We start from the raw sequence: 62,554 nt of genomic DNA on the forward strand, positions 1-62,554 counted from the left end.
AAGCACATGTTTTGTTGTTTGAATTTTATCACTGAGATTTTTTTTTTGTGATTTTAGTAACTGATTTAAAAAAAAAAAATCATAAGTATTACAATTTTGAATGTTTTTATTCTGAAAATGTAAAATACTTTTACCAAATAAAACAGTAAAAACTCACCTGCTGAATAACAACATATTCAAATCCCTTCAGTCTGGATTCCGCCCCCTCCACAGTACTGAAACTGCCCTCTTCAAAGTTGTTAATGACCTCCTCACTCATGCAGATGCCCTCAACATCCAAATTCTCCTCGACCTGAGACAATAGGTCTCCCAAATTAGTTTTATTTACATAGTAGGCATTCATTAACTACACGTTAGTTACTCATAAGAACAGTGCAATGTTTACTGGCCTTGCTGAACACTTTTAATACTCAGCTAGCTTCTTTGGAATGGTGGACTGTGTTACTGGCTGGTTAATTCAACAGGAACTGAACAGTGGACAGCTCGGAGGGAGAAGTTTGGGACATTTGATATGTTATGTTTTCTTGTGTAGCGGTTCATTCAGCAGGAGGTTGTTTATCCTTACACATTCTGCATATCTTGGACCTGTTTGTTTCCCTTAGAAGGGTATAAGTGCAAATAGTTAAAAGCTAAGTGCTGTCAAGATGTAGGGTCACAGTCAAGGGCTGCATATGAGACTGTGCTCTTTTTATTTGCTCAGGCAATGTGGTGGACTCTTATCAGGTGGCACAGAGGCAGTGTGGTGGTTTGTCTGGCGTTGACTGTGACAGACAGGGGTGCCAGCTGGGTTGTGCTTAGAAATGCTTGGCTCTGTCTGTGTCCTGGGTTGTGACACATTTGATCCCGTTCCTCCTCACCTGGCTCCCCACTGCTGTTGACTACAGCTGTAAAAGAGCAACAATACAACTGTTCACAGGTTTGGATCACAGCATCTGCTAAACAGGTACACGAATAAGTAAATAAATAACTACATGTAAAAGTACATGTTACATGTCACATGACCTCTGTCGCACCCAGGGGGTGTGGAAATGAACCTTCAACTTGCGGGCTTAACGCGGGTGTGTTGCGGTGTCTTTGTACATATGAAATGATATTTAGTATGTTTAATACACACAAACATTGCTGTAAGTTTTAGTAGAGATACAATCTTGGCACACGTTTATTTTTGGGAATGAGCTTAAGGTACTAAGTTCATTTTAGTTTTCTGCCATCTCATTAGAATAACATGCAAGTTTTAGTAATGTATGTGTACAACATTAATACTCCAATTATATTAGAGTTTGATTGGTTTTGTTTGTTGTGTTTATTAGAAAGCTTGTCTGAATCAATGGAGTCATAGTTATGACTTGAGTTATTTATTTTTAAGTGATTCAATTCAATTGCAGTTTTAATGTATTCAGTTGTATGTCTTGTTTAATTATTTCTCCTTGCGCACCTGAACGCCTGTGTTTTAATAAAAACTGTCCTATTAATGTGGACGGCGTCCGAGTCTGCTCCTACATATGTAAACTGTATTATGTAGATTGGAATATGTAATGTTTTATGCCTTGATCTGCACTGTATTCTTGTACAGTTTGTACTTTATATTGCGCTCATATGATGTAAGTCGCCCTGGATAAGTGCATCTGCTAAGAGAAATAAATACATAAATAAATAATATATTAGTGCTTTTCTAAGCTAAGCGAAAATTGCAGAGCATGTTTAGGTATTGAGTCTATTATAGGCTATCCTACCAGAGAGCTTACGGAAAACTATGGTATTATTTATTTTCCTTCTCATTGTGTTTTGTTTTCCTCTGTTGGTCGTTACCTGGTTGTTCATTTTGTACTGTAACTAATTCAGGCCTATGTTTCATTTTGCATCATGCCACTTATTAAACCTGGACTTCTAGACTCCATTGCTTCAAATTACCTTTTTTCTAACACTGGGCCATAGTGAAGATGTATTGTGAATAAAACTTGTGTAATAAGAGGTATTTCCGTTTAGTCAGTCTATTTTGTGTGTGTTGTGTTTCTCCAGGGAATCACGAGAGAGGAGTAAAAACCAGCAGAGTAAGAATACTCTGTCCCACACTGAACACACACACACACACAGGTGTTGATTTCAATACATATTATACCTCGTAAGTTTAAGGTCACAGGGATTTTAAAATTGTCTTTAAAATTAAGTTTAAGCATTAGACCTTATCTATACTGAACAAGTATTGGCCTAATCTTACTGAATAGCAACAAAATGACTAAAATAAGATCTAAACTAAAAGACTAAAACATCTTGGATATTTGTATTGGTCAGACTCGGTTCTCATTTGTTAATTAACAAGTTATTATTAATTTGTAAATTGGCAGATTTTAAGCATACACTATTGTTTTTTTTGGGATCAAAGATTTATGTGGGGGAGATAACAGATCACAGGTTCACAACAGTGTATCAGATCAATGTAACACAGTCATGAATGCTTTGACAATCCATTGACCATGCCTGCACTGTCCCTCCCAAACAGTTACTCTCCTGATCACTCTGGTAATGTGGTTTAGCTCTTCGATGGGTGGCTGGAATTGTGAACAGCTGATCAGTGTTGCTGGATTCCTGTGCAGAGTAAATATGTGTAGAAATTCAACTTGGCAAAGGTGTCATGCTAAATATAAATGTTAAAGTATTTTCTTCTGCTACGTAATCCCATCTTGTTCCCCAGAGACTATGGATCCATAGGGTTCCTCTACCTGAAATGTGACTTGTGATATTCTGTGAACTCATTCTCCCTCTCTGTCCTGAAGCCATGGCAGAGCCCAAGCTTTTCATCGAGTTCCAAGATGATCGGCTGGTGATCAACGAGGAGGTTACGGCGTATCTCGAGCAGCTGACAAACAAGGCAGAGGTGATCGCCATCGTGGGCAAGCACAGGACAGGGAAATCCTACCTGTTGTCCCGGTTCTTTGGGAGTGGTCAGGGGTTTCCTGTTGGTCACTCCAGAAAGCCCTGTACCAAAGGGATCTGGCTCTGGGCCCGACCTCACCCAACCCATTACAACATCACCCTGATCCTCCTGGACACTCAGGGAATGGATGACCATGAAGGGAAGCCAATTAATGACCAGAAGATCATTTTACTGACTGCATTGCTCTCCAGGTTTCTCCTCTACAACACTATGAGGTGCATCGATGCCAGTGCAATGCAAGACCTCAAGTATCCTTTCTAATGGCAGCTGATCTAGACCAAGACAAGAACATCCTAATATGACAGGGCTGATTGATAAACATGCCTGTTACACTTATTGTAGTTTTCCTGCTTTGCTATGGTTTTCCTTGGTTTGCATTGTAGTCTAATAAAGTATACTTTGGCAGCACCGCAGGGGGGGCGTAGGGGGGCCATTTGCTCCTGCACAAGCTCTCTTTGCACACCCCACTTGCACCCACCAGGGAAAAACAATTGCAAACCTGCTCCTGGTGCACAAGAGTTATCACAGATGTTTTTAACATAGAGTATACTACAGTGTATTACAGTTTATTAAGATAGGCTTTGGCCTGCCTGGCTTTCCTGCTGTTTTCAACTTCTCCTCCTGGGTCCTAGCACACGACTATTTAAAGTGTTAAAAATATAGGATAAATACCAGATAAATTATATAATTGGGACTGTCCTGGAGAAGACCAAGGAGATAGCTGACACATACATAGACATCTCGCCTGGTTGATTAATGTCTGTCAACCATTTTTCTGACATATACACACAGAGGCGATTCAAGGGTATGTGGGGGCCCCCGGGCAAAACAATATTTCAAGTTAATAAGGAGCATTTGGGGAGGTGGATGCTGAAGTCTCCCAGGAGGATGGTAGGTGAGGACAGTGAGGGGAGGGAGGAGAGAAGGAAGTCCAGTTCATCCAGGAAGGAGACGACAGTAGGAAGCATCTTATTGCAATATTATGCTTTTGTGCGACATCATGATTCTATAAGTGGCAGCTTTAAATAATGACATTTAGCATTCAGACTTGCTTTGATTGAGGAACAACAGTGTTTTGTCTCAGCAACTGTAGCTCTTACCTAGTTTGGAGAATCCAAATCAACAAATAATTTTGTTAAGCATCAATGTGGAATTTGGCTCCACAATGTGTAAGCTGTAAAATTTAGACATGAACCAAATTAAAAGCTTTGACTTTCCAGCAAATTACAGACTGACCTTACAGCAACTTAAATAGTTTTTAAAGCCACAATCTAGTATTTATAACTAAAAAGGCAATACGTTTATATGTCATGATTTGTGGATCGGTCAAAGTATTGATGAAGCATAGGCCTTCGTATGATTCATCAAAGTGCAGGCAGAAATTCAGAGATTCAGAAGTTCAACATGATTTAACTGCGGTTAACTACACAGGGCCATAGACATACCATGATATGCCATCATGCATATTCCTAAGGCATGTTAACTATGGTTGAATATACAGCTTATTCATGGTTGAGTGTAGTGAAGCACAGCGCTGGCATGTTAACATCGCTCACAAATATTGTCAAACCATGTTTACCCTTTGTTAAAGAACAACGCTTCAGTTGAAGCAACCCTTCGGATCCCAGTGAATCTGGCACCCCAGTCAGAGCTTCCAGTAACAGATGAGACTTTTCAACAGGAGACGAGCGCTCGGGAAGGAAAAATTCACAGACACCGAAGTCTGTTCGTTTATCTTCATTTATTGAAAGTTTCACATAGCCTTTTATACATCTACAAGCAGTATTTCAAGGGAGTTTCGGGGCAGTCCCGAAACTGGAAGATATCATCTTGGCATATGTCCGGGGCACTTCCGAGTCACGGGAAGCGATAATTTATTCCTATAATTAGTTTAAGCATGGAGACGTTAATATCAAAGACACAGTAACAAAATTTCATAAGGTTTTCTTTGTAATTAGTTCAGACATGGACGCACTGGTACCAAGGACACACTGTACTAATAAGAACGTATTAATAGATCATTTCAGTTCATTACCCAAAGAATTTTCCATGGCAGCAGAAATCTGCCACACAGATAAGTCTGAGCAGAGAAATCAAAATAAGAGCAAAGTTTTAACTACTAACTTACTGGAAAGTTTCTTATATTTTCTAACAGTTGCCCTCTTTAATGGGATGTTTTACACATAATGTATATGTCAATATGTCAGTTTTGGGTCTGTTGTTGCAATAATTGAGCACGATATGCACCCAATCGTTTCGGGTTAAGGGCATACAGGGAAGAGTATATCAGACGAGCCATACACTTCTGAAAGCACATGCAAATACAGGTTCCAAACCCCATTATTAAAAGCTAAATAATAATAAACGGGATGGCTAGAGTAACATAGGGGGCCATCCAACCAAAAAGAAACCACCACCAACCCCAGGTCTTTTCCCCCACTTCTTCCTCCTGCAGTTTCTGCGAGACCACTTTCATATCATTAAGGACAGCAGTTATATCACCAACCTCGGTGTCATAAGGGGGAATATATGTACAGCAATAGTCTCCTATCAAATGACAGACACCCCTTTCTTATCTAATAACATATCGAGAACTATTTTGTATGGTCATAAGACGAGTAGCCATTAATTCAGCCTTAATAGCCTCTATAGCAAGAATAGTGTCATTAGTAAACTGTGCCAGTCTATAATGTAAACGCTCAATAATATGCCACTGTTGTACAGTTCCTAATGGAGAGAGCATTGAGGTCCAAAATCGTCGTGCCCTAGTGGTGAGACGGTGTTCCTCAGGTATTTCATATGCAGATCTATCAACAGAGGCAGCCCTCTTGTGTCACCTCAAATGCTTAGCTATATTCTGTGGCCAATTTCCTGTAGAGTCATTCTTATGAACTATGTATAAGCCATCTGTTAAGCGCGTAAAAGTACATTATTCTAATCAGTAAGTGGGCAGGTGAGAATAAGCTTTGTTTTCACAGACCCAATACCAATCTTTAATGATAAAGGTTCCCCAAAGTGGGAAGGTGGTGTTACAGGTATCGGGCTGTCCGGAACATGTGAGCCCGGAACTGTCACTGTTTAAGACAGGAGGGGTGTGGGTGTGGTTACATAAGGTTAGGGGAAGGTTTCCAACAGTGGTGTAAGTGCCATTGGTGTCATGCTGTTTCGACCAACATAGGGATACCGGAGCAGGGAGTCCGGATAGCCGTCGCGGAAGGTGTACATGCTATACAAACATAAAAGGGTCTGGTGAACTACTAGTACTTACAGGAATAACATATGGACAAGATGAATTGTGTCTTAACACTTGATCAACTTTCCCAGTTCCGGCCAGAACCCAACAGTCTACTTCATTATTGTCCAAAGGTGCAAAGTCCTCAAAAGAAAAGGAGATTCCGTTCCATGAGGCATCAAGGAGCACAGAAAGCAGGGTGTCTTGATGTCGTTTTCTCTGGCGATGTCATGGGCATATTTCCATATTTTCTCTTGTGGTAGGAGAAGGCATCTGGTTTCTTTGGTGCAGCAGCGACGTGTGCAGCAGCCAGGGTCAGGAGAAAGAAAACTCCACGGCACTCCGATTAATCTCTCTATGCTAAATACAATACTGCTGTTGTATCTGTCTCTCTACTGTGCGCCTATCTCTGCGTGTTAAACCATGTAAATCATGTACTAAAAAAGGAAGCACGGAAGTTGGGAGGGCCAGCTGGCCCTCTTTATCGTACAGCAGACCCCAGCATACTTTTGCATGTGTTTAAAATCTATGTCTCACGGCAGTATAGTAGAGAAGAAACAGGAGGAGAGAAAACCCTTGTTGTCAAGAAATGGCGGCATCTGCTGCGCTTGCGCAGCTGCCTTAGCAGCCTCATCAGCCCTCGTTTCACCTAGCCTCCTCTGTGTCTAACACACTATGCCCCTTTGTTTTGACTATAGCTAGTTTCTTTGGCTTCTCGCAAGCTAAAATCAAATTCTCCACTAGGAATGCATTCGAGATCCCTTTTCCGTTTGCGGCAGTAAATCCCCTAGTCTGCCATATGCAACCAAAATCATGTGCTACCCCAAAAGCATAGCGCCTGTCTGTATAAATTGTGACAGTTTTTCCTTCAGACCAAAAGCAAGCTCTAGTTAATGCAAAAAGCTCTGCTGCTTGTGCAGAGCTGAAAGACAGAGCATAAGCTTCTACCACATCCTGTAGAGTACAGACCGCATAAGCACACAGCGTTACAATGTACTAGGCTTGTAGCAGGAGCCATCAACATTTAACGCCTCCCCTCCGCTCAGGGGGGTCTCCTGCAAATCGTCTCTAATGCCTGTGGTGTGAGCAATCTCCCATGTACAGTCATGTCCTTCGAAAGCCATGTAATAATTGATGCAGGTGTTATGCTGCAGCATTTAAGGAATTGGAAGGTTTCATTTGCAAATTCTCGGTAGAACACAAAATAGTCTCATACCCCGAGCGCCACTGTGCCGTCATGTGTTGCGTCTGTATATTTGTCAATATATTTTTGACTTGATGAGATGTGTGTTGTATAAGTGGATGTGATAAGACCAACCTTTCAGCTTCCCGCACCATTATTGCGCTAGCAGCCACTGCACGCAAACACTGGGGCAGTCCGCAGGCGACAGCATCCAGGGATTTGGAGAGGAAAGCACAGGGACGCATCAGCCCCCCTCGGTCACATAGAGGTGAAAAGGGAGTTGATAGTTTGGGAGCCCCAGAGCTGGGGCCAAGATGACGGCATGCTTTAAGTGCTGGAAAGCCTGCTCTCCCTCCTCCGATGGGACCACAGTAGTTCCGTCAATGGAGGCGTGCAGAGCCTTGTCGTATGTGGAACAGTCTGGAATCCAGTGTCTGCAATAGTTTATAAGTCCCAGAAAATTACAACAATTGAGTCACAGTTTTGGGAAAAGCCAGGGTCTCGACAGCTTGAACCCACGAGGGGGCCAGTGTGCGCTGTCCTTTGGATAACACAAATCCCAAGTAGTTCACAGTCTCTTGTGCAAATTGTATTTTTGCTTTAGCAACCTTGAATCCCTTTTTTCCCAAATGTTTGAGGAGTGCTATAGAAGCCTGTTGACAAAGGGATTCACTTTCAGCAAAGACAAGCAAATCATCTGCATATTGCAAAACTGTGCATCCGTCTGGGAGGATGAGATCAGAAAGCGCTCGACACACTGTGACAGCAAACACAGCAGGAGAGTCCACAAATCCCTGCGGCAAACGTGTCCATGTGTATTGTTTTCCCCTGTGCGTGAATGCGAACAGCGGCTGTGTTTCAGGATGAACGGGAACTGAAAAGAAGGTTGAACATAAGTCAATAACGGAAAAATGTGTGTGATTATGTGGAATGGAAGTAATTAAAGATGGCACATCAGGGACTACAGGGGGGACGGGGAGAACGATATTGTTTATTCGTCTCAAATCTTGTGTAAAACACCACCCCCCTGTGACCTTTTTTACAGGATTAACTGGAGTATTATACAGAGAAACAGAAATAATAACACCCTGCTGAAATAGAGAGGACAGAAGTGCATCGATCGCTTCAAATTTTTCTTGTGACATGGGGTACTGCTTCACATACACAGGTTCCTGGGTTTTCAGAACAGCTTTATATGGTTCTACATCGACTAATCCTACTTCATCTCTATGCTGAGCCCTAACAGACAGTCTCAGGCACCTGCTCCATCCACGATCGAGAGGACGCTAGCTGTGGCAGGCGGAGAGCAAAGCCAAGGGTCGCTGGTGTCTGGTTTGTAAGACAATATGCGGCCCGTCAGAACTAATCACTAGACCCATTTTAATTAACAAATCTCTCACCAGCAGATTATAGGGACATTGGGGCAGTACAATAAATGTATGCTGAAAATGTATGTGTGGATCTAATTCACATGTGACTGAAATTAGCTGTGTCTCATAACAATACATATAAACCCCTGTTATTCCCACAGAGCGCTGTTGGCATTCGTTTAACTGCCCTCTATAATCCTGTGAAAGCGAGGAGAGGGTAGCCTCAGTGTCAACTAAAAATGCAGTGGTCACACCATTCAGCTCTAAATGTAATAAGGGCATATCATGTTCAGAGGAAGCCTGTACCGACAACTGGAGAAAGCTAGAAGGGGCGATATCACCCTGCGGGCATCCCTATTGTGGAGGAATGGTGCTTTGAGCAAAAGGAGGGGTGTAGCCTGACTGCAGGCACCCTTCCTCTCTGCGTTGTTGTTGGACAGGCAGATACTGTCCGTTCCGTCGATCTCTCTGTTTCTTATGACATTCTCGCACCCAGTGTCCTCGTATTCCACATTAATGGCAGTTTCCCAGTTTTCTGCCTTCCCCTTGTCCCTGTGTATCTGCTGGTACATTTGTACAGCCGCTTTCTTTCCCGTACCACTGGGGAAGGCATTATCCTCCCCCAACTCTGCTAATCTCTGTTTCCATTCTCTTACTTCCTTTTTATATCTGTCCTGAACATGCAATCTGATGACAGAGGCCACCTGAGGACAGCAATTAGTAAGAAACGTGTTTACAAACGTAGCCTGCATTTGCGAGGAGTTGAGGGGCAACAGACACTCCTCAGTCCATGTCTTATGAAATCGAGTGAAAAACAGAGAGGTACACCCATCAGGCCCCTGTTTACATGCCACAGAACCCGTTATATCCTGTTTCTTACCGGCCACTTTCAACAAATAATTTCTTAAATCCTTGTCCATCTCTTTGTCCACACCTGGCTCATTCCATATAAATTTCAGTTTCGGTTTAACCCTTCTTTTTCGGACATCTGTTTTCTTTCCCTTTTCTGTACAAACTCCCGGTTCTTTTTCTTTTTTTCCTCTTCACGCTCTTTTTTTGGTATAACAACCTTTCCCTTTCCTGGCTCCTCAGTTACTTCAAATTCCTCTTCATCTCCTATCATACGAGGATTGTCATTATTCTGATGCAACAATGGCACGTTCTGTATGAGCTCATCCTCATCATAATGATCCCCTAAGGTCTGGGCCAGAATAAATCGATAATCTGCCACAGTCAGGTTGCTGTGTTTACTTATTCTCATTAAAGTGCCGACATATTTTCTGGGGTTAACAAACGGGGAAGGCAGAGTTGTAATAATCAATGACAGGTGTTGTAAAGTCAAGGGAATAACCTTGATCTCACAAGAAGTCACCTGGATAACGCCTTGAAACACATCTGACTCATTTTCACCCTCACTTGCACTATCCTTCCTTTGACTTTCACTACAGCTGGATTACAATTTAGTTCCCATGGGGGTGCACAGCGGTGCTGAGGCATAAGGCGGAGGAGTGGGTAGAGGGGCTGGTACAGCACTTTTCTTCCTCGGTCCTTTTGGAAGTTTAGGTTCCTGCTTAACATTAATCTTAGCCAACTCTTTCGGGTCTACTTTAGTTTTCAGACTCCAGTGTTTTAGCCAATATGGTCTCAAATGCTCCCATTCTAAACAACATTTTTTCATGTAATCGTAATCCCACTCTGGATCTCCCCAACCTTCAAACACCATTGCATGCATTTCCTGAACATAATCATCCTCAAAACTACCCTCCCGAGGATATGGCATCACCTGTGGGGACATGCCCTCAGACCATCCAGCTAATTGATCCACAAAAGGATTTACATAATAACCAGCAGAAACTGTGGAAACCCAAGACACGGGGGTCTCTCCCAGCTTTGGGGAGTCAGGTTGTTTACTTCCAGAACCTCCCATTACTATACACCAGGATTACCAACACACCACAGAAAACACAACACCTATGTACAATTTGTTTTCTCCTGCGTCAAGTCTCAACTGTTACGCGCAAGATACAGCACAAAGGCAATTAAGACACCACTCACCTGATTGTAATCCCGGGATGAGCCCCTAATGCTTCAACACTTCAGTTGAAGCAACCCTTCGGATCCTAGTGAATCAGGCACCCCAGTCAGAGCTTCCAGTAACAGATGAGACTTTTCAACAGGAGACGAGCGCTCGGAAAGGAAAAATTCACAGACACCGAAGTCTGTTCGTTTATCTTAACTTATTGAAAGTTTCACATAGCCTTTTATACATCTACAAGCAGTATTTCAAAGGAGTTTCGGGGCAGTCCCGAAACTGGATGATATCTTCTTGGCATATGTCCGGGGCACTTCCGAGACACGGGAAGCGATAATTAATAAGGTATTCCTATAATTAGTTTAAGCATGGAGGCGTTAATATCAAAGACACAGTAACGAAATTTCATACGTTTTTCTTTGTAATTAGTTCAGACATGGATGCACTGGTACCAAGGACACACTGTACTAATAAGAACTAATAAGAACTAATAAGATAGATCATTTTGGTTCGTTACCCAAAGAATTTGCCACGGCAGCAGAAATTGTTTTCATCTGCCACACAGATAAGTCTAAGCTGAGAAATCAAAATAATAACAAAGAAATCCTAATAAGAACACGTTTTAACTACTAACTTACTGGAAAGTTTCTTATATTTTCTAACACCCTTTGATAAATTCACCTGGGTAATGTTGCACATGGGTCGTGCACAATGTCTTCGAAAGCTTAAGTCTTTAAGTGTATTTTGATGTTGGCAGTAAGTGAGGATCCTGACTCTTTTTGCTTCTCAATTTCACAGGTTGCTGCCAGAGCTGCAGCTCACAGACTTAGATGAAGACTTCCAGAAATCTCTCTCCAGGTTGATCAGCTATGTAGATGACCTCTGCAATCCTAAAATGATTGGCAAGGAGAAGACATACTGCACGCCTGGAGGTAAAAGTGCAGATTCTGTCCATCTGGATGCTTTAATGCAATGAAGTAACAGTACATGAATAGACAATACATGAATTGAGGTTTAGCACTTGAATTCTGATAATTTTTTGCATATGAGAATCACTTGCTAAACTTTAATCATTCTCCTGCTTTGTTATGTTTTGCACTGTGTTGAATGTGTCTATAATGTCAGCATCATGTAATGCTGCTATTTCTATATATTAAGCCATTGTAGCCCTGGCTCGTTCTTATGTCTCCATGCTCAACAACAATGAGAGTGTGTGTTTGGAGGCTGCTGCCCAAGACCTGACCCAATCCCAGCTGGAACGAGCTTTTCTCAAGGCCAAGGAACCTTTGAGTCAGAAGCCAAGCTTGAGAATGAGAACTCACCAATGGAACTCCATGAGCTGGAAGAACGTCTATCAGATGCCCATGATGCCTCGTTGAACATCTTTAAGAAAGACAGCTTTTATCTCAATGACACAATTAAAATCAACAGCAAAAGAGTGGAGCTTGAGGTGAGCAGAAGAACATCATTCTTAAATCACCCCTAAAGATCCCAGTGCTGTCATATTACATCACAAATATTTTACTGGTAAAGCAAAAATAGATGATCCCAATTTGCCTCTGAATGGGTTGTGTCTGTCATGTTGGGGTCCTAAGGGTTTTCCAGCAGCATTAACAGGTTGTGTATTGGGAATTGGCAAGGTGGTGTAGGTTACATTTATTTTTAGGGGGAGAAATTTTACCATCTTTCTCTATTCTCATTACTATTTAATTACCAATATTCTGTGTCAGTAAAGAATATACTTTCTCTCATTACTGAGGGATATTTGGTATTCAGCTGCACCTGATGTGAGGAACGTGTGGATTGTAGTTGAAAAAATGGGAACCCAGTAAACATATTTGCTTCTGGCAGTGTTGAGATATATATAGTGGCTCTCAAAAGTATTCACCCCCATTGGACTTTTCCACATTTCAGTATGAAATCAGAGTGTATTTAATCAGGAGTTTTTGCTCCTGATCAACACAGAAAATGTCCATAATGTAGAAGTGAAAAATATAATCTGCAAATAGTTCTAAACTAATTACGAATTCAAAACAGAAAATAATTAAATGCATAACTCATCCGTGCCTTTGCTATGACACACCTGGTTGAGCTATGGCAAAACCAGTTGTCTTTAGAAGTCACGTAATTAGTTGAATGTAATCCATCTCTGTGCAATTAAGTGTGTGTTTCAGGGAGGTCCCACAGTTGGTTATTACAATTCCTTAGTAGTCCTCCTAAAACTACATCATGAAGACGAGGGGACATTCAGTGGACATCTGGAATAAGGTTCTTCAAAAGCACCAATCAGGGGTAGGATATAAGAACATTTCAAAGGCATTGAATATCCCCCAGAGCACAGTAAAGTCCATTATTAAGAAATTGAGATAATATGGCACAACTGTAAATCTACCTACATCAGGTTGTCCTCAAAAACTGAGTATTTGGGCTAGATGGGCACTGGTCAGGGAGGCCTATGGCAACTCTAAAGGAGTTACAGTCTTCCACAGCTCAGCTGGGAGACACTGTGCATACTGCAGCAATAGCCCAGGTGCTTCAGAAAAGTGGCCTTTATGGGAGAGTGGCAAAATGTCACACATCATCCGGAGAACACCATCCCTACCGTGAAGCATGGTGGTGGCTCCATCATGCTATGGGGATACTTCTCTGCATCAGGGCCTGGAAACCTTGTAATAATAGAGGGCAAAATGGATGCAGCAAAGTACAGAGAAATCCTTGAAGAAACCCTGCAAGAGAAATTGGAATTGGGAGAAGATTCATCTTCCAGCAGGACAATGACCTCAAACACACAGCCACGGCCAAACTGGAATCGCTTAAAAACAAAAAGGTTGATATCCTGGAGTGGCCTAGTCAAAGCCTGGACCTCAATCCAATTGAGAATATGTGGAAAGAGTTGAAAATTGCTGTTTACCAAAGGTAAAAATCTATGTCTCATGGCAGTATAGTAGAGAAGAAACAGGAGGAGAGAAAACCCTTGTTGTCAAGAAATGGCGGCATCTGCTGCGCTTGCGCAGCTGCCTTAGCAGCCTCATCAGCCCTCGTTTCACCTAGCCTCCTCTGTGTCTAACACACTATGCCCCTTTGTTTTGACTATAGCTAGTTTCTTTGGCTTCTCGCAAGCTAAAATCAAATTCTCCACTAGGAATGCATTCGAGATCCCTTTTCCGTTTGCGGCAGTAAATCCCCTAGTCTGCCATATGCAACCAAAATCATGTGCTACCCCAAAAGCATAGCGCCTGTCTGTATAAATTGTGACAGTTTTTCCTTCAGACCAAAAGCAAGCTCTAGTTAATGCAAAAAGCTCTGCTGCTTGTGCAGAGCTGAAAGACAGAGCATAAGCTTCTACCACATCCTGTAGAGTACAGACCGCATAAGCACACAGCGTTACAATGTACTAGGCTTGTAGCAGGAGCCATCAACATTTAACGCCTCCCCTCCGCTCAGGGGGGTCTCCTGCAAATCGTCTCTAATGCCTGTGGTGTGAGCAATCTCCCATGTACAGTCATGTCCTTTGAAAGCCATGTAATAATTGATGCAGGTGTTATGCTGCAGCATTTAAGGAATTGGAAGGTTTCATTTGCAAATTCTCGGTAGAACACAAAATAGTCTCATACCCCGAGCGCCACTGTGCCGTCATGTGTTGCGTCTGTATATTTGTCAATATATTTTTGACTTGATGAGATGTGTGTTGTATAAGTGGATGTGATAAGACCAACCTTTCAGCTTCCCGCACCATTATTGCGCTAGCAGCCACTGCACGCAAACACTGGGGCAGTCCGCAGGCGACAGCATCCAGGGATTTGGAGAGGAAAGCACAGGGACGCATCAGCCCCCCTCGGTCACATAGAGGTGAAAAGGGAGTTGATAGTTTGGGAGCCCCAGAGCTGGGGCCAAGATGACGGCATGCTTTAAGTGCTGGAAAGCCTGCTCTCCCTCCTCCGATGGGACCACAGTAGTTCCGTCAATGGAGGCGTGCAGAGCCTTGTCGTATGTGGAACAGTCTGGAATCCAGTGTCTGCAATAGTTTATTAGTCCCAGAAAATTACAACAATTGAGTCACAGTTTTGGGAAAAGCCAGGGTCTCGACAGCTTGAACCCACGAGGGGGCCAGTGTGCGCTGTCCTTTGGATAACACAAATCCCAAGTAGTTCACAGTCTCTTGTGCAAATTGTATTTTTGCTTTAGCAACCTTGAATCCCTTTTTTCCCAAATGTTTGAGGAGTGCTATAGAAGCCTGTTGACAAAGGGATTCACTTTCAGCAAAGACAAGCAAATCATCTGCATATTGCAAAACTGTGCATCCGTCTGGGAGGATGAGATCAGAAAGCGCTCGACACACTGTGACAGCAAACACAGCAGGAGAGTCCACAAATCCCTGCGGCAAACGTGTCCATGTGTATTGTTTTCCCCTGTGCGTGAATGCGAACAGCGGCTGTGTTTCAGGATGAACGGGAACTGAAAAGAAGGTTGAACATAAGTCAATAACGGAAAAATGTGTGTGATTATGTGGAATGGAAGTAATTAAAGATGGCACATCAGGGACTACAGGGGGGACGGGGAGAACGATATTGTTTATTCGTCTCAAATCTTGTGTAAAACACCACCCCCCTGTGACCTTTTTTACAGGATTAACTGGAGTATTATACAGAGAAACAGAAATAATAACACCCTGCTGAAATAGAGAGGACAGAAGTGCATCGATCGCTTCAAATTTTTCTTGTGACATGGGGTACTGCTTCACATACACAGGTTCCTGGGTTTTCAGAACAGCTTTATATGGTTCTACATCGACTAATCCTACTTCATCTCTATGCTGAGCCCTAACAGACAGTCTCAGGCACCTGCTCCATCCACGATCGAGAGGACGCTAGCTGTGGCAGGCGGAGAGCAAAGCCAAGGGTCGCTGGTGTCTGGTTTGTAAGACAATATGCGGCCCGTCAGAACTAATCACTAGACCCATTTTAATTAACAAATCTCTCACCAGCAGATTATAGGGACATTGGGGCAGTACAATAAATGTATGCTGAAAATGTATGTGTGGATCTAATTCACATGTGACTGAAATTAGCTGTGTCTCATAACAATACATATAAACCCCTGTTATTCCCACAGAGCGCTGTTGGCATTCGTTTAACTGCCCTCTATAATCCTGTGAAAGCGAGGAGAGGGTAGCCTCAGTGTCAACTAAAAATGCAGTGGTCACACCATTCAGCTCTAAATGTAATAAGGGCATATCATGTTCAGAGGAAGCCTGTACCGACAACTGGAGAAAGCTAGAAGGGGCGATATCACCCTGCGGGCATCCCTATTGTGGAGGAATGGTGCTTTGAGCAAAAGGAGGGGTGTAGCCTGACTGCAGGCACCCTTCCTCTCTGCGTTGTTGTTGGACAGGCAGATACTGTCCGTTCCGTCGATCTCTCTGTTTCTTATGACATTCTCGCACCCAGTGTCCTCGTATTCCACATTAATGGCAGTTTCCCAGTTTTCTGCCTTCCCCTTGTCCCTGTGTATCTGCTGGTACATTTGTACAGCCGCTTTCTTTCCCGTACCACTGGGGAAGGCATTATCCTCCCCCAACTCTGCTAATCTCTGTTTCCATTCTCTTACTTCCTTTTTATATCTGTCCTGAACATGCAATCTGATGACAGAGGCCACCTGAGGACAGCAATTAGTAAGAAACGTGTTTACAAACGTAGCCTGCATTTGCGAGGAGTTGAGGGGCAACAGACACTCCTCAGTCCATGTCTTATGAAATCGAGTGAAAAACAGAGAGGTACACCCATCAGGCCCCTGTTTACATGCCACAGAACCCGTTATATCCTGTTTCTTACCGGCCACTTTCAACAAATAATTTCTTAAATCCTTGTCCATCTCTTTGTCCACACCTGGCTCATTCCATATAAATTTCAGTTTCGGTTTAACCCTTCTTTTTCGGACATCTGTTTTCTTTCCCTTTTCTGTACTAGCTCCCAGTTCTTTTTCTTTTTTTCCTCTTCACGCTCTTTTTTTGGTATAACAACCTTTCCCTTTCCTGGCTCCTCAGTTACTTCAAATTCCTCTTCATCTCCTATCATACGAGGATTGTCATTATTCTGATGCAACAATGGCACGTTCTGTATGAGCTCATCCTCATCATAATGATCCCCTAAGGTCTGGGCCAGAATAAATCGATAATCTGCCACAGTCAGGTTGCTGTGTTTACTTATTCTCATTAAAGTGCCGACATATTTTCCGGGGTTAACAAACGGGGAAGGCAGAGTTGTAATAATCAATGACAGGTGTTGTAAAGTCAGGGGAATAACCTTGATCTCACAAGAAGTCACCTGGATAACGCCTTGAAACACATCTGACTCATTTTCACCCTCACTTGCACTATCCTTCCTTTGACTTTCACTACAGCTGGATTACAATTTAGTTCCCATGGGGGTGCACAGCGGTGCTGAGGCATAAGGCGGAGGAGTGGGTAGAGGGGCTGGTACAGCACTTTTCTTCCTTGGTCCTTTTGGAAGTTTAGGTTCCTGCTTAACATTAATCTTAGCCAACTCTTTCGGGTCTACTTTAGTTTTCAGACTCCAGTGTTTTAGCCAATATGGTCTCAAATGCTCCTATTCTAAACAACATTTTTTCATGTAATCGTAATCCCACTCTGGATCTCCCCAACCTTCAAACTCCATTGCATGCATTTCCTGAACATAATCATTCTCAAAACTACCCTCCCGAGGATATGGCATCACCTGTGGGGACATGCCCTCAAACCATCCAGCTAATTGATCCACAAAAGGATTTACATAATAACCAGCAGAAACTGTGGAAACCCAAGACACGGGGGTCTCTCCCAGCTTTGGGGAGTCAGGTTGTTTACTTCCAGAACCTCCCATTACTATACACCAGGATTACCAACACACCACAGAAAACACAACACCTATGTACAATTTGTTTTCTCCTGCGTCAAGTCTCAACTGTTACGCGCAAGATACAGCACAAAGGCAATTAAGACACCACTCACCTGATTGTAATCCCGGGATGAGCCCCTAATGCTTCAACACTTCAGTTGAAGCAACCCTTCGGATCCTAGTGAATCAGGCACCCCAGTCAGAGCTTCCAGTAACAGATGAGACTTTTCAACAGGAGACGAGCGCTCGGAAAGGAATAATTCACAGACACCGAAGTCTGTTCGTTTATCTTAACTTATTGAAAGTTTCACATAGCCTTTTATACATCTACAAGCAGTATTTCAAAGGAGTTTCGGGGCAGTCCCGAAACTGGATGATATCTTCTTGGCATATGTCCGGGGCACTTCCGAGACACGGGAAGCGATAATTAATAAGGTATTCCTATAATTAGTTTAAGCATGGAGGCGTTAATATCAAAGACACAGTAACGAAATTTCATACGTTTTTCTTTGTAATTAGTTCAGACATGGACGCACTGGTACCAAGGACACACTGTACTAATAAGAACTAATAAGATAGATCATTTTGGTTCGTTACCCAAAGAATTTGCCACGGCAGCAGAAATTGTTTTCATCTGCCACACAGATAAGTCTGAGCTGAGAAATCAAAATAATAACAAAGAAATCCTAATAAGAACAAGTTTTAACTACTAACTTACTGGAAAGTTTCTTATATTTTCTAACACCCTTTGATAAATTCACCTGGGTAATGTTGCACATGGGTCGTGCACAATGTCTTCGAAAGCTTAAGTCTTTAAGTGTATTTTGATGTTGGCAGTAAGTGTGGATCCTGACTCTTTTTGCTTCTCAATTTCACAGGTTGCTGCCAGAGCTGCAGCTCACAGACTTAGATGAAGACTTCCAGAAATCTCTCTCCAGGTTGATCAGCTATGTAGATGACCTCTGCAATCCTAAAATGATTGGCAAGGAGAAGACATACTGCACGCCTGGAGGTAAAAGTGCAGATTCTGTCCATCTGGATGCTTTATTGCTTGTATAACAGTACATGAATAGACAATACATGAATTGAGGTTTAGCACTTGAATTCTGATAATTTTTTGCATATGAGAATCACTTGCTAAACTTTAATCATTCTCCTGCTTTGTTATGTTTTGCACTGTGTTGAATGTGTCTATAATGTCAGCATCATGTAATGCTGCTATTTCTATATATTAAGCCATTGTAGCCCTGGCTCGTTCTTATGTCTCCATGCTCAACAACAATGAGAGTGTGTGTTTGGAGGCTGCTGCCCAAGACCTGACCCAATCCCAGCTGGAACGAGCTTTTCTCAAGGCCAAGGAACCTTTGAGTCAGAAGCCAAGCTTGAGAATGAGAACTCACCAATGGAACTCCATGAGCTGGAAGAACGTCTATCAGATGCCCATGATGCCTCGTTGAACATCTTTAAGAAATACAGCTTTTATCTCAATGACACAATTAAAATCAACAGCAAAAGAGTGGAGCTTGAGGTGAGCAGAAGAACATCATTCTTAAATCACCCCTAAAGATCCCAGTGCTGTCATATTACATCACAAATATTTTACTGGTAAAGCAAGAATAGATGATCCCAATTTGCCTCTGAATGGGTTGTGTCTGTCATGTTGGGGTCCTAAGGGTTTTCCAGCAGCATTAACAGGTTGTGTATTGGGAATTGGCAAGGTGGTGTAGGTTACATTTATTTTTAGGGGGAGAAATTTTACCATCTTTCTCTATTCTCATTACTATTTAATTACCAATATTCTGTGTCAGTAAAGAATATACTTTCTCTCATTACTGAGGGATATTTGGTATTCAGCTGCACCTGATGTGAGGAACGTGTGGATTGTAGTTGAAAAAATGGGAACCCAATAAACATATTTGCTTCTGGCAGTGTTGAGATATATATAGTGGCTCTCAAAAGTATTCACCCCCATTGGACTTTTCCACATTTCAATATGAAATCAGAGTGGATTTAATCAGGAGTTTTTGCTCCTGATCAACACAGAAAATGTCCATAATGTAGAAGTGAAAAATATAATCTGCAAATAGTTCTAAACTAATTACAAATTCAAAACGGAAAATAATTAAATGCATAAGTCATCCGTGCCTTTGCTATGACACACCTGGTTGAGCTGTGGCAAAACCAGTTGTCTTTAGAAGTCACGTAATTAGATGAATGTAATCCATCTCTGTGCAATTAAGTGTGTGTTTCAGGGAGGTCCCACAGTTGGTTATTACAATTCCTTAGTAGTCCTCCTAAAACTACATCATGAAGACGAGGGGACATTCAGTGGACATCTGGAATAAGGTTCTTCAAAAGCACCAATCAGGGGTAGGATATAAGAACATTTCAAAGGCATTGAATATCCCCCAGAGCACAGTAAAGTCCATTATTAAGAAATTGAGATAATATGGCACAACTGTAAATCTACCTACATCAGGTTGTCCTCAAAAACGGAGTATTTGGGCTAGATGGGCACTGGTCAGGGAGGCCTATGGCAACTCTAAAGGAGTTACAGTCTTCCACAGCTCAGCTGGGAGACACTGTGCATACTGCAGCAATAGCCCAGGTGCTTCAGAAAAGTGGCCTTTATGGGAGAGTGGCAAAATGTCACACATCATCCGGAGAACACCATCCCTACCGTGAAGCATGGTGGTGGCTGCATCATGCTATGGGGATACTTCTCTGCATCAGGGCCTGGAAACCTTGTAATAATAGAGGGCAAAATGGATGCAGCAAAGTACAGAGAAATCCTTGAAGAAACCCTGCAAGAGAAATTGGAATTGGGAGAAGATTCATCTTCCAGCAGGACAATGACCTCAAACACACAGCCACGGCCAAACTGGAATCGCTTAAAAACAAAAAGGTTGATATCCTGGAGTGGCCTAGTCAAAGCCTGGACCTCAATCCAATTGAGAATATGTGGAAAGAGTTGAAAATTGCTGTTTACCAAAGGTAAAAATCTATGTCTCATGGCAGTATAGTAGAGAAGAAACAGGAGGAGAGAAAACCCTTGTTGTCAAGAAATGGCGGCATCTGCTGTGCTTGCGCAGCTGCCTTAGCAGCCTCATCAGCCCTCGTTTCACCTAGCCTCCTCTGTGTCTAACACACTATGCCCCTTTGTTTTGACTATAGCTAGTTTCTTTGGCTTCTCGCAAGCTAAAATCAAATTCTCCACTAGGAATGCATTCGAGATCCCTTTTCCGTTTGCGGCAGTAAATCCCCTAGTCTGCCATATGCAACCAAAATCATGTGCTACCCCAAAAGCATAGCGCCTGTCTGTATAAATTGTGACAGTTATTCCTTCAGACCAAAAGCAAGCTCTAGTTAATGCAAAAAGCTCTGCTGCTTGTGCAGAGCTGAAAGACAGAGCATAAGCTTCTACCACATCCTGTAGAGTACAGACCGCATAAGCACACAGCGTTACAATGTACTAGGCTTGTAGCAGGAGCCATCAACATTTAACGCCTCCCCTCCTCTCAGGGGGGCCTCCTGCAAATCGTCTCTAATGCCTGTGGTGTGAGCAATCTCCCATGTACAGTCATGTCCTTCGACAGCCATGTAATAATTGATGCAGGTGCTATGCTGCAGCATTTAAGGAATTGGAAGGTTTCATTTGCAAATTCTCGGTAGAACACAAAATAGTCTCATACCCCGAGCGCCACTGTGCCGTCATGTGTTGCGTCTGTATATTTGTCAATATATTTTTGACTTGATGAGATGTGTGTAGTATAAGTGGATGTGATAAGACCAACCTTTCAGCTCCCCGCACCATTATTGCGCTAGCAGCCACTGCACGCAAACACTGGGGCAGTCCGCAGGCGACAGCATCCAGGGATTTGGAGAGGAAAGCACAGGGACGCATCAGCCCCCCATGTTCTTGTGCCAGGACCGCAGCCGCCATACCTTTACCCTCGGTCACATAGAGGTGAAAAGGGAGTTGATAGTTTGGGAGCCCCAGAGCTGGGGCCAAGATGACGGCATGCTTTAAGTGCTGGAAAGCCTGCTCTCCCTCCTCCGATGGGACCACAGTAGTTCCGTCAATGCAGGCGTGCAGAGCCTTGTCGTACGTGGAACAGTCTGGAATCCAGTGTCTGCAATAGTTTATTAGTCCCAGAAAAGACAACAATTGAGTCACAGTTTTGGGAAAAGCCAGGGTCTCGACAGCTTGAACCCACGAGGGGGCCAGTGTGCGCTGTCCCTTGGATAACACAAATCCCAAGTAGTTCACAGTCTCTTGTGCAAATTGTATTTTTGCTTTAGCAACCTTGAATCCCTTTTTTCCCAAATGTTTGAGGAGTGCTATAGAAGCCTGTTGACAAAGGGATTCACTTTCAGCAAAGACAAGCAAATCATCTGCATATTGCAAAACTGTGCATCCGTCTGGGAGGATGAGATCAGAAAGCGCTCGACACACTGTGACAGCAAACACAGCAGGAGAGTCCACAAATCCCTGCGGCAAACGTGTCCATGTGTATTGTTTTCCCCTGTGCGTGAATGCGAACAGCGGCTGTGTTTCAGGATGAACGGGAACTGAAAAGAAGGTTGAACATAAGTCAATAACGGAAAAATGTGTGTGATTATGTGGAATGGAAGTAATTAAAGATGGCACATCAGGGACTACAGGGGGGACGGGGAGAACGATATTGTTTATTCGTCTCAAATCTTGTGTAAAACACCACCCCCCTGTGACCTTTTTTACAGGATTAACTGGAGTATTATACAGAGAAACAGAAATAATAACACCCTGCTGAAATAGAGAGGACAGAAGTGCATCGATCGCTTCAAATTTTTCTTGTGACATGGGGTACTGCTTCACATACACAGGTTCCTGGGTTTTCAGAACAGCTTTATATGGTTCTACATCGACTAATCCTACTTCATCTCTATGCTGAGCCCTAACAGACAGTCTCAGGCACCTGCTCCATCCACGATCGAGAGGACGCTAACTGTGGGCAGGCAGAGAGCAAAGCCACGGGTCGCTGGTGTCTGGTTTGTAAGACAATATGCGGCCCGTCAGAACTAATCACTAGACCCATTTTAATTAACAAATCTCTCCCCAGCAGATTATAGGGACATTGGGGCAGTACAATAAATGTATGCTGAAAATGTATGTGTGGATCTAATTCACATGTGACTGAAATTAGCTGTGTCTCATAACAATACATATAAACCCCAGTTATTCCCACAGAGCGCTGTTGGCATTCGTTTAACTGCCCTCTATAATCCTGTGAAAGCGAGGAGAGGGTAGCCTCAGTGTCAACTAAAAATGCAGTGGTCACACCATTCAGCTCTAAATGTAATAAGGGCATATCATGTTCAGAGGAAGCCTGTACAGACAACTGGAGAAAGCTAGAAGGGGCGATATCACCCTGCGGGCATCCCTATTGTGGAGGAATGGTGCTTTGAGCAAAAGGAGGGGTGTAGCCTGACTGCAGGCACCCTTCCTCTCTGCGTTGTTGTTGGACAGGCAGATACTGTCCGTTCCGTCGATCTCTCTGTTTCTTATGACATTCTCGCACCCAGTGTCCTCGTATTCCACATTAATGGCAGTTTCCCAGTTTTCTGCCTTCCCCTTGTCCCTGTGTATCTGCTGGTACATTTGTACAGCCGCTTTCTTTCCCGTACCACTGGGGAAGGCATTATCCTCCCCCAACTCTGCTAATATCTGTTTCCATTCTCTTACTTCCTTTTTATATCTGTCCTGAACATGCAATCTGATGACAGAGGCCACCTGAGGACAGCAATTAGTAAGAAACGTGTTTACAAACGTAGCCTGCATTTGCGAGGAGTTGAGGGGCAACAGACACTCCTCAGTCCATGTCTTATGAAATCGAGTGAAAAACAGAGAGGTACACCCATCAGGCCACAGAACCCGTTATATCCTGTTTCTTACCGGCCACTTTCAACAAATAATTTCTTAAATCCTTGTCCATCTCTTTGTCCTCACCTGGCTCATTCCATATAAATTTCAGTTTCGGTTTAACCCTTCTTTTTCGGACATCTGTTTTCTTTCCCTTTTCTGTACTAGCTCCCGGTTCTTTTTCTTTTTTTCCTCTTCACGCTCTTTTTTTGGTATAACAACCTTTCCCTTTCCTGGCTCCTCAGTTACTTCAAATTCCTCTTCATCTCCTATCATACGAGGATTGTCATTATTCTGATGCAACAATGGCACGTTCTGTATGAGCTCATCCTCATCATAATGATCCCCTAAGGTCTGGGCCAGAATAAATCGATAATCTGCCACAGTCAGGTTGCTGTGTTTACTTATTCTCATTAAAGTGCCGACATATTTTCCGGGGTTAACAAACGGGGAAGGCAGAGTTGTAATAATCAATGACAGGTGTTGTAAAGTCAGGGGAATAACCTTGATCTCACAAGAAGTCACCTGGATAACGCCTTGAAACACATCTGACTCATTTTCACCCTCACTTGCACTATCCTTCCTTTGACTTTCACTACAGCTGGATTACAATTTAGTTTCCATGGGGGTGCACAGCGGTGCTGAGGCATAAGGCGGAGGAGTGGGTAGAGGGGCTGGTACAGCACTTTTCTTCCTCGGTCCTTTTGGAAGTTTAGGTTCCTGCTTAACATTAATCTTAGCCAACTCTTTCGGGTCTACTTTAGTTTTCAGACTCCAGTGTTTTAGCCAATATGGTCTCAAATGCTCCTATTCTAAACAACATTTTTTCATGTAATCGTAATCCCACTCTGGATCTCCCCAACCTTCAAACACCATTGCATGCATTTCCTGAACATAATCATCCTCAAAACTACCCTCCCGAGGATATGGCATCACCTGTGGGGACATGCCCTCAGACCATCCAGCTAATTGATCCACAAAAGGATTTACATAATAACCAGCAGAAACTGTGGAAACCCAAGACACGGGGGTCTCTCCCAGCTTTGGGGAGTCAGGTTGTTTACTTCCAGAACCTCCCATTACTATACACCAGGATTACCAACACACCACAGAAAACACAACACCTATGTACAATTTGTTTTCTCCTGCGTCAAGTCTCAACTGTTACGCGCAAGATACAGCACAAAGGCAATTAAGACACCACTCACCTGATTGTAATCCCGGGATGAGCCCCTAATGCTTCAACACTTCAGTTGAAGCAACCCTTCGGATCCTAGTGAATCAGGCACCCCAGTCAGAGCTTCCAGTAACAGATGAGACTTTTCAACAGGAGACGAGCGCTCGGAAAGGAAAAATTCACAGACACCGAAGTCTGTTCGTTTATCTTAACTTATTGAAAGTTTCACATAGCCTTTTATACATCTACAAGCAGTATTTCAAAGGAGTTTCGGGGCAGTCCCGAAACTGGATGATATCTTCTTGGCATATGTCCGGGGCACTTCCGAGATAAGGGAAGCGATAATTAATAAGGTATTCCTATAATTAGTTTAATATCAAAGACACAGTAACGAAATTTCATACGTTTTTCTTTGTAATTAGTTCAGACATGGACGCACTGTTACCAAGGACACACTGTACTAATAAGAACTTATAAGATAGATCATTTTGGTTCGTTACCCAAAGAATTTGCCACGGCAGCAGAAATTGTTTTCATCTGCCACAAAGATAAGTCTGAGCAGAGAAATCAAAATGATAGCTAAGAAATCCTAATAAGAACAAGTTTTAACTACTAACTTACTGGAAAATGTCTTATATTTTCTAACACCCTTTGATAAATTCACCTGGGTAATGTTGCACATGGGTCGTGCACAATGTCTTCGAAAGCTTAAGTCTTTAAGTGTATTTTGATGTTGGCAGTAAGTGAGGATCCTGACTCTTTTTGCTTCTCAATTTCACAGGTTGCTGCCAGAGCTGCAGCTCACAGACTTAGATGAAGACTTCCAGAAATCTCTCTCCAGGTTGATCAGCTATGTAGATGACCTCTGCAATCCTAAAATGATTGGCAAGGAGAAGACATACTGCACGCCTGGAGGTAAAAGTGCAGATTCTGTCCATCTGGATGCTTTAATGCTTGTATAACAGTACATGAATAGACAATACATGAATTGAGGTTTAGCACTTGAATTCTGATAATTTTTTGCATATGAGAATCACTTGCTAAACTTTAATCGTTCTCCTGCTTTGTTATGTTTTGCACTGTGTTGAATGTGTCTATAATGTCAGCATCATGTAATGCTGCTATTTCTATACATTAAGCCATTGTAGCCCTGGCTCGTTCTTATGTCTCCATGCTCAACAACAATGAGAGTGTGTGTTTGGAGGCTGCTGCCCAAGACCTGACCCAATCCCAGCTGGAACGAGCTTTTCTCAAGGCCAAGGAACCTTTGAGTCAGAAGCCAAGCTTGAGAATGAGAACTTGCTAATGGAACTCCAAGAGCTGGAAGAACTTCTGTCAGATGCCCATGATGCCTCGTTGAACATCTTTAAGAAATACAGCTTTTATCTCAATGACACAATTAAAATCAACAGCAAAAGAGTGGAGCTTGAGGTGAGCAGAAGAACATCATTCTTAAATCACCCCTAAAGATCCCAGTGCTGTCATATTACATCACAAATATTTTACTGGTAAAGCAAGAATAGATGATCCCAATTTGCCTCTGAATGGGTTGTGTCTGTCATGTTGGGGTCCTAAGGGTTTTCCAGCAGCATTAACAGGTTGTGTATTGGGAATTGGCAAGGTGGTGTAGGTTACATTTATTTTTAGGGGGAGAAATTTTACCATCTTTCTCTATTCTCATTACTATTTAATTACCAATATTCTGTGTCAGTAAAGAATATACTTTCTCTCATTACTGAGGGATATTTGGTATTCAGCTGCACCTGATGTGAGGAACGTGTGGATTGTAGTTGAAAAAATGGGAACCCAGTAAACATATTTGCTTCTGGCAGTGTTGAGATATATATAGTGGCTCTCAAAAGTATTCACCCCCATTGGACTTTTCCACATTTCAATATGAAATCAGAGTGGATTTAATCAGGAGTTTTTGCTCCTGATCAACACAGAAAATGTCCATAATGTAGAAGTGAAAAATATAATCTGCAAATAGTTCTAAACTAATTACAAATTCAAAACGGAAAATAATTAAATGCATAAGTCATCCGTGCCTTTGCTATGACACACCTGATTGAGCTGTGGCAAAACCAGTTGTCTTTAGAAGTCACGTAATTAGTTGAATGTAATCCATCTCTGTGCAATTAAGTGTGTGTTTCAGGGAGGTCCCACAGTTGGTTATTACAATTCCTTAGTAGTCCTCCTAAAACTACATCATGAAGACGAGGGGACATTCAGTGGACATCTGGAATAAGGTTCTTCAAAAGCACCAATCAGGGGTAGGATATAAGAACATTTCAAAGGCATTGAATATCCCCCAGAGCACAGTAAAGTCCATTATTAAGAAATTGAGATAATATGGCACAACTGTAAATCTACCTACATCAGGTTGTCCTCAAAAACGGAGTATTTGGGCTAGATGGGCACTGGTCAGGGAGGCCTATGGCAACTCTAAAGGAGTTACAGTCTTCCACAGCTCAGCTGGGAGACACTGTGCATACTGCAGCAATAGCCCAGGTGCTTCAGAAAAGTGGCCTTTATGGGAGAGTGGCAAAATGTCACACATCATCCGGAGAACACCATCCCTACCGTGAAGCATGGTGGTGGCTGCATCATGCTATGGGGATACTTCTCTGCATCAGGGCCTGGAAACCTTGTAAAAATAGAGGGCAAAATGGATGCAGCAAAGTACAGAGAAATCCTTGAAGAAACCCTGCAAGAGAAATTGGAATTGGGAGAAGATTTATCTTCCAGCAGGACAATGACCTCAAACACACAGCCACGGCCAAACTGGAATCGCTTAAAAACAAAAAGGTTGATATCCTGGAGTGGCCTAGTCAAAGCCTGGACCTCAATCCAATTGAGAATCTGTGGAAAGAGTTGAAAATTGCTGTTTACCAAAGGTCCCCATCCAATTAGATGGAGCTTTTTTTTGCAAAGAAGAATGGGCAAAAAATGCTGTGTCCAGATGTGCAAAGCTGGTAGAGACTTATACACATAGACTCATGGCTGTAATTGCTGCCAAAGGTGCCTCTACCAAATACTCATGATTACTCATGCATTTAATTATTTTATGTTTTGTATTTGTATTTAATTTAGAACAATTGGCAGATTGTATTTTTCACTTTGAAAAGATGGACATTTCCTGTGTTGATAAGTGTCAAAAACTCCTGATTAAATCCATTCTGATTTCGTGTTGTAACACAATGAAATATGTACAATTCCAAGGGGTAGAATTCTTTTGAGAGCCTCTGTTTGTGTATATATATATATATATATATATATATATATATATATATATATATATATATATATATATATATATATACAGTGAGGGGAAAAAGTATTTGATCCCCTGCTGATTTTGTATGTTTGCCCACTGACAAAGAAATTATCAGTCTATAATTTTAATGGTAGGTGTATTTTAACAGTGAGAGACAGAATAACAACACAAGAATCCAGAAAAACCCATTTCCAAAAAGTTATAAATTGATTTGCATGTTAATGAGGGAAATAAGTATTTGATCCCCTATCAATCAGCAAGATTTCTGGCTCCCAGGTGTCTTTTATACAGGTAACGAGCTGAGATTAGGAGCACTCTCTTAAAGGGAGTGCTCCTAATCTCAGCTCATTACCTGTATAAAAGACACCTGTCCACAGAAGCAAATCAATCAATCAGATTCCAAACTCTCCACCATGGCCAAGACCAAAGAGCTGTCCAAGGATGTCAGGGACAAGATTGTAGACCTACACAAGGCTGCAATGGGCTACAAGACCATCGCCAAGCAGCTTGGTGAGAAGGTTACAACAGTTGGTGTGATTATTCACAAATTGAAAAACACAAAATAACTGTCTCCCTCGGTCTGGGGCTCCATGCAAGATCTCACGTCGTGGAGTTTCAATGATCATGAGAACGGTGAGGAATCAGCCCAGAACTACAAGGGAGGATCTTGTTAATGATCTCAAGGCAGCTGGGACCATAGTCACCAAGAAAACAATTGGTAACACACTACGCCGTGAAGGACTGAAAACCTGCAGAGCCCGCAAGGTCCCCCTGCTCAAGAAAGCACATGTATAGGCCCGTCTGAAGTTTGCCAATGAACATCTGAATGATTCAGAGGAGAACTGGGTGAAAGTGTTGTGGTCAGATGAGACCAAAATCGAGCTCTTTGGCATCAACTCAACTCGCCATGTTTGGAGGAGGAGGAATGACCACAAGAACACCATCCCCACCATCAAACATGGAGGTGGAAACATTATGCTTTGGGGGTGTTTTTCTGCTAAGGGGACAGTACAACTGCACCGCATCAAAGGGACGATGGACGGGGCCATGTACCGTCAAATCTTGGGTGAGAACCTCCTTCCCTCAGCCAGGGCATTGAAAATGGGTCGTGGATGGGTATTCCAGCATGACAATGACCCAAAACACACAGCCAAGGCAACAAAGGAGTGGCTGAAGAAGAAGCACATTAAGGTCCTGGAGTGGCCTAGCCAGTCTCCAGACCTTAATCCCATAGAACATCTGTGGAGGGAGCTGAAGGTTCGATTTGCCAAACGTCAGCCTCGAAATCTTAATGACTTGGAGAGGATCTGCAAAGAGGAGTGGGACAGAATCCCTCCTGAGATGTGTGCAAACCTGGTGGCCAACTACAAGAAATGTCTGACCTCTGTGATTGCCAACAAGGGTTTTGCCACCAAGTACTAAGTCTGTCTCTCACTGTTAAAATACAGTCAGTGTCAGTGGGCAAACATACAAAATCAGCAGGGGATCAAACACTTTTTCCCCTCACTGTATATAATATATATATATATATATATATATATATATATATATATATATATATATATACACTCAACTAAAGGATTATTAGGAACACCTGTTTAATTTCTCATTAATGCAATTATCTAATCAACCAATCACATGGCAGTTGCTTCAATGCATTTAGGTGTGTGGTCCTGGTCAAGACAATCTCCTGAACTCCAAACTGAATGTCTGAATGGGAAAGAAATGTGATTTAAGCAATTTTGAGCGTGGCATGGTTGTTGGTGCCAGACGGGCCGGTCTGAGTATTTCACAATCTGCTCAGATTTTCACGCACAACCATTTCTAGGGTTTACAAAGAATGGTGTGAAAAGGGAAAAACATCCAGTATGCGGCAGTCCTGTGGGCGAAAATGCCTTGTTGATGCTAGAGGTCAGAGGAGAATGGGCCGACTGATTCAAGCTGATAGAAGAGCAACTTTGACTGAAATAACCACTCGTTACAACCCAGGTATGCAGCAAAGCATTTGTGAAGCCACAACACGTACAACCTTGAGGCGGATGGGCTACAACAGCAGAAGACCCCACCGGGTACCACTCATCTCCACTACAAATTGGAAAAAGAGGCTACAATTTGCACAAGCTCACCAAAATTGGACAGTTGAAGACTGGAAAAATGTTGCCTGGTCTGATGAGTCTCGATTTCTGTTGAGACATTCAGATGGTAGAGTCAGAATTTGGCGTAAACAGAATGAGAACATGGATCCATCATGCCTTGTTACCACTGTGCAGGCTGGTGGTGGTGGTGTAATGTTGTGGGGGATGTTTTCTTGGCACACTTTAGGCCCCTTAGTGCCAATTGGGCATCGTTTAAATGCCACGGCCTACCTGAGCATTGTTTCTGACCATGTCCATCCCTTTATGACCACCATGTACCCATCCTCTGATCGCTTCTTCCAGCAGGATAATGCACCATGTCACAAAGGTCGAATCATTTCAAATTGGTTTCTTGAACATGACAATGAGTTCACTGTAGTAAACTGGCCCCCACAGTCACCAGATCTCAACCCAATAGAGCATCTTTGGGATGTGGTGGAACGGGAGCTTCGTGCCCTGGATGTGCATCCCACAAATCTCCATCAACTGCAAGATGCTATCCTATCAATATGGGCCAACATTTCTAAAGAATGCTTTCAGCACCTTGTTGAATCAATGCCACGTAGAATTAAGGCAGTTCTGAAGGCGAAAGGGGGTCAAACACAGTATTAGTATGGTGTTCCTAATAATCCTTTAGGTAAGTGTGTATATATATATATAATTAGAAAGTGAAACGTGTATTAACATTCTCTGCTGCATGAAATATGTTGATTTCAGGTTTTTCAACACACATCATCCACAGTTCAGTTTTGTCAGCTGGATAAATAGTCAATTTTGATAAATGCATTTCTTCAATTTAAATTAGTTTTTCATTTTCTCTGTTTTGTGGTCGGTCCAATTGTTTTCTCAGGAATGTAGATATATGCTATCAAATTACATTGTTTTACAATATTGTGACATCTCCTGGAGTCAACAAATCCTGTATTGTTATCTGACTCTGTCTTCACTTGATGACAATGTTGGCACATCATTCTTTGGTTAGAATGATTTCTATAATGTGTATTGACTGCTGAGTTTTTGCTCAGACTCTGCTGGGCAACCTGAAGAATGGGCGTGTGGAGGAGGTGTCAAAATTGAAGTGCTGGGAGAAGATTGAAGCACTAAAGATGAACCACGGATTGACTTCCTGCTTTGACTGCAGAGGCCTTCATGCCTTCACCGAAATGAAGAAGAGGATTGAGGATTTCGATGAGGAATACATTGCTCTTCAAGGTGAGCCACAACTGGCCATAACATCCTGAATTGGCAACAATGGTCAAACTAGCAAATAGCCACCCATTACGATGTGTCCAATCATGGCCCAGCTCTGGTCTCCAGTCCATTAGATTTTGAGGTCTTTAATTGAAATTAAGAAACAAATAAATGCAACTATGTAGGGAAACTGGTGGAAAGAAAACCAGAGGACCATAAGCTCGCTGGCCGTGTTTAAAAGCCGGTTTCAGTCATGCAAGATGTCATGCTTTACATGACAAATTGAAATTGATTAAATGGTTTAATTAAACATAGGTTAAGGCTAAGGTAGACATTCACAGCAATGTCTTTCTAAAAAGGCAGACAATTGAAAATTCTACATAGAATAAAAAGCTTTCAGAAACAAATGGATTTCCAAATTATCTCAGAAAATAAATGATATTAAAAGAATTAAATATCACTGACCTGTTGTGATATTCCTTTTCATACAAAGGTAGTGGCCTTGTGTCAGATAAGTGTTTCCTGTATGCATATTTGTTGGTAGATGAATGATGTTTATTTAATTAAAACATGTAAGTATTCAAGGAAAAACCCAGTGAATCCTTTCATGTAATTACACCTAATCTAATCCAATGTGTCTTTTTAGGTCTGGGGCCAAGCAAGGTAGCTTCCTATGTAAAATTCTGCAGGCCGTTCTTTGATGATCTTCTAAGAAAAGCATTTCAGGTATATGTTCTCTATTCCCAGTGACATGAAATTTGAAAAGGTGACTGAGTGATTACTGTAGGTTTTCTTTTTCTAAATGAATGCAAGGTGATGATCACCTGAATGGATGCCTTCTTATTCATTGTACCTAGCGCATGCCTCTGGTTTAAAAAAGTGTTTAAAGCTGAATCAGAAATAAAACAATATTATGCATGAAAATCACAGAATTATGTATTGAAACTGCTGTCCTGAATGATGTTATATAGACTTGTATCAAATGAAAAATGTACCAATTTCCAATTCCACTTACAGTGCTTAATTGGGTCTTTTTTCATGACTTAATTAGTATTTCATGCAGTCTCACCATCAAGTGCAGCGTTTGCTCATTACACTTGGTAGAACTGTCACGGTTTTTATTTGGTCTTGGTCATAATTCCTATAGAATGTATTCTGAGTTTATTGATCGGGTGGTAGGTCTCTGTGAAATTCAAGGGGAATTTGGGAAATCTTAAGAAATCAAAGATCATACATGAATAAAACCAATTTGAGTAAAACATCAGCTGCTGACTCATTTTAGTCTCAACTGGTAAGTAGATATAAGGCCATTCTACATTCAAGAAAAAAGCTTAACTACAGTTTCTGCTATAACAGTGCCTTGTTTTAGCATATTATTATTTTAAATTTCTTGGCAGATGCCCATACCAATGTGTGATATACACATTTCACAAAATTACAAACCTATTACAAAAAGAGCAACAAACCAAAAACAAACAGGATATATGATCAACCAGTAATTCAAGTGATTATAATTCTTGACTACTGTTTTGAAATGGTTCATGGTGAGTTTCACAGGGCACTGGTTTCACTCGGGTGATTGTAACAGGTGTGTCTTTTACCCAACAGGAAATGATCAGATCCATGGAAAGCCAGTACTTGGACAAGAGGAGGGTCATTGAAGACTTGCTGAAGGAGATGGAAGCCATTGCAGATTGGATGGACTTTACTCACAAGGGCACCACCATAGGCAGTATCACAGGAAGTTCTGTGGCGGCAGCCGGGTCCATTCTGACCATCGTTGGCTTGGCGCTGATGCCTGTCACCTTCGGGACCTCGTTAATAATCAGCGGGGTCGGGGCGGGAATTGGCGTAGCTGGCGGCATCACGTCAATCTCTTCTGACGTTGGGAGACACATCAAGAACAAGCAATACAAGGAGGAGCTTGAAGCTAAGATACAGAGCATTGAAATAGACTTTAGCAATCTACAGGAGTCCATCAAAACCGTCTGCCAGACACTGTCGCAGTTGCAGGAGGAGGTCAGTGGCATGTCGGTGTTACCGGGGGGAGTGGGCATACTGACCAGCGTTTTTTCCCTCGCCCGGGCAGTTAGTCTGCTTGATGATGTCATCGCTCTGGGAGCCAACGCTGCAGCCAGGGTCACAGCGGTGGTGGGCGGCATACTTGCTGGCATCGCCCTGATAATTGATATGGTCAACATCATCCGGAAGGCCAAAGATCTGCATGCAGGGTGCAAGACTGAAGTTGCCCAAGAGGTTCGCAACAAAGTCAAGGACATTCAGTTCAACCTTGATGAGATCGGAAACTTCATTTCCAATTTTAAAAGTATGGGAGATAAACAACTTCTCCATTGAAGTCACTTCTGAAGCATATGGACCTTCTTCCAAACTGTCCATGGACTTTCCAGATTAACACAATGCAGTGATCAGCCAATTAGCAGAATTACATTGTAATGAAGTGGACAAATATGGTGTAGGAATGAAGGGGTTGTTGTTAAATAACATTATAGCATTAAATTGACAAAACTTCATTTGAGTGACAGAATTTACAAATAAAATAACTTTTGCATTGTTAGTTAGGCAAAATGGAAAAACATAAAGAAAATGTGTTGTATCAGTGCAGGCAAAATAATAAATGATGTGTGATATGGATTGTAATTTGTGAGGTGGACCTCTGAAATGTGCAGACAACATTGCCGTGCTGGAATAGGAGAACATTAACAACACCCTGTGGTCAGGCCAATGTTGCAGCAACATTGTTCTCATGCCATGTGAGACAGGCAAGCAGGCATTAGATACTTTTACATTTCAGGAGGAGCTGAATCCTTGCTGAGAAAAATAAAGTCCCGTTCAGCATTTCAATGTGAGCACAAATCAAGGTCCAAAAACAAGAAACGGAAGTGAATGTAACCTGTCTGCCTTCATTGTTTACTTGATATTTTTCCGTAGGGGTATTCATGACCAGTCCAGTCGCAATTAAATTAATCTTCCAGTCCTCCCATCCCCCATTCACCAACTCCTGCAGATTAGGTTTCTTCTGCCTTCAGTTATCAGTCGAGTGCTTCATTGTACTCATAAACTTACTAACAATGGAAAACAAAACTCACCACTCCATTCATTGCCTTATTGTTCTCTGCATAAATCCCATGTTTTTCCTCTTTTGCTGAATCAAATTGCTGCTTCAACTTGTTGCTTGTTGCTTGTTGATTTCCTTTGAAGTGTATTTCTCAGAAGGAATGAGGTTAACTTCTTCGTTAAGCCTTAATGTGCCACATTCATATCATTTGGTTCTGAGCAGTCTTTTGTGTTACTTAATGTTCAATGAACTGCAACTTAAAAGCATAACTGAAGAACAATTAATTAAAATAAAAGTACATTTCAACTATAGGACCTGCGGCACTTTTATTTTCTGCTTTAAACACTTGTGATCCTGTGTTAATCATAATGGAATGGTGTAATTATTGTTAAATGACAATGACAGCAAAATAAGTTAAATACTAAACAGAATATTATTTCCAGTCAATCTGTATAACAGTTTAACTGAAACTCATATTATCACCCCACAGTCAAATCAAAGGTGTGCAATAATCATTTATTGGTGACAATGAATGTGAAACTAATATAATTTGATTATATTCATAAAATGTTACATTAAGCTTGTGTTGAATAGCAGGAAATAAACATATAATACCCAGTGCCATTCGACCCATCGTGCTCATTTGGTGTCCATTAAAAACTGAGTGCTTCAAGAATTTTTAAATGTTCCCAAATTTTCAGCTTCAACCACATTGCTGGGGAGTTTGTTCCAGATTGTGATGACTCTCTGTGTGAAGAAATGTCTCCTGTTTTCCATCTTGAATTTTTATTATTATTATTATTATTATTATTATTATTATTATTATTATTATTATTATTATTTCTTATCCATATACTTATAATATAAGTGCAATACCGTTCAGTACAAGTCATCAAATGTTACAAATTCAAATTTACATTATACAATGCAATTCAAAGCATAATAAACTGTACACATTACAATTTACATAAGTGAATACAATACGTGAGGTCATATATCCTGGAAAGTGCTGTCAAGATGTTAGGTCACCGTCAAGGGCTACTGTCGGAAAAGATGCGTCTTGATAAGCGCCGGAATGAGGTCAAGGACTCTGCTGTTTTGACTTCGGTGGGCAGGTCGTTCCACCACTTAGGGTTCAGGGAAGAGAAGGAGCGTCTCTGGAGGAAGGAGAGTGGAGAGGAGGCAGAGTTAGTCTTCTGGCGCTGGAGGAGCGCAGTGGTCTGGAGGGGATGTATGGAGAGACGAGTGTCTGAAGGTATCTTGGTGCAGTGCGGTGAGACAGAGGTAGGTGAGGGTCAGTGTCTTGAACTGGATGCGTGCCGCTATCGGGAGCCAGTGGAGGCAGCGGAGCAGTGGAGTAGCGTGTGCGAATCGGGGCAGAGAGACACCAGACGAGCCGCACAGTCCTGATGCGCTGGAGCGGCGGGTAGTGGATGCAGGCAGGCCGGCCAGGAGGGAGTTGCTGTATCCAGGCGGGAGAGGACCAGGGACTGGACGAGCAGCTGAGTCGAGTAGTCGGTGAGGAAGGGACGGATCCGGCGTATGTTGCTCATTTCTACCAGTGATCCTTGATTCAACTTGCCTCTACTACCTGCGCAGATATCAACAGCCCAATTGGGTTGTAGGTTGCCAGGTTGAGGTTACAAATGGGTTGAAATGTGTATGATGTGTCGATTGTGTGAGGATGTGTTTCATACAAGACCTGGCAACTGGACAACCTTGGAATAATATATTGATGTGATTATTCATATAATGAGGTTTGGGCCATAAAAATTACGGGAGTTTCCCGGGAGAAATAACAAAACGGGAGGGGGGCGGGAGATGGGGGTGAAATACGGAAGACTCCGGGACAAACGGTAGTGTTGACAGGTATGGGTGCGAGGCAAAGGTGCAGATGACGTCAGCCTTGTTGGAAGCTGAGTGGCAGTTCCACGGGCCTCCAGAGAGTGGAGTAGAGGGGACGGGGGAGGAGGGGAGAGGCAGAGAGATGAGGTTGGAGGGATTAGGGAAGCAATGAGCAGGACAGGAATTGGAGAGACCGTCATGGTTGCCTGGTGTTGCTGTGCCGGGTCTCCTCGCAGGCTTCTCCTCACTGGAGTCCCACAGATAGAGTCCCTGCCTTCTGGAGACGGGGCCCTTCGGAAGGGGGGCACTGAAGGCTGCTGGCGCTGACTGCTGGCACAGAGGTCCAGAGGTCTGTTAAATACTCCACCTGTAACTGATTAGGACAGTACACACCTGCATTGTGTAGAATGACACAAGGCTGTCATGATGGCACAATTCCTCCCAGGCAGGAGTGCTAATAGTACAATTAATGGCCGCTTTGAGTCTAAATACAGATAAAGACGTGGAGACACACGCAGTTACACTGAACAATAGCTCGCAACAATACCAAATACTAAATACTCCCATTAGGCGAGATTAGGCTGCCACTTGAATTTGGGCTGACATTTGGTTATGCTGTGCTTAGAAATGCTTGGCTCTGTGTCGGGGGAGGTGAGACACGTTTGATCTCGTTCCTCCTCACCTGGCTCCCTGTAAAAGTAAGAAAACAGCAAGTCATAATGAGAAAGGGGCAGGGCTGTGTGCATGCCTTTATATATGACGTCCCATAGCCACTGAACACAGACTGCACTGGGTACAGATTGACAAGCCGATCGGCTCGGTGCGCCTGGAAGAAACCACAGTACAGAGGATTCATTCTGCACAAAAAGGTAGCATTGAAAGGATTTGGATTGCGCTGTTTTACTGTTAAACTAACTTTTCTTGGCTTCCCATTTGAACTGGATCTCTTCACCCACTGCTTTTACGACTGTTACTTGACATATGTTAAAATGCGCTGTTTTCAATAGGGAAGTGTTTGTGTCACTGCCTCAGATTGGGATCGGCTGTATTTCTTTTACAGACACTGCTTTTCCCACAAAAGTCAATATGTTTTTAAGTATGATTGTATTTTTATTTAACAGCCCTAAGAAATTATAGTTGTGGTTTGAGAATAGACTATGTGCGGATGACATACTTACACAGGACCGAGGCTGCGTCCCAAACCACTGCCCCGGTTATCTTCACGTAATTGGCACTTATTGTATGTACTGTAAAGCTTTTAAAAATGTTTGGATAATAGCATCTGCTAAACAAATACACCAATTAATAAATACATCTAACAATGGGACTGGGAAGAGTTTACCACGCAGATTGTTTCCGGACTGGATAAAACCCAGAACGAGGGAACAGTGGAAAGATTTACAAAGACGTCGCGAAACTGAAAAATACTTATTCTGGTCTTTCAGCAAACTTGTTTAAATTGAAAATCTTGAAATTCAATATTTTAAATAATATTAACAATGATAATATGTATTCACATTTCAATAATTTGTTAAACTGAGCAGACTTTGTAATTGCTACAATAGTTTCAGGCTTGAGAACGAATAGAATAGACTCGTGTCCCTTATGCCAGGGCTTCCCAACCTTTTCCATCCCAAGGCCCACTTGATCAACATCATAAACACTACCCACACAATCCATTCAAAAACACATTTTAATTTAAATTCTATAAACGTGCGTACTTTGTCAATTACATCACATTGCCTAGAATAAGTGTATATAATTGAATACAATCTTTTGTTTTTATTTGGTTTAGCTTTAAAAAAATAAATAAACATCCCCTTATCGTTTATCTCGAACATTTTTTTTACAAGCACACAGTTTATATAGAGGTAGGCTATTGCTTTAACATGCTATTAATTTAATTTTACCGATAATAAACTGTATGGTGACGTACGGATTTTAACTTTAATTTGTATTTTATTCAATACCGAAAATAGTGTTGGAAGTAGGTAATCGATGTGAACCACTAGAATGACTATACCCCGGTGTTCAGTAACATTAAAAAATACACAACTATACTGAAAGTAATGCATGCTAAAGATACTGGAATACAGTAACCTTAATAGTTGGGTTAACTATAAGTAAAAGACTACCTTCTACAGTTTGTGCCAACATTATATATTTTTCGGTATATACTACTGCTACTAATAATAATGGGTCAATTGCAATTAACTTAGTACAGAGCTGCGTACTAACCACGGGGTCATTTCCGCTTATTACGCTGCTTTCTCATCGTTGCAACTGACACATTAAGCCTAATAAAGTATGCATCATTTAAACTTACATTGATTAAATGATCCCAGAGATTGGGTGTTCGCTTAGTGATGTACCACTTTTCAATTGCAGAGATACATTCAACTTTTTGGGGGTCTTCTGTGCATTTAACAGAAAGTCCCAAACAGCAGATGTTTTTCGACACATTTGTTTTGTTTATTTACGTTTGCATTATTATGCACAACACTTTGCACGATGGCAGATTAAAATAATAATAACGCAGAATAACAGAGTGGTCCATATGCATGCTGGTAGTGTGCAGAAGAAACAAATAGTTAAATTATCAGTGTATTCGTCCATTTTCAAAATATGTTATATGTATCCTAGTCCAATTCCAACTCTTTTGAACTTGTGGAATAAGTGGAATAAGGAAGTCACTAAGCCCACACACCCCGCAGTGACTTCTGGGGGAACAAAAAATCACAAAATCTCACAAAATCAACCGGCATTATGCAGGCAAACTTACTGGTGCTTGTCAATGTGTTGTATACAATGTAGATGTATTTCGGTGGATCTCTGTACTTGAAACGGGTGAGGATGCATAACTTTCATTGTGTTCTGCTAGAAATATGTGTCTTCATTGGAAATAAGCTGTTTCCACCATTGATGTATTAGTTTATGGGTGAATGCAAGTCTCTAGTTGTGACACCCGAATTCATCAATAACAAAACATCTCCATCTATTCGTTTCACAACCTTATTTTTGTATATATGCGCAGAGGAGAGCCTGACATGCGCGGTTTGATTCCCGAGTGGGGAGCTTAGACCTACAAAATAATTACTGTTTGGTTCAAAATTGCCATGGCCCCAATCCCCTGTGGATTGACTTCAGATGTCACTCGTAGCCTATGGCAGTGAAGAGTCGCAGAAATCCAGAGAGAGTTGTACCTCCAGTCAAAAAGTTTTTATTACAAGTAGCTGCAAGGAAGAGGTTCAAGAGGTGATCTCAAGAACAGTCTTAGAGAAGTTACAAACTACAGGCACTTTTATGTCGACCAGACTGGAGAGAAAGATAACAGGACCCACATGTCTGTCCCGGGATGAGTGCAAGTTTGGTTTCTGCCTGACAACTGCTCAGGAAGACCCATATACACTCACCTAAAGGATTATTAGGAACACCATAGTAATACTGTGTTTGACCCCCTTTCGCCTTCAGAACTGCCTTAATTCTACGTGGCATTGATTCAACAAGGTGCTGAAAGCATTCTTTAGAAATGTTGGCCCATATTGATAGGATAGCATCTTGCAGTTGATGGAGATTTGTGGGATGCACATCCAGGGCATGAAGCTCCCGTTCCACCACATCCCAAAGATGCTCTATTGGGTTGAGATCTGGTGACTGTGGGGGCCAGTTTACTACAGTGAACTCATTGTCATGTTCAAGAAACCAATTTGAAATGATTCGACCTTTGTGATATGGTGCATTATCCTACTGGAAGTAGCCATCAGAGGTTGGGTACATGGTGGTCATAAAGGGATGGACATGGTCAGAAACAATGCTCAGGTAGGCCGTGGCATTTAAACGATGCCCAATTGGCACTAAGGGGCCTAAAGTGTGCCAAGAAAACATCCCCCACACCATTACACCACCACCACCAGCCTGCACAGTGGTAACAAGGCATGATGGATCCATGTTCTCATTCTGTTTACGCCAAATTCTGACTCTACCATCTGAATGTCTCAACAGAAATCGAGACTCATCAGACCAGGCAACATTTTTCCAGTCTTCAACTGTCCAATTTTGGTGAGCTTGTGCAAATTGTAGCCTCTTTTTCCAATTTGTAGTGGAGATGAGTGGTACCCGGTGGGGTCTTCTGCTGTTGTAGCCCATCCACCTCAAGGTTGTACGTGTTGTGGCTTCACAAATGCTTTGCTGCATACCTGGGTTGTAACGAGTGGTTATTTCAGTCAAAGTTGCTCTTCTATCAGCTTGAATCAGTCGGCCCATTCTCCTCTGACCTCTAGCATCAACAAGGCATTTTCGCCCACAGGACTGCCGCATACTGGATGTTTTTCCCTTTTCACACCATTCTTTGTAAACCCTAGAAATGGTTTTGCGTGAAAATCCCAGTAACTGAGCAGATTGTGAAATACTCAGACCGGCCCGTCTGGCACCAACAACCATGCCACGCTCAAAATGGCTTAAATCACATTTCTTTCCCATTCAGACATTCAGTTTGGAGTTCAGGAGATTGTCTTGACCAGGACCACACACCTAAATGCATTGAAGCAACTGCCATGTGATTGGTTGATTAGATAATTGCATTAATGAGAAATTAAACAGGTGTTCCTAATAATCCTTTAGGTGAGTGTATAGTCAAACTGGGGAGAATTAAGGCATTCTTAATGTTTAATATAAGGGGGGTTTGTACGATGTATCATGCCAAATTGCGGGTGAAAACTGGTTCTTATCAGACCCTGTTCTTCTAGGTATCAGGGTTGAACTATAGCACAGTACCGTAGCACAGTGAGACAGTGAGCATGTTTACACAGACACACAGGGAAAGAAATGCAGTTCATCAGTCAGTATTCAAAACTGCATATTACCTATACTACACATACCAACATTTCAGTAATGTTGATATGTAGTACTTGTAGTATGGGTAGTATACGGTTTTGAATACTGCTAAGTTCTTCTACCTAGAGAGAATGATCAACATTCTAAGGAGACCGAACAAATCTTAGAAGACAGCACAGATTATTTTATTTAACAATAAATGTCTTCCTATTTTAAATGCATGCCCACCTGCAGTACCTCTGTGGCCCAATGGCTGGGAATCGCTGCTCTATGGCACAATATTGTATTTTTAATTGCGTTGTGAATGTTCCTAAGTTGGTTTTCTGTTATTTAAGTCCCCAATACCACTTCTGCTCCCTTTGATAGTATATAGGGTCGCTTTCTAAAGTTTTATACTGTGGGGCAATTTGTTAAACTGGGAATAGACACCCAAACTGGTGTCCCCCATGTCACAATTTAGGGTATTATATTGCAATATGAGTGTTCAGAGGATTCCTTTCTAATATTTAAAAGAAAGTCCCCAAAACCATTCCTCCTCCCAATGATAGTAGAAATGGTCCCCTTTTCAAGTATAGTAGTTTTATGCTGTGGAGCAATTTTTGGAATGGGGAATAGACACCCAAACTGGTGACCCCTATGCTACAACTTAGTGTCTTCAAATGCATTGTTAGCATTCAGAGGCTTGCTTCATCTTAATTAAAAGAAAGTCCCCAAAATCATTTTAGGTTCCATTGATAGGAGAAAGGGTCCCCTTTAAGTAGTAGTGTTACGCTTGGCTGAAATTTGTGGAACTTGGTATAGACACCCAAACTGGTATCCCCCATGCCACAATTTAGTGTATTATGTTGCAGTGGATTTCTCTCTGGATTTCTGTGGAACTATTTGTGGAACTGGGATTTCATGCTTAAGTTGTCACCTATGCCACAATCTTGTCTTTAACTCCATAGGGGGATACTCTGCCTCTACCTCTACAAGGTACTTTCAAGTAACATACCCATGAAAGTATGCAGAGGATCTTCCAGACCACAACCTAAATGAGGAGAAGATCATTGTGAATCTAAAAAGGAAAATTATTGATGTATAAATTACTGAAAAGTATGCCTCGGCAAGCCTTATTAATCGACCAAATGGACAAAAAGTGTAAATGATTTTGGGTGTATGTTTCCAGTTCCGGAAATAGCTCCCCAGCAAAAAACTACTGTACCTTAAAAAGTACTATGATGATTTTTGGGAGTTGATTTATCATGGGAGAAAGCAACCCTTGGAATGCTGATAACCCAACCCAAAAGATAATACCCTTTTATACCTTTTATGTTTTCCACCTTCTGAAGATCACTACTGCAATTTCCAAACATTCATTTCAACTCCATCCATGTTTTCCACCTTCTGAAGACCATTACTGCCATTTCCTCCTTCACCCTGGACTTGATTCCTATTTAAGGCCTACACAGCAAAACTGTGTGGTTTAGTGAGACTAAATATTTTTCTATTTTCTTTTGTTAAATTCAAGTTTTTTTTTGGTTATTTCCTGGTTAGTTTGGAATGTGTGTTTAGACTGTTAGTACCTGTCATTCATACTGAACATTCAATAGCAACATCTGTGGGTGCGTGTGTAGAAAACGTTTTCATGCCCTGTGTCTTCCATTTTCAATTCTGTATCCTCCTTTACTATTCATTCTCACCCATGTCTCTCGCTGTGCACTCTATTGCTGCATAACCTTTTGCTTTCCTTCTGTTTTGGTTAGAGGCTTTGTGTTCCATTAAATAGCCCAATTAACCCAAGTGCTGTTCTAAGCTAAGAGAAAACTGCAGGTCAAGTATTGAGTCTTTTATAGGCTATAGCTGTGACAGCCAATGACCAGTACTCTTCTCCAAGTCCAAGCACTTTCCCCAACTAGATGTCACTTCCGTCATTCAATCAATCAATCAATCAATCAATCAACATTCCTGAACACCATGTGTACTTGTTCAATCACCTTCTGCCCACATTCGCCCTGCATCTCCCAAACCTGGTTCCTTGCTTCCCTCTGGTCCCCATATAAACCCCTCACTGTCTGTACCTAGTTGCAAATTTTTGTTTGAGTAAACTACATTTGCGAACTGTCTCATAGTGCCTTGTTTAGCCTTGATTCTACTGTGTATCCTTGACTTGACTGTATCCGCCGACCCTTGCCTGTGACCACACCCACATATTTGCCTTGCCTTGATTGTAATGTTCTGCTGGTATCTGACCCCTGCCTGTCTTGATGATCCCACCAGCACCACAACTGGGTTCTCCTGTTCCCATGCCCACAGTACGTTCCAATAGCCTACCAGAGAGCTTAAGGAAAACATTGATTTTTGTTTGTTTTGTTCTGTTTGTTTTAGTGTTATTTATTTTCCTTCTCATTATGATTTTTGCCATCTGTTGGCAGTTACTTTCTTGTTCATTTTGTACTGGAAATAATTCCAGACTGTTTCATTTTGTCATGGTTATGTGCGATGGCACTTCATTAAATGTGGACTCCTAGTCTGGATTACTTGAAAGGACCTTTTTTTGTTTCTAATGTTAATCTGTAAATTGGCAGATAATAAGCAATTACTATACTTTTCTGTGATCAGATATTTGTATTGGGTAGATAACAGAAGAATACATTATAATGATCAAATAAAACAACTACCCCCTTTTCTTACATTTTCACCCCATATCCCAACTCCCACCACCCCCTACACCCCCAGTGGCAAACCTTTCTCCCAACCTTGAAAGACTCCCCAGTGGAGAAGAGAAGAGAGAGTGGAAAAAAAAAAAAATCCATCACTGGTTCACAACAGCGTGTATCAGATCAATGTAACACAGTCATATCAATGCTTTGACAGCATCAGCGCCATTGTCCATGCCTGCACAGTTCCCTTCCCATGCAATTACTCTTCTGATCACACAGGTGCCATGGTTTAGCTCTTTGGTGGGTGACTGGAATCGTGAACAGCTGATCAGTGTTGCTGGATTCCTGTGCAGAGTACATATGCATTGAAATTCAACTTGGCAAAGCTGTGATGCTTAGTTTACAAGAGTTGAAGCAAACATTTGGCCTCAGACTTGTTTCTGTTGTGTAGGTGCAGATTTTGATGTACATGCAGAATGAGGAAGCTAAAGCTTCTAAGGTTTAGAGTTAAGAATATAAGTGCTAAACCACAGACTTGTTTTTCTATTTTGTTTGCTTGCTTTAAATGAGGAAATGACATATGATCACCATTTAAAGGAATGTACTAACAAAAAACTGTGTGGGTTCTATTTATGAAAAGCTGCTGGTTCCTACTTGCAGGCCGAGAATGTTCCTTCTCTCCTGTGCCTGTGATTACAGTAATAAAGCAAATTGACTGCTTCGAACCCAAAACTAATGTGAATCCTCAATTCTTCAACAATTATGTGACTCGGATGTGTGTCTGAGTGTATGTGTAAGTCTAAAGGTTGCATAAGGTAGCATACATTTCCATATTTTGAGTGAATAAAATCAAATTGCATAGCCCAAAATAAGACTATGAAAGTAACATATAATTACAGGATCATAGTTAAAAGAGCTACAATGAACTATGTTGTATTAACAGACTAATTTAATTGTATTCAGAATGCCATAAAGGCTAAGGTATCTGAAAAATATAAGAAAGTATATTCAACACAGAAGAAAAAAAATACTAAACAGATAAATAAATAAATAGTCATGGTGTCCTCTAAAACTCAGCAGGACATTTTTTTTTTTTTAATTAATGTTAATTTATAGGAGAAGGGACTATGGGCATTTCATGATGGGAATATGAAAACCTGTTGTGTAATGAAAAAAGATACAACCAAAAGGCAAATTGTTGATGGTTTACACAAAATCACATTGAATAATATTACTATGGTAGCTTTTGAAGTATTGTATCTTGGAATATTGTGAAAACATGGAAGTATGTTCTTGTGTGGTTACAGAGCCAATGCATTGTAATGACTGGACATTTATATCTGCTCTAGTTAAAGATGCATATAATGCTGCATCGTGTTAAATGAAAAACAAGTCTGTTGAGATAGAGGTGGCCATTTTCAGTTTGGTTTGAAATTGTAGATATAATGCTTTTACTGAGCAGACATCACAAGGTTTTGGTTTTGCAGAATAAGGATGGAATTGTCTTTCATAATTCATAATGAGAGTTTATATGAAAAAGGAAAACTATTGGGACAATATGTCCATGAGTAAAATACAAATACATGCATGATGATATTATTAAACTAATTACAAATGTATGAGTATGATGGTGAATTAGATAAGATTAATTGATTAATATCTGCCATCACTAACCTAACAACTATTAACTATACTGCCATACTAATTACTATAAAATTAAAATGGTCTCAGATATCCATAATCAGATATAAAAGAAGAAAGTGATACTTTGCTTTGACAGGTTGATAGCTCCACCCAAAAAGAGAGTGTTTACAAGAAATATGCTGCTGACCACAACTGAGTGCTTAACTGAAATAAACCAATGTTGAAGTGCACAATGCTGAAGTGATGTTTGACTCAGTGTAGAAACAAATCCAAATTATAATTAAAGGTTTTCCAGACTATGGACATTTTTAATATATGGTGAAACAGCTCAAATGGCATCTGCAGTAGTATAAGTCCTTGTATTGATAGTTTCAATTAAAAAGTGTTGTGGTGTAGATGTAAAATTAATCAAACTAATTGAATAAAAGCAAACAATAGTTATCTCCTATAGCGCAATGTTAAATTGCTCTTCTCTTAAGATTGGCCAAGGACCAAAAGGAGGGATCTGTAAAAGTTAAGATTCAGCAGAAATCTGTGTAAACTGAATGTACTTCAGAACAGGACAATAACAGATATTGGCAGATCTTTGTATACTATAACCAACAACAGTAATTACTGTACAGGAAAGTGACAATGACAAGCTGATCTTTGTATTCTGTGAAATTATGTATTCTATAGATAGTAACTGGAGGTTGACCGTTATGACCTGGGGCAGGATAAAACCAATCTGAAGCGAACTGACCACACCTGATTTGAAGCATCATTTGTTTGACATGTTAAAGTCTTTTCATCTGCCTCAGTGACTATGGATCCATACGGTCCCTCTACCTGAAATGTGACTTGTGATATTCTGTGAACTCATTCTCCCTCTCTGTCCTGAAGCCATGGAAGAGCCCAAGCTTTTCATCGAGTTCCAAGATGATCGGCTGGTGATCAACGAGGAGGTTACGGCGTATCTCGAGCAGCTGACAAACAAGGCAGAGGTGATCGCCATCGTGGGCAAGCACAGGACAGGGAAATCCTACCTGTTGTCCCGGTTCTTTGGGAGTGGTCAGGGGTTTCCAGTTGGTCACTCCAGAAAGCCCTGTACCAAAGGGATCTGGCTCTGGGCCCAACCTCACCCAACCCATTACAACATCACCCTGATCCTCCTGGACACTCAGGGACTGGATGACCATGAAGGGAAGCCAATTAATGACCAGAAGATCATTTTACTGGCTGCATTGCTATCCAGCTTTCTCCTCTACAACACTATGAGGTGCATCGATGCCAGTGCTATGCAAGACCTCAAGTATCCTTTCTAATGGCAGCTGATCTAGACCAAGACAAGAACATCCCAATATGACAGGGCTGATTGATAAACATGCCTGTTACACTTATAGTAGTATTCCTGCTTTGCTATGGTTTTCCTTGGTTTGCATTGTAGTCTAATAAAGTATACTTTGGCAGCACCACAGGGGGGGCGTAGGGGGGCCATTTGCTCCTGCACAAGCACTCTTTGCACACCCCACTTGCACCCACCAGGGAAAAACAATTACAGACCTACTCCTGGTGCACAAGAGTTATCACAGATGTTTTTAACCTAGAGTATACTACAGTGTATTACAGTTTATTAAGATAGACTATCGCCTGCCTGGCATTCCTGCCGTTTTCAATTTCTCCTTCTGGGTCCTAGCACACGACTATTTAAAGTGTTAAAAATATAGGATAAATACAAGATAAATGATATAATAGGGACTGTCCTGGAGAAGACCAAGGAGATAGCTGACACATACATAGACATCTCGCCTGGTTGATTAATGCCTGTCAACCATTTTTCTGACATATACACACAGAGGCGATTCAAGGGTATGTGGGGGCCCCGGGCAAAATAATATTTCAAGTTAATAAGGAGCATTTGGGGAGGTGGATGCTGAAGTCTCCCAGGAGGATGGTAGGTGAGGACAGTGAGGGGAGGGAGGAGAGAAGGAAGTCCAGTTCATCCAGGAAGGAGACGACAGTAGGAAGCATCTTATTGCAATATTATGCTTTTGTGCGACATCACGATTCTATAAGTGGCAGCTTTAAATAATGACATTTAGCATTCAGACTTGCTTTGATTGAGGAACAACAGTGTTTTGTCTCAGCAACTGTAGCTCTTACCTAGTTTGGAGAATCCAAATCAACAGATAATTTTGTTAAGCATCAATGTGGAATTTGGCTCCACAATGTGTAAGCTGTAAAATATAGACATGAACCAAATTAAAACTTGCCAGCAAATTACACACGGACCTTACAGCAAATTAAATCATTTTTTTAAGCCACTATCTAGTATTTATAAATAAAAATGCAATACGTTTATACGTCATGATTTGTGGATCGGTCAAAGTTTTGATGTAGCCTAGGCCTTCGTATGATTAATCAAAGTGCAGGCAGGAATTCAGAGTCTTTGATTCCAGTCTGTGTATGGAAGACTCTTAACTGGCTCCACAGTGTTCTGCAGCAAGTGGTACGTGAAATTGTGGTTTCCAAAAGCTCAGATGGCAGTGAAGAACCAGCAAATTATCTTCCAAACTGCTTCTGCTTCTTGATCCGCGATTACCAGTTCCAAGAGAGCGAGACGATGGAGGAATACCTGGATGAGGTGCTGCAGTCCCTCAAACCAGAAATGCGTAAAAGCTTGGAGACGTCCTTCCCGCATCTGGAAATTCATATCCTGCCCACTCCTGTTGAGAAAAATAAACTCAGGTAAGGCCTTTGTGCAAAGTCCACTTAAAAGAGACTACTGGCCAGGGGCATACCATGATATGCCATCATGCATATTCCTAAGGCATGTTGACTATGGTTGACTATACAGCTTATTCATGGTAGAGTGTAGTGAAGTACAGCGCTGGCATTTTAACATCGCTCACAGACATCGTCAAACCATTTTTACACTTTGATAAATTCACCTGGGTAATGTTGCACATGGGTCGTGCACAATGCCTTCGAAAGCTTAAGTCTTTAAGTGTATTTTGATTTTGGCAGTAAGTGAGGGTCCTGACTCTTTTTGCTGCTCAATTTCACAGGTTGCTGCCAGAGCTGCAGCGCACAGACTTGGATGACGACTTCCAGAAATCTCTCTCCAGGTTGATCAGCTATGTACATGACCTCTGCAATCCTAAAATGATTGGCAAGGAGAAGACATACTGCACGCCTGGAGGTAAAAGTGCAGATTCTGTTGCTGTCTGGATGCTTTATAAATGCTCAAGTGTCTCTCAACCAAAGCACAGAGAGCTTACATTACTGTTACAGCACTGTAGCTCTCCCACAATTCCAGCTTTCTCTCAGCTACAGGCAAACTGTATTTTTCTTATGATGTCTACAATTTTCCAAGATATTTTGAACAGTGTGTCTCATGTTAAACCTAAAACATGAGAAACACTGACTTGAGCTTTAAGACTTGAATTCTGATAATTGTATGTTGTATGTGAGAATCACATGTTAAACTTTAATAATTTCCCTGCTTTGTTATGTTTTAATTGATATTGGATTAAGTCAAATTAATCTACATTACTCTTTAATGTCCTAAGCATTTGGACAATACACCTTGAACGCTTCTTTACATAAAACAACAACAAAACAGTGATGAGAAAGCCCCCACAAAAAAAACAATAATAGAAAATCACACAGATGATGCATTCAAAACATGTTCACATGACACACTGTGTTGAATGTGTTTATAATGTCAGCATCATATAATGCTGTTATTTCTGTGTTAAGCCATTGTAGCCCTGGCTCGTTCTTATGTCTCCATGCTCAACAACAATGAGAGTGTGTGTTTGGAGGCTGCTGCCCAAGACCTGACCCAATCCCAGCTGGAACGAGCTTTTCTCAAGGCCAAGGAAACCTTTGAGTCAGAAGCCAAGCTTGAGAATGAGAACTCGCCAATGGAACTCCATGAGCTGGAAGAACATCTATCAGATGCCCATGATGCCTCGTTGAACATCTTTAAGAAATACAGCCTTTATCTCACTGACACAAGCAAAATTGACAGCAAAAGTGTGGAGCTTGAGGTGAGCAGGAGAACATCATTCTTAAATCACCCCTAAAGATCCCAGTACTGTCATATTACATCACAAACATTTAACAGGCATAGCAAGAATAGATTCTCCCAATTTGTGTCTGATTGGGTCATGTTGGGGTCCTAAAGGTTTTGTCAGACTATCGTGCAGATGCAAGTTGGCAGAGGAGCCCCTCACGCAGGTGAGATCTCTACAACAGACCAGTGAGCCGCAGGCCTTGGGTACAGCTGGGTCTCAGAATTACATTTGCTTGTTCCTGCTCTGTAGTAGCAAAACCCTGAAAACAGGAAAAAAACAGCATCTAAAATAATTTAACAAATAAATTAGTAGGAACTATTAATGAAGAATATAATAAAAAAAAAAAAACGGAGCATGTAGCTGAGCCGCAGCCGGAAAGCTTGCACACACAGTTTTTCGGTTTTATGCAAACTGTTTAAAAATACAATAATATGTATGTATGTGGGCTGAAAGGTGCAGTATATAATATATATGCAACCTAACCAGAGTCACAATTTTTGTGCTTTATAATAATAAAGAAAGACCACAAGGAAACTCTTGCTTACGTGATCAAGGTATCTCCAAGGGTGAAGAAGTCAAAGAGGAAGTTCCTGTTATATACAAACCGGAAACAGGAAGGGACTGTTTGAGTGACATACACAGAGGCCTATAGGCGCCTTTGATAGAAACGGTTTTCAACAGGTATCCATGGTTCCTTTTGGCAGTACTTCCAACTTGAAAGATAACGGGTATTGCATTTTTTGACAAGGTATTGCTTTCCTGCTTTTCAGGGTTTTCACATACACCATGTTCACATTGTGTAGTTATTTTCAGTTATTATTAGTAAGACTTAAGTTTAAGATTCAATCAATATTATAATATATAATTTTTACTTACATTTTATCTATAGTTATCTAATTACTTCTTAAGGTTCAGAAGAGGTATACTGAAAAAAAAACAGGTCATAAAATTCAAAAATGAATTACAATAAAGACACATCAGCAGTAGTATATAAATGTAACCTATTAGACACTAGGTAATAGGACAGAGTCCAGTCTGTAGGACAGCAGAAATTCCAAATCCACTCTATTATTATCCTTTCAGCTTGTTTTTAACCATTTACAACAAGAACCATTTAAACATCAGTAAACCTTTATGAGTGCTAGCCAGTCAACAATTACCTGCCAGATGACCAATCACTGTAACCTGTGTCTTTTTAAAATTAAAAATAAAATAAAATAACCCACAAATATTTGGAATGTCAGGTCATTGCCCAATTAAAAATCATAACAATGGTCAGTTACTGTATCTTGAAAATACAACACCCACAAACCTTCTTGAATCCATTCCCCATTCATCTTCTCCAGTCTGCTATCAATGTTTTTCTTAATTTACTTTTTCCTCTGCTTTCCAGCAGCTAACCTTCTGATTGAAGGTCAGCATCACCTAGTGTCACAATACCTTCTCTTATACCAATACCTACTGCAACGGATTGGGTGGCCCGTCACAAGAAAAGGCTGTATGTAGGCGGGGTCTGGTCTTGAAACACACAGTAGGAAGGCAGGCAAAGGGTACAAAACAGGCTTGCTGTTGTTTTCTTGCTTCCCTAAATGGCAGGCACAGTGTCAAAAAGCAAAACAAAACCTAGCTCTGTCCGAGCACTAACTAAACAGAAACAATCCCTAACTACAAAACAAACAATAACAATAACAGTAAATGCCCGGGTCGGTGGAGCCGAACACCGGGCAAACAGAAGCACGACAGGGGCAAGGCAGGTTCATAGTCACAGTCCATAATCAAAGTTCGTTACCAGTGGGAGGTTATCAGACAGTCCGGACTTTAAGAGGGAGAATGGTCCAGGTCCAGAAAAAGGGTCGTAAGCCAGTGAATCCGTCAGCTGTGAACTTATCCCTTCTTTCTCCTGCTCTTTCACGCTCTCGCTCTCGCTCTCGCTCTCGCTCTCTCCTATCTCCTATCTCCTATCTCCGTCGTCTTCTCGCCCTCCTGTGCACCTTGCTACTCCAGCCAAGCATGCACACACTGGTTCGCTTCCTGCTTCCTTTTATAGGGGAAAGTGGTGGGTGGGGCTATGGCCATCAGGAGCCCTGCTGGCTTCTGGGGTTTGGAGTCTTGGAGGGGTTTTGTAGTCTCCTCCACTGAAAGACCCGCCCTGACCACAGCCTTGCCTCTCACACTGCCACATAGCCTCCCCCTCAAGAGTAAAGCCAGGGGCGCACACGATGACGGCCATAAGACGGCTAAGCCCCCCTCCAAAAGACACAAGGGGCAGGCGGGAGGGCCGAAGAGCCAGTTGGGGTCTCCATCTGCTAGGTCATCCTCACGGTGGACGTGCCAGTCCCCCATGTCCTGTCCTTCTCTGGATCACACCCATCTGGTCCTCGGGGTGGAATGGCATGTCCCCGGTTTCATTGAAGGTGGCTCCCCCACAGCACCAAGTCCAGGGTAAGGACCTGTTGCTCCGTGGTCCCTCCAGGAACCAGGCTGGTCTGGCAGAGACCTCTCCACTGCCACAGCTTCACTTGGCTCCCCTCCAGTCTCTGCTCCAGCCAGGAACTCAGGTCGAGGACAGGAACTCTGGATGTCCAGGAGATCTGATGGAGGAAGCACAAGAGTCTCACCCTCTGGTTGCTGCGACTCCTCTGTCTTCTGGGATCCTGACTGAGTTAACTGCAGCGTCTGCGAGTGCTGTTCCTTTTCCGGCTGTTCCGGCTGCTCTCCACATTCAGGGCCTGGTATAATCTTCCCCTCTGATTCAGTGCAGGGGACAACAGGTGAAGCCCTCTCCTGGATTGTAGGCACCTCCTGTTCTGGTGTGGCCTCGGTGATTCCCTCCTGAAGTCATCTTCTCCTGGTAGCTCCTCAGTGCTCAGGGGCAGACTCTTCTGCCAGACACGGTGGCGGATACTTTTCCACCAGGTATGGTGGCGGACACTCATCCTTGGATTGGGACGAAGAAGGCAGTACCTCTTCCTCATCTTCAGGATACTCTGGCTCCTCCCTCCAGGGTGCTGGACACTCGGGTTCCTCCCTCTTCGACACGGGAGACTCGGGTTCCTCCCTCCAGGGCTCTGGACAATTAGGCTCCTCCCTCTGGGGCTCTGGACACTCGGGCTCCTCCCTCTCCGACACGGGATACTCGGGTTCCTCCCTCTGGGGCTCTGGACACTCGGACTCCTCCCTCTCCAACACGGGATACTCGGGTTCCTCCCTCTGGGGCTCTGGACACTCGGGCTCCTCCCTCTCCGACACAGGATACTCGGGTTCCTCGCTCTGTGGCTCCGGCAGCAGGAACACCTCGGCCCTCTGTGGCTCCGGCGGCAGACACGGCCAGAGGCTCTCTTGCTCTAGCCACAGCAGGTCCTCTTCTTCCTCTCTCTCTGGCAGGTCTTCCTCTTGTCCTGGCCATGGTGTAAGAAGCAGGTCCTCCTCTTCCTCTCTCCCTGGCAGGTCTTCCTCTTGTCCACACCATGGTGGAAGAAGCAGTTCTTCATCTTCTCCTGGTGTCTTTTGCCAAGGCACCAGTTCCTCCCATTTCAGGTCCTCCTGCTCGGTCTCCAGATCAGGGACAGACAGAGGTTTCTCCTCTTCCTCCTCAGGCTCCAGACAGTACTCTTCCTCCCACTGCAGCTCTGTGAGGGAGGAAAACTCCACCTCATCCTCAGGCTCAGGGAAGGTATTTAACTCCACCCCTCTCTCTGGGGTGGAGAGGGAGAGAAGCTTGACCTCCTCCTCCATGCAGGACGTCAGCGACCTCTCCTGCTCTGTCTCCAGCTCAGGGACAGAGAGAGGCTTCTCCTCTTCCTCCTCAGGCTCCAGACAGCAGCCTTCTACTGGTAAGGCTCTTCCCCCTTCCCAGTATTCCTCTCCGTCAGGCGAAACATGCCCAGGTTGTCCAACCTGGAAACACCACTCTTCCCCTGCAAGGCACACTGGACAGACCTTGCAATCAGTGGTTGGGGCAGACTGCAGTTGAAGAGGCCCTTCCTCTTCTCCTTCAGGCTGGAAACAGGGCACCTGCGAGAGCTTTGCCTCCTCTGGCTGAATGGCCTTGTCCTCCTGCTGTTGCTGGCTCCGTTTCTCCATGAAATCCAGCAACTCCTGCACAGCGGTCTTCATGTCAGACTGACCTCCTTGGATAACTTCCATTTTGTCAGGAACAGACAGGTACAGAAACTCCAACAGTAAGGAGCAAGTGGTTCGGTGCAGGTGTTTGAGGCCTTCGGTCTGCAGCCACAGTGGAGAGCTGGGATTAAACAACCAGTCAGCACTGATCTCCACTGTGTTTTCCACCGCTGCCATTTTGCGTGCCTGTCTTTGTTGTTTGGCTTTGGATTTTCGGCCCATTTTTTTTTATTTTTTTTTCCCCAAAACAACCTTGCGTGTGTGTCTCTTTTCTTGATCCAGACCACACAGCCTATGCCCGCATTCTCCACCAATTGTAACGGGTTGGGGGGCCCGTCGCAAGAAAATGCTGTATGTAGGCGGGGTCTGGTCTTGAAACACACAGTAGGAAGGCAGGCAGGCAAAGGGTACAAAACAGGCTCGCTATTGTTTTATTGCTTCCCTAAATGTCAGGTACAAGTGTCAAAAAGCAAATCAAAACCTAGCTCTGGCCAAGCACTAACTTAACATAAACAATCCCTAACTACAAAACAAACAATAACAGTAAATGCCCGGGTCGGTGGAGCCGAACACCGGGCAAACAGAAGCACGACAGGGGCAAGGCAGGTTTCTAGTCACAGTCTGTAATCAAAGTTCATACCAGTGGGAGGTTGTCAGACAGTCCGGGGTTTAAGAGGGAGAATGGTCCAGGTCCAGAAAAAGGGTCGTAAGCCAGTGAATCCGTCAACTGTGAACTTCGCTCTCCTGCTCTCCTGCTCTCCTGCTCTCCTGCTCTCCTGCTCTCCTGCTCTCCTGCTCGTCGTCGTCGTCGTCGTCGTCGTCGTCGTCGTCGTCGTCGTCGTCGTCGTCGTCGTCGTCGTCGTCGTCGTCGTCGTCTCGCCCTCCTGTGCACCTTGCTACCCCCAGCCATGCATGCACACACTGGTTCACTTCCTGCATCCTTTTATAGGGGAAGTGCTGGGCGGGGCTATGGCCATCAGGAGCCCTGTTGGCTTTTGGGGTTTGGAGTCTTGGAGGGGTTTTGTAGTCTCCTCCACTGAAAGACCCGCCCTGACCACAGCCTTGCCTCTCACACTGCCACACTACTTCCTTCCAGAACTATCTGCATATCTCTATACCCCCTTTCATAGTTGCAACTCAAACGTGCAGTTGACCAGTTTACACTCACTGTATAAGTGACCCACTGCAGTCCAAATTCCATCCTGATCAGTCTAATGAAATTGTTCTCCATTGTCTCCATCTACTTTCTGTTTGCCCATTTAAGTTCTTATATATTTTAATTCTTCTCATCCTCTCAGTTATCTTTTACATGGTTAATTATGTTTTCCTCTGCTCTTTCATATTTGAGAACCTCATGCGTTGCTCATGATGGGTTCTCTGTATATCTGTGTGATTGTTCCTTTTACATTTCCTGTTATTGCTCGTTCTTTTCACCTTGTTTTTTCTTCACCAAGGATTGTTGCTGGGACCCCATCTCTTGTCTCTCATCTCCCTCTCCTGGAGTTCTATTATCTACATTCATGAATTCTGCTACCATTTCATGATATCCAGATCTTCCTCTCATTTCATTAAAACATCTAATGCATCTCTGTCTGCTTTTCAGCCGTTTAATTCCAGATAGATTTGCATAATCTGAAGCTGAATATTTCTAAATCTGACCTCCATATACCTTCTTCCCTCCCCTCTACTAACCATCCTATCTCAATTCTCCTTAACTCCACCACATTCGCCTCCACTTTGTCCATCAAAACCCTTTGTAAAATTCTTGATCAATCTCTTACTCACAAAACACATGTTGTGGTTTCATCAGAATACATCCTTTTCTCAATACATACTCGACTCAAATTTTAGCTCACTTGCTTTTGTAGTAATTGAGTTTATTGTCCCTACCCCACCATCTCAATCAGTGGAGTTTGTTTCCATTTCCACAAGGGAGAAGTTATTTGTAGGGTAAAAAAACAAGTACAATAGTACTGCATGATTACAATTGTTTTTTACAACTGATTCCCTTTGCTGAAAAACATCTGCTCCGAGTTATTACATTGGTGGCAAGGATAAAATAATTGTTCTGGTTTGGTGTGAGTAACGAAGAGTTAAAATCTTTACTTAAGCAAACAAATGTATTGAAAATGCAGCTATTTGGGAGGGTTAATCCATACAATGCAGATGCAGAGGATTGGAGTCAGTACATCGAGAGACTCACAGGGCAGTTGTGGTGGGCTGGTCTGGGTCAAAGTCCAGGGCAGATTTTTAGTCCCAGTCCATCCCTGTAGCCCTAATGTACAGTAACTTGCAGTTCTTCAGGTGTAACAGAACAAACAACAGTATGATCTCAAATTTGTTTATTCAGCTCTTGAACAAGGTCCTATCATACTCCAAATAATGTGCAACAGCAATTGTTGATACAGACTGAGCGGCAAGGAATCGGTGCATATGCAATGAAAACTCTTGCAGTTGTTCAATTCTTACAATCACAGCCACCAAACAAAGTGCAATAATTTAATGTAAATCCAGCTAACAGCAGCAATGGGTCCAACACCACAATTGTAAAAGTGCCCCATAAGTTTCAATATCAACTTTAATTAATCACCACAAATGAAGCAAGCAAATTGCACTTCAGTACAAATATACTTGTTCAATACTTCAGTTATTCAGGACACTAAAACCAAATCATTTATTACAACATCCACTTTAGGCAGATGGATAGTCATACAAGTAGATACATTAAAAATATTGAAAACTAAATATCTCAGGCCCCCTTGATACAGAGGAATAATTACCACCAAAATCATGTCATCAAGCACACTGCCCTTTTAAAAAGAATGGGAGGGTGTAAGGACACTTCTTAACCCCTCAATCTACCTTCCTTTTCCAATTAAAATTACCCCCAAACAAAAGCTAAAATAGCCCCTCCCTGTGTGCTGTTAACCACCCTCTGTACCCATGGGGACTCACAACTGAATTACACAAAGAAACCATCTACAATGCCCATTTTAAAACCTATTTTATCCAGCTCTAAAATCAGATGTATGATTGTTGCCAATAGAGAGTAATACTTAGGATCGTTACTCCGGAGCATGTAGAAACAGTGGCGATCTGGACAGCAGTTGGGACGTGATGCGCACAACAGAGACCAGGAGAAATGTAGAGTGGTGGAAGTGACTAATCATGCTTGTCTATAAAGAAAAATAGGAAACAGCTTCACAAGACAAGAATACTAGGAACAGCCATACGTTAGAAACACTCATTAATATAGCAGCATAGTTTTAGAATACAACCCACAGTGCCAAACACAGATCACTCATCTGTAATTGCTTCTCGGTTCTTCCATATTCAACTCTGGTTGACCCCTCCACTCAAACTCACAGTTCCAGCCTCTCACATGGTTCCTTCAGACATGGTTCCAGTCCACAACTCCGCTCCATTCCCCAGTCAATATTGTACATCCACCAGCCAGCCACAGTGCAAATGACAAGCCTGTGTCTGGTTACAGGCCCCAAGATAAACAGAGCAAGAGAGGTGGGCCAATAAAGCAGAGTAAAACTAACAGTAACTATATTTACCAGATAAATTAAGTTTACATTACCCCCCTCTTTAATTCAGACATGTCCTTGCCCCTTGCCCATATTACATGCCCCACCAGTCCTACCTCTCTCTAGCCTCTAGATTACATTGATCATGAAATGTTGTGTTGATTTCTTTCTCAGGACCTATTGCAAACTATGAGGAATGGATATCTGCAGCAGAATATGGCACAATCAGAACAGAAGTGTCATTTAAAAATTATGGAGCTCAAAATCAAGCACAAACTGCTTTCCAACACTGACTGCAAAGGTCTGGATGCTTTCAGCATAATGAAGAACAGGATCAAAAATTTCAATATTGAATACTTTAAGCTTGAAGGTAAAGCACTAACCAATTCACTAAATTTGATTGAAGATGATCAGGTTCTATATGGATCAGTCTCATATATTCAGTAATCATTATGCTATACTTTATCTGAAAACTACCACTTATTACAGGGTCCTGAGTCAAAAAGACACAAATGTTTAACTGTTAAAATGGTTAATTATATTACACATTGTTGATATGCTGAATTTTACTTGCATCTCTGAATTAAATGGTAACGTAGTAATCATTCATTGGGCTTGCTTAATTGTTCTTGTTACTTCTTGTTAAACATTTTATATCTTTCAATATGTCATTTTTTTCTCCTAATAGCAATGATTTTCATTTCAGATCTGGGGCCCTCAAAGCAAAGCTCATATGAGCAGCTCTGCACAGAGCACTTTGGCAGTCTTCTAAAAGAATCTTACAAAGTATGTTTTCCTGCATCTTTCTAGTACTATTGTGATTGCCTTTTATTAAGATGAAAACATTTTCTAGAATAAAGAGTCAGAAACCACAATTGCTTAGTAATTGGTTTCCTTGGTAATAAAGGATGTTCAGAATTGAAACAAAACTTTAAAAAAGTATTACCTAGACAAGAAAACAACTACAAAGCAACAAACACTGAATATAAACAGGTAGCACAGGAGCTGCACAAATCCTTAGACAAAAGAAGAAACTAATTTAATAAAGACAAACTCTGTACTCCTTTTGTTAACAAATAAGCAGGTTCACTTGTTATTAAAGTTTAACTATTACATTGGCATCTAACAAAGAAAGTTGAGTGCAAGGTGGAAGAGAGAGAGCCAGGTCAACCTTATCAGCATTTGTTCAGGTGCTAGCTAGGTGCTAGCTAGATAGGAGCTCAGGGATTGGAGAGGTATGGGTTTGAATGAACAAACAGGGAAGCGGATTTAGCAAATTTCCCCCATATTATGTAGCATGTGAAGTTAAGGGTACAACAGCTGTGTCCCCCCACCCCCCCCCCCCACCACCCACCAAGCAAGGTGGGGGACACAGCTGTGGTACCCTTGAGCAAGGTACTGTACCTAAAATGCTCCAGTATAAAAGGGTTACTGTATGTAAAAATAATGTGATATATTGTAACAATTTTAAGTTGCCCTGGATAAGGGTGACTGCTTAGAAATATAATATTAATACAATGTGGGAGTAAGCATGGAATTATCTTTAATGTGTTTCCCCAACAGGAAATGGTAACATTCATCGAAACTCAATTCTTAGAGAAGTTAAAGAAAATTGAAGTCATTAACAAGGATCTTTTGGAAACAGCCGCATTGATGGACAAATCTCATCAAGGCACCACTATTGGTAACATTACAGGTAGCACTGTGGGTGCTGCAGGGTCCATTCTCACCATTGTTGGCTTGGCACTAATACCTTTCACCCTGGGGACATCACTGATTGTAACTGGGGTAGGGGCAGGAATTGGGGTAGCAGGAGGCCTCACAACTTTCTTCGCTGATGTGGGGCGATTCTTTAAAAACAAAGAGTACAAGAAAGACCTGGAAGTTAAGATGAAAGTCATTGAAAATGACTGGAAAGAACTTGAAGAATCTATCCAGTATTATAATACTGTTATGGTAGAGTTAAGGGAAGATGATATAAACTTTCCAGTATTTCAGGGGAGTTTAAGCCTACTGACCAATGTCTTCTCATTGTTACGATTAACTACTCTGATTGATGATGTCATCAATTTAGGAGCCAGGGCAATCTCAAGAGTTACTGCAGTAGTGGGTGGGGTGCTGTCTGGCATCTCTCTGATTATAGATGTGGTTTCCCTTGTCAAGAAATGCAAAGAGCTGCATGAAGGGTGCAAAACTGAAGCTGCAAAGAAGGTCCGTGAACAAGTCAAGGAAATTCAGATCCATCTCTGTGAGATAAGAAGCTTCATTGATCAAATTAAAACCCATGATGATGCAAACCTCTCAGTATGCACTCCTTAAGTCTAAGAAGTAAAGTGATTTCTCAGTGTGCAATAGTCAGACATTGTGCTCTCCTCAGTAAAATGTACATCCATTGTAGTCTGCATTCATATTCACTGAGCTGCACATCTGCTTGCCAACGCTTGATTTAAATTACCATTTAAAAAAAAAAAAAATTCTATTAATATTGCTCTATCACTGCACAGTGTCAATCAAATATGATTCTACTGATTTAAATCTTATGGGGGCTGGGGGATAGAAAATAGTTTCTCTGCAATGTACATTTATTATTGTGATTTTAAAATGTTATTTTACAATGTTTTACCAACAATATCTCCTGGAGTCTACAATGTTGATTTTCCACAATGTGATATTGCTCTCTGTTTATATTGCCACAATGTTATTATTGTAGCTGGGTTGGTTTTTTTATTGTGATGTGGATAACAATGGATAAGTATAAGTTGTAAGTTAGCATATTATATTTTTAGAGGTGTTTGCTTCTGTTTTTTTTTACAATTTAAAAAGCTTCAACAGAGCTACAGAATTTCTGATTATCTTCTGTTTTTTTTCTTTTAAATACTTTTCATTTTCTTTAAAATAGAATACATTTTGCACAGGGTAAACAGACGTAGCTGTCCCTGCTCAGTTTATATAATTTGGTGTATATCTGAGGACCCAGAGAAGGGTTCGATTTTTTTTACAATAAATACACGCCAAGGCATTCCTACATATATCTGTCTGTTTCTGTTTCCGGGTTTCAGCAATGCAGGGAAGCTGATCCATCATTGCTTCACATTAAAATCCTGTGTGGCATCGATGATTAACGCAAGACAGAAGACTGTTTCTTCCTTTCTCATGCCGATTTTTTTTCCATTGTTATTGTTGTTACCCCAAGGATATAAAACACAGAGATCAACTTTTGCTCACCTGGCCATAAGGATTTGAATGTATTTGTCAGATCCCTAAACCTGTCAGAGAGCCAGGTAAATCTATTCAGGTTTCAAATCACTGCAGCTTGTGTTAGTTCACATTTTGACCACATTCTGGACAGCTGATCACAGAAGCAGTACTACAAACCAATACAGAAAAAATATGTATTAATATATTTTGTAAAATATATTTTTATCCAGAATATATTTAGAAATAATATATTGTCAAAATAGATTATAAAACCTATTTTGTAAATTTAAATACATTTTTAATATATTTGTAATATACTAATTATTGACGTTTTAATATATTCTAATATATTTGACAGCAGATAAATAATTACAAAATGTACCCAGCAGAAAAAAAAAGAAATGTCCTCTCACTTTCAACTGCTTTTATTTTTAGCAAACTGCAAACTTAACATAAATATTTGTATGAACATGAAAAGATTCAACAACTAACACATAAACTGAACAAGTTTCACAGACAATGTAACTAACAGAAATTGAATAATCTGTCTCTGCACAAAGGGGGGGTCAAAATCAAAAGTAACAGTCAGTATCTGGTGTGGCCACCAGCTGCATTAAGTACTGCAGTGCATCTCCTCCTCATGGACTGCTCCAGATTTGCCAGTTCTTGCTGTGAGATGTTACCCCACTCTTCCACCAAGGCACTTGCAAGTTCCTGGACATTTCTGGGGGGAATGGCCCTAGCCCTCACCCTCCGATCCAACAGGTCCCAGATGTGCTCAATGGGATTGAGATCCAGGCTCTTCGCTGGCCATGGCACAACACTGACATTCCTGTCTTGCAGGAAATCACGTCCAGCGAAGGAGGGTTTGTGCCCATAGGCGACGTTGTTGCCGGTGATGTCTGGTAAGGACCTGCCTTACAACAGGCCTACAAGCCCTTAGTCCAGCCTCTCTCAGTTTATTGCGGACAGTCTGAGCACTGATGGAGGGATTGTGTGTTCCTGGTGTAACTTGGGCAGTTGTTACCATCCTGTGCCTGTCCCGCAGGTGTGATATTGGGATGTACCGATCCTGTGCAGGTGTTGTTACACGTGGTCTGCCACTGCAAGGACAATCAGCTGTCCTTCCTGTCTCCCTGTTGTGCTGTCTTAGGCATATCACAGTACGGACATTGCAATTTATTACCCTGGCCACATCTGCAGTCCGCCTCCTTGCAGCATGCCTAAGGCACGTTCACACAGATGAGCAGGGACCCTGGGCATCTTTCTTTTGGTGTTTTTCAGAGTCAGTAGAAGGGTCTCTTTAGTGTCCTACATTTTTATAACTATGACCTTAATTGCCTACCATCTGTAAGGTGTTGGTGTCTTAATGACTGTTCCACAGGTGCATGTTCCTTAATTGTTTATGGTTCATTGAACAAGCATGGAAAACATAAAGTTTACAATAAAGTTCGGTACAGTTATTTGGATTTTTACAAAATTATCTTTAAAATACAGTGTCCTGAAAAAGGGACATTTCTTTTTTTGCTGAGTTTATAAGTCTAATATATCTGTGTAACAGCATAGCCAGACATGGAGGGTTCAGATTAGCTGATTATTTAATATGGCACTGATATTCTCTTTAGAAAATAAAAGAACGACATCCTCCTCACAGAGGAGCCTTCAAACTCCAAGAGGAGTTTAAAAACAACAACAAAAAATCTAAATTAACAAAATAAACTAACACAAGAAAGGCAAATAAAACAAACAAGCACAGGAGTTTATGGCTAACACTCAAAGGTTCAACACTCACAGAGGTGCAGAGAGAACTTCCAAAAGAAAGCATGGGATAAAACCTGTGATCTGGGGGATTTCCCTGATATTAAGATCAGGGAGGTTAAAATTGAGTGAGGCACAGCTGTGGTGAGAGCACTGACTTCCATCTGCATCAGCATGGCAGGTGTGTCTAAATAATTCCCCTCACCACTGTTCTCATCAAAACCTGCCTCCCTGCTCTGTGTCCATATATCACACACATTGTCAACCTCTCCCTCTCCCTCTTCCTCTCCCTTGGAACTGTCCCCTCCAACTACAAAATGCCTGTAGTGACCTCCATCTTGAAAAAGTCCGGACTGGATGCCACCCTCCTTAATAACTTCTGTCCCATATCCAACCTCCCATTCCTTGCAAAGACCCTGATATGGACTGTTGCCTCCCAATTAAAAACTCACCTGCTTTGTTTATTATTTTTTCATTTTATTTGTTTATAGATTTTTCCGATTCATTTTCAGTTA

The 62,554-nt window shown here is 42.0% G+C and overlaps 2 protein-coding genes across 2 annotated transcripts; both read left to right on the forward strand.

Moving 5' to 3' along the window:
* Nucleotides 1-25,913: 25,913 nt before the first annotated feature.
* On the forward strand, nt 25,914-34,714 carry LOC136764833 (apolipoprotein L2-like). Its single transcript, XM_066719166.1, has 4 exons — nt 25,914-26,155; nt 31,162-31,348; nt 31,974-32,053; nt 32,936-34,714. Exons 1-4 carry the CDS (start codon nt 26,030-26,032, stop codon nt 33,680-33,682), a joined length of 1,140 nt encoding a protein of 379 aa, XP_066575263.1. The 5' UTR covers nt 25,914-26,029; the 3' UTR covers nt 33,683-34,714.
* Nucleotides 34,715-36,958: 2,244 nt separating this feature from the next.
* Nucleotides 36,959-60,112, forward strand: LOC136764834 (guanylate-binding protein 2-like). The gene is made up of 8 exons (XM_066719167.1): nt 36,959-37,117; nt 46,250-46,658; nt 47,840-48,094; nt 48,415-48,548; nt 49,109-49,401; nt 57,258-57,453; nt 57,790-57,869; nt 58,647-60,112. The coding sequence occupies exons 2-8, from the start codon at nt 46,252-46,254 to the stop codon at nt 59,400-59,402; spliced, it is 2,121 nt and encodes a 706-aa protein (XP_066575264.1). The 5' UTR covers nt 36,959-37,117; nt 46,250-46,251; the 3' UTR covers nt 59,403-60,112.
* Nucleotides 60,113-62,554: the final 2,442 nt, after the last annotated feature.

The sequence above is a fragment of the Amia ocellicauda genome, chromosome 12 (assembly GCF_036373705.1).
Source record: "Amia ocellicauda isolate fAmiCal2 chromosome 12, fAmiCal2.hap1, whole genome shotgun sequence".
NCBI classification, from domain to species: domain Eukaryota; kingdom Metazoa; phylum Chordata; class Actinopteri; order Amiiformes; family Amiidae; genus Amia; species Amia ocellicauda.

Bases quoted from the DNA above. Each gene is read 5' to 3' on its own strand.
- LOC136764834 (XM_066719167.1), top strand. From the start codon at position 46,252: ATGGAAGAGCCCAAGCTTTTCATCGAGTTCCAAGATGATCGGCTGGTG. The intron at 46,659-47,839 runs GTATCCTTTCTA...CTGGCTCCACAG, and splicing joins AGTGCTATGCAAGACCTCAA to TGTTCTGCAGCAAGTGGTAC. The intron at 49,402-57,257 runs GTGAGCAGGAGA...TTTCTTTCTCAG, and splicing joins GCAAAAGTGTGGAGCTTGAG to GACCTATTGCAAACTATGAG.
- LOC136764833 (XM_066719166.1), top strand. From the start codon at position 26,030: ATGGAACTCCAAGAGCTGGAAGAACTTCTGTCAGATGCCCATGATGCC. The intron at 26,156-31,161 runs GTGAGCAGAAGA...GTTTTTGCTCAG, and splicing joins GCAAAAGAGTGGAGCTTGAG to ACTCTGCTGGGCAACCTGAA. The intron at 31,349-31,973 runs GTGAGCCACAAC...GTGTCTTTTTAG, and splicing joins GGAATACATTGCTCTTCAAG to GTCTGGGGCCAAGCAAGGTA.